Below are 72,089 nucleotides of genomic sequence, written 5' to 3'. Positions count from 1 at the left end.
CCTTAACTTAGCACTCAATTTAAAATCCTGTCCTCTTGTCACTGTCCCCTCTTTACCTCAAACTGACACTTTGGAGTTAAACGTATCTGGACATCCCTCCAAATAACCGAGATCTGTGGCCATATTTATCAGTGGTCCTAACTAGCTCAAAAATCTGTGAGGGACACATATTTAGGAGCAGAAGGGAAAGAACGTCATCAGTTTTCCTAATGTAGGAAACAATTCCTAACTTCAGTAGGATTTAGGAGAACTCCTAAGCTGTTCTGACTTGCTGAATTGTTAATAACCTGCTTTGTAAGATGAGGCCGACTACTTGTGTACTGGACCCCATCCCCACCACACTACTTCAACCCTGCCTTCATGCCATGATCCCAACTACTACTACAATAATAAACTCATCCTTTGACACTGGCTTTGTGCCACTCACTTTTAAAATCGCTTCTGTAACCCCAATGTTAAAGTCTGGTCTTGATGCTGACAATCTTAACAATTTTTGGCCTATTTCCAACTTACCTTTTCTGTCAAAAGTTCTTGAGCGTGTTGTCGCTTCCCATCTCACCAACTGCTTAAGTTCTAATAATTCGATGGAACCCTTTCAGTCTGGTTTCAGGGCGCAGCACAGCTGTGAAACTGCTCAGCTACGGGTGACCAATGATTTGCTTATGGCAGCAGACTCTGGACAAACCAGCATATTAATTCTATTAGACCACAGTGCAGAATTTGACACTGTCAGACATGACATTCTACTGTCCAGAATGGAGAACATGCTGGGTATCTCTGGCAGTGCCCTCCTGTGGTTCAAGTCCTATCTGACTGATAGACAAGAGTTTGTTAGTCTTGGCAACAGCAGATCCAGCTCGGCGCCAGTCACACAAGGAGCTCCTCAGGGCTCTGTCCTTGGCCCTCTTCTCTTCTGTATTTATATGCCTCTCCTTGGCCATATTATTCGTAGCTATGGACTGGGTTATCATTTTTTTGCAGACGATACTCAACTCTATTTCGATGTTAAAAGTGGAACTTTATCAGAGCTTTCTCAGCTCACAACTTGCCTCAGTGAAATTAAAACCTGGATGGAGCAGAATTCTTTAAATTTAAATTGCAACAAAACTGAACTCCTGCAAATTGGGACTAAAGTGCAACTTAATAAAATGAGCTCCTTCCCAGTCCATCTTGGCGGTGATCTCATCAGACCTGCCTCTACTGCAAAGAATCTTGGTGTCATTTTTGATTCCTCCCTTTCTTACTCCACCCACATAAATCACATTAAGAAATATTCTTGCTTTCACCTCTGTAACAAATCGTATGTTCGCTCCTTCCTCTCCTTTTCTAATGCTGAGAAACTTGTCCATGCTTTTATCACATCCGCATTGATTATTGTAATTCCCTACTGGCAGGTGCCCCTTCTAATCTTATATCACAGCTCCAGCTTATTCAAGAGTCCTTACTCGAACCAGCAGCAGTGAGCACATCACACCCATCCTGCTCCGTCTTCACTGGGTCCCTGTGTCTTGCAGAATCGAATATAAAATCCTACTAATAACCTACAAAGCCTTAAATAACCTTGCGCCAAACTACATCAGTGACCTTCTCCATCACTATGTGCCTGCTTGCCCACTAAGGTCCTCTGATTCTGGCAATCTTGTTGTGCCCCACACTAATCTACACTCCACGGGTGACAGCAGGGCCTTCAGCTGTATAGCGCCCAGACTCTGGAATGACCTACCGAAATTAATCAGATCAGCTGACTCCATGAATTCTTTTAATAAACAACTCCAAACTCATCAGTTCAGGAAGGCTTTCAGCTCTACCTGACTTTATTACCCTTCTTTCAGTTTACCTCTATGTCAAGATGCTCATATAACCTGTGTGTGTGTGTGTGCGAGACCATCAATTATGTTGTCTGTTAGGCGTTTCTCTGAATTTACTGTCTTAATCTTCTTTCTTTATTTATTTGGTTTGTACAATGCTATATACTGTATATATTCTTATATTCTGTAAGTGCCTTGAGCATGGGAAAGGCGCTATATAAATAAAATGCGTTATTATTATTAGGAGCTGCCAGAAGATGGCGTTCAGGCAGAACATCCACACGCACATCCCACATGTTGTGGTGTGAAATGCTGTATAAATATTTTGTATGTCTTTATTTGTAACGAAGACAAAGCAAATGTAATATTATTGTTATATCATTGATAAGAACAGCAATGGTTTGATGTTTATCTAACCACCTTCCCACCTTTAGGACTGAGTCAGGATAGATTGGGGGCATTGCCTAAAACCAGTTTGGCAAGTGATTCTCTGCAGGACTCTCTCAGTCAACCCCCACAGGAAAGCCAACTTGCCCAGCTGGCAAGCTTAACAGATGGTTTTTGGGGCAGGTATGAAAGGTATTGTGTGCCCCCATTGGTTTGAAGTATGGCTGTTTGGGATTGGTTTGAATCAGAGGCCATTCTGTAGCAGGATGTCCTATTGGTGTAAGGATTTGGACTAAGAATGTATACATTTGGTTGATTTACCCCTGTAGGAACATCTCACACACCATGGACTGAAAAGAAAACCCCACTGAGAAACACCATTTTGAGACAGGCATTGTTGAAGCAGGCTGACATAGCAGGGGCGCCCTCAGGCCCAAAGAAGGAACTTGGAGACAGCAGAATTACGCTTTATTGTTTGGCGCATACAGACTCATCTCAGATGGAACAATGAGCAAACAACTAAAAGCAACGCTTACATTTATTACAATTCTTATCACACAAGCCATTATTCATCCTCATCTGACTCCTAGCATTCCATTGCTCTCGTCCTGCCTCTAATTTTTCCACCAATAATTCTTAGTTAAGGGGGTGTCAGAGCCCACACTGTCTACCTTATCTGTTTCATAAGGACTATTCTCACTCGCTACCTTTATTTACAGCCGAAGAGTTCACATTGCCTTTCTGAGCGAGGGGCCCATCTTTCTCCAGCTCTCCTGAATGAACTGTTGGTGGTTTCTAGCTCATACAGAATAATAAAAAATATGCAGGCATATTACATCTTAATGCTTAGTAAAATATAGTGTCTATTTTTCTCATGTGCTTATAGTTTCTAATACATAGAGATTAACAATTTTAAGAATACAATTTTCTATAGTATGTGACCTTTTCATTAGAAAGCTGACTAGAAAGGAAGACTTCACTAGAGACATTTTAAGTAACTAACAAATCTGTGTGCTGCCTGAAACTACACATCACCATTTATCAGGTTGTATGTTTGTCAATATTCACTTGTACTTTGCTTATTTTATTTTATGAATATTATTAATAATACATTATTAAAAGTTGTAACTTAACTCCTGCTTGTCTTTTACTCCATGAAATTGCCTGAGATTATAGAAATAGAAGGGAAAGTGGGGAGAAGTTATATGGTACAACACCTTATAAACAGTAGTAAGTCTATGGGATCTGAGGCATTCTGACAAAGGCTGCACATTAAAGAACAGGGGAAAGCAGAGGAATAGAGAAGTCTACCAAGACAAAGCGCCGCGAAAGGCTAAAAGTTTTGTAAACGCTTGACAACAGTGAGTTCGGCTGGACAAAGATGGAATCATATTAGTAACAATTACGTGATTGCTCCATCCACACGGAGAAGCCACGCACTGTCAGTGTAACGTTACGTGCAAAATGCAGCTTTGCAAAAGCAACCAACCATTTCTAAGATTTTGCACCAAACCTTGAAAGGCCTTACAAAACACATGAGGTAATAACACAGATTTATATGTTTCTCCACCACTCTCCGTGAAGTAATGTTAAAGCGAGCTGCATTCTTGCAAATCGGCACCGAAATAAAGGACATTGCCCCATGTGCAGGGGAATGAGTGCGCCTATGTGACTCGCAAACGAAATCACAGTAACAACACAACGGTGGGCAGGGGTGCAAGTGGTACTGTAGTAGCCAGCAAGAAGACAGGTGGGCCTGGATGGGTGTTTGACAGGGAAATGTCCCACAGGCCCACTGAGCTCTGTATTTCACGAACCACTGGAACTTCCACATTACATTTCACAAGCCTGGGAAAGTTTAAGAAGGCAGGTGGAAACTCCTAGGACACTGGAAAGCCTCGCAGGAGATAACAAAGAGGGACAGAATGGCACACTGGAAGATTGAACGTGGCTTCAGAAACAGAACGAGAACAGCTGTGGAGCAGTAAAGGTTACTTTATGAGGCAGTTTCTGTGGCCATAAAAGTGCAATGGTGATTCATGGGTAATCATGGGAAAGAGGGGTCCTTTCATCGGATTGGCTGGCCGAGCAACGTTTCAGCTGTGGAATGGCCAAATATGGGAGGCAGCTTGATGGCCAGGTCTCCAGGACTCTAAAAATATCCAAATCTTATTATGTGATATCATCTACTGTTAAATTCTGCTCCATACTTCTAAAATTGTTATTTTTATGCTGTATTGAGGATTTGTTCTGTTCTGTGCACGCCCAACCTACCTAGAAAAGGGGTCTCTCTTTGAACTGCCTTTCTTAAGGTTTCTTCCATTTTTCCCTATGAGGTTTTTTTGGGAGTTTTTAGTTCTCAGAGAGTCAAGGCTGGGGGGCTGTCAAGAGGCAGGGCCTGTTAAAGCCCATTGCGGCACTTCCTGTGTGATTTTGGGCTATACAAAAATAAACTGTATTGTATTGTATTGTATTCAGTTGAAAGTATGGCTATGGATCATACATCCATCCATACGTCCATTCAATCATCCATACAGGCATACATTAATCAATTTTCTAAATTTTATCTTGAGCAGAGCAAGCACAGAGCATAAGGCAGGACCAATCCCATGGAGTATCCACTGTTAAATAAATGTACCTGTTAGTCATAGTCGGTGTGTATGCCTCGGGCTTTCCATCTCAATGCTCGTTACAAAAGTGTTCATGATGTTGTTGCAATCAAGTGGCAACAGTTTTATGAAGGTTAGTGCAATGACCCACTTTATTATGTTTTCATACTTCCTCTTCTTCTTTTACTACTGCTTTTATTATTATTATTATTATTACTATTATTATTATTATTATTGTGAAGCCTCAGTGTTAGAAAACTATATATATACAGTGGTGTGAAAAACTATTTGCCCCCTTCCTGATTTCTTATTCTTTTGCATGTTTGTCACACAAAATGTTTCTGATCATCAAACACATTTAACCATTAGTCAAATATAACACAAGCAAACACAAAAAGCAGTTTTTAAATGATGGTTTTTATTACTTAGGGAGAAAAATCCAAACCTACATGGCCCTGTGTGAAAAAGTAATTGCCCCCTGAACCTAATAACTGGTTGGGCCACCCTTAGCAGCAATAACTGCAATCAAGCGTTTGCGATAACTTGCAATGAGTCTTTTACAGCGCTCTGGAGGAATTTTGGCCCACTCATCTTTGCAGAATTGTTGTAATTCAGCTTTATTTGAGGGTTTTCTAGCATGAACCGCCCTTTTAAGGTCATGCCATAGCATCTCAATTGGATTCAGGTCAGGACTTTGACTAGGCCACTCCAAAGTCTTCATTTTGTTTTTCTTCAGCCATTCAGAGGTGGATTTGCTGGTGTGTTTTGGGTCATTGTCCTGTTGCAGCACCCAAGATCGCTTCAGCTGATAGATCTCAATTACTTCTGTTCTCATTTGTTCCTGAATTTCTTTGGATCTTGGCATGATGTCTAGCTTTTGAGGTGCTTTTGGTCTACTTCTCTGTGTCAGGCAGCTCCTATTTAAGTGATTTCTTGATTGAAACAGGTGTGGCAGTAATCAGGCCTGGGGGTGGCTACGGAAATTGAACTCAGGTGTGATACACCACAGTTAGGTTACTTTTGAACAAGGGGGCAATTACTTTTTCACACAGGGCCATGCAGATTTGGATTTTTTTCTCCCTAAATAATAAAAACCATCATTTAAAAACTGCATTTTGTGTTTACTTGTGTTATATTTGACTAATGGTTAAATGTGTTTGATGATCAGAAACATTTTGTGTGACAAACATGCAAAACAATAAGAAATCAGGAAGGGGGCACATAGTTTTTCACACCACTGTATATATGTATAGTGAACTTGAACCCGGACACAGACAGACGGACATCAGTAGTTCACCCAACACACCCTTTATTATATACAATATTTACAGTACTATTTACGTGCACCCCCAGTGCCTCTTGCACAGATCAATCGCCTTTCCAGTCCTCTCTCCAGCTCCGTCTCTCTTCCACCCGACTTCCGCTACTGAATGAAGGAAGGCGGCCCCTTATATAGGAACCCGGATGGGCTCCAGCTGCTTCCCGGCACTCCTCCGCAGACACGCCCCAGTGTGGCGGAAGTGCCGCTGCACCGGAAGCCCTCCGGGTGTCCCTGTCTTCTTCCCCCCAGCACTTCCTGGTGTGGCAGAAGTGCTGGGCTCCAGGGTTGTTCAGGCACCGGGGCGCTGCCTGGCGGTGGCCACGGGTCCCTACAGGGCTGGGCTTCCAAGCCCTCTACCCGTGGCCCCCAACATAACCAGGGCGGTCACCCCCTTGCTGTCTGGAGGAGGTACAAGCCCTCCTCCGGTCCTCCTGGGCATCCCGGCCGGATGCCACACTATATATATATATTTATATATTTACACTTTAATTAATTCAGTTATGGAGGCTTTAGGCCATGACCACAGCTTGACAGCTGTCCTTATCCACAATGGAAATCAATTCTCTTCTGAACTTATGACACATGCTACCATTATAAGAACAAGAAGTTAATTTTATTAAAGAATCATTATTAGAAATGCAAGTGGAATGTAATCCTGATAATCCCAAAAAACAATAATCTTTCTTTTATTATTGATAACTCCTTTGTTTCCCCATCATCTCAGGTCAAGAGTCAGGGTGTCATCCTCGACAGCACTCTATCTTTCCAATCTCACATTAATAACATCACCCGGTCTGCTTACTTCCACCTACGTAATATTAATCGTATCCGCCCCTCCCTCACTCCTCAAACCACTGCCATTCTTGTTCACAGTCTTGTTACTTCTCGTCTAGATTATTGCAATTCACTCCTCTTTGGTCTCCCTAATAAATCTCTCCATAAGCTTCAGCTAGTCCAGAATTCTGCAGCTCGCATCATTACTCGAGCCCCGTCTATTCACCGTATTACTCCGGTCTTACAGTAGCTTCATTGGCTCCCGATTAAATTTCAAATTGTTTTTAAAAACTCTGCTGTTAACATTTAAGGCCATTCATAACCTCGCCCCTCCATATCTGTCCGACCTTCTTCATGTTGCCATTCCCTCCCATAACCTTAGATCCTCTTCCTCCACCCATCTTAGCGTCCCTCTCGCCCGTCTAACCACCATGGGGAGCAGAGCATTCAGCTGTTGTGCTCCCAAGCTCTGGAACTCACTACCTACTGAGCTTAGAAATATCGAATCATTTTCAACCTTCAAATGTAAACTTCAAACCCATCTGTTTAAAATGGCTTTTTCTTTATGATTACAGTGGCTTTGTTTGATTTTAATTGTTATATTTTCTGTATTTTCTGATGTTTAAGTTTTGTTTTTAATATGTTTTTCATTTATTGTTTGTGGGGCGGCATGGTGGTGCAGTGGTAGCACTGCTGCCTTGCAGTTAGGAGACCCGGGTTTGCTTCCCGGGTCCTCCCTGCGTGGAGTTTGCATGTTCTCCCCGTGTCTGCCTGGGTTTCCTCCCAAAGACTTGCAGGTGAGGTGGATTGGCGATTCTAAATTGGCCCGTTTGTGTGTGTCCTGCGGTGGGTTGGTTCCTGCCTTGTTGGCTGGGATTGGCCCCTGTGTTCGGATGGATTTATTGTTTGTTCAGTGTCCTTGAGTGCTTAGAAAGGCGCCTCGTATAAATAAAATGTTTTATTATTATCAATATCTCTGGAGATCTAAATATGATTGCACTTCTATTTTATAACACCGACTCCTGTTGTGTTTTGTGTGTCTGAGTGGGACAGCAGGGACAAGAAGAACTACTTTGTTCAGTAAGAGTAGCAAAAATGTGCCTGTAGTAGTGGAGTGGGTGCGGACTGAGAAATAACTCCGGTTATGCCACCTGGATGTGCTCAGTGCCCAGCATTTAGAAGCAGTATTGGCACATCCAAGACTGGGAGTTCTGCTATTAGCACAAGCTCTAAGGAGACCATTTCTGAGGCAGATGTTGTAAGTTTGCAATGGTCAGCCACCACATGATGAAAATAATCTCAAAGAAAAACAAGTTAAATAAGTTTATAATAAATGGAAACCTAAAAATGAATATTCCTGTTTTTATCATAGGGCCATGTGTTAGTGCCATTACTGGCCTTTTGCGCTCATGCATCAGTTCAGACCTCAGCTTGGCAGACTTCTTACCTGATCTCCCTGTGCCCAGTGGTTTCTTCCCTTGGACATTGGCCCCTTGGTAACTCTTTCTTGGCCCATAGTCCAGGTGTATCTTATACTCTGTTCCACCTTTGAAATGTTGCTACTAGGACAAACTCCAGACCCTTTTTAAAAAAGAACGATTGCACAAGAACATAAGGAATTTAACAAAGAGAGGAGACCACTCAGTCCATTAAGCCCGTTTATGTCGCTAATAGCTAAGCTGCACCAATATCTCATTCACACACTTCTTAAAGGTTTTGAATGTTTCTGCTTCAACTCCATCTCTCTATAGTTTGCTCCTGATTCCCACAATTCCTAGAGTAAAGAAGTGCTGACTGGCTTGAGTCCTAAATACGCGTCCTGCCACTGTTATGGACTGGCACCCCATCCTCGGCTGGTTCCTATTTGACCCCAGTGCTGCTGGTACCTCCACAATCCTGAATTGGATTTGCTGCGCTCGACGATGTTATGTAGAATTATGGGATACAGTTATCATATCGTGTAATAGCAGTACTTGGGTTTGACCTTCACTTGTAGGACAGCATTGTGGATCCCGCAGTCCAAACACATTACAACTCCCTCTTTGAACAGGGGTGAACAGTGCAAACGTGTTTGTTTCATATCTTATCTGTCTGCCTTCCATCACACCAGACCTCCTTCTGACTTCATGACCCGCTCGTCTGACTCATGCTGCTGGTATTTTAATGGAAATACAAAAGGGCAGCCGTGAGGTCGACCGCTTGACAACAATTTTCAGACATTAGGCTGAAAACATCCCCTCTCATTAGCATCCAGCACAGATTACATTGAGACCTGAAAAGAACAAAGAAAACGAAATGAGAAAACAAGCAGCGGCCAACTGCCTTGCTGCTCCGCTCGCAGGTGGGCTTTCATTGCGGCCCGGTCTTGTGGCTGTTGCTAGGGCACAATCGTGTCTTGTTTTGTCAGAAGAATATGAAACAGAGCACAGCAGAACAAATGAAAATGAAAATGCGAGAACATTGTGATTTAAAATGTAAACAGAGAAATGGGAGTGCAGGCATGTTGATTTGGTTAGGAACTGTAATGATAGCATGAAGGTGGATGAAATAAAAAACTTGTCAGGATAAGCAGGATCAGAAAATGAAGAAATGGAAAGATGCATTTCAATTTTAGTTGTGTGTGGTTAAGAACAACACTACATTGTAACAATTTGTCACGCACACTAACACGAGCCGATTGCTACCGCTAATCTGTCCTACGGCAGTCAACGGCAGATGATAAAAGGATAGGCCAACATCACACCCCAAACAATTTCCCGTATACCCTTTATTCTACCTGGTTCAGTCCCTTAATGCCAATACTTTATAGCCCCCCCAAAAAAACAAATAGTCAAGATCTATCATCAAATAACGAGTATACAGTATTATATACAATGAACAAAAGAATACAATCCCTTACACATGTACCACCACCTCCCGCCACCATAAATAACCCTTATTCTGTAGCGCCACAAATATATACATATATTTACACAATAACAATATTAATTCCCCCAGTTCCCCTTCAAGAGATGATAAATAGACCCACCAATGTCCAATGTTCTGTCCTGCAACTGCCGGCAGGCCAAACGAGGTGTCCTGAAAATTGCGGACTACTATCACAATCACCATGCGCCATGATACAATACAAGTCCCTTTGAAATAGCTCACCCGAGTCCGTAGGAATTAGCAGAACGTTTGATTCTCCGATCAAAAGAATACCTTTCACCTTCTGCCAGGACTGTAGGAGCTCCTAGACTTCTTGTATGGCCAGTGCAGTAACTGATCCGCTTTTTTCTCTCCGATTCTCTTTTTCCTTTTCTCCTCTTCTCCCTTTTCTATTAAAAATGGCGCGCTTTATGCAAATGACTCCCGAAAGAAAACAGTAAAACCGGAAGTTCCACCTCTGGGGCACCGCTGTCAATCTCCGGATGTAAGCATATTCCCTACAGCACCCGATCGACAGCAGAAAACATATTACATTTATGTGGCAGCGCTACAACATTATATAGCACCTTACCTGGGAAAGGTGACACCAAAGAACCCTTCTCCACAACAACAAGAGGACACAGTCGTAAACCTCTTAAGGCCTGATTTCACACAAAAAATAGAAAACATTGTCTTCACAGAAAGAGCCACAGACATATGTAATAAACTTTCCAGGGAGCAGAACCCTTAAAACTGGACTTGATGTTCATTCAAGATAGAAAGTGTAAGAAGAACAACCATAAGACATTGTGAAGGTTTGGGGCAGCCACCCATATACATTTTCCCAGCTGCAAAACTGATGCCAAAGCACATACATGTTCATACAGCAGAGTCCAAAACAGAACTGATCTATTATTGACAAGATGGCGGCTTTAAAGGCCAATAAGGGAAGTGATGTCATCAGGACCGGAACCGGAAGAGCCGGGTGGGATTTCCCTAGCATGGTCTGCAAGAGATTGAGAGAAAGAATTACTGCACTTCGCCACCCCTGGTCTGGCGTGGAATCACATGTATTCAAACCCTTTAGTTGTCTCCTAAACACGCGTGTGTGACAATAGATAAATATGAAAGGCACTATATAAGATAGATAGATAGATAGATAGATAGATAGATAGAAATAAAGGTGCTATATAATAGATAGATAGATAGATAGATAGATAGATAGATAGATAGATAGATAGATAGATAGATAGATACAGTGGTGTGAAAAACTATTTGCCCCCTTCCTGATTTCTTATTCTTTTGCATGTTTGTCACACAAAATGTTTCTGATCATCAAACACATTTAACCATTAGTCAAATATAACACAAGTAAACACAAAATGCAGTTTTTAAATGATGGTTTTTATTATTTAGGAGAAAAAAAATCCAAACCTGCATGGCCCTGCGTGAAAAAGTAATTGCCCCTTGTTCAAAAATAACCTAACTGTGGTGTATCACACCTGAGTTCAATTTCCGTAGCCACCCCCAGGCCTGATTACTGCCACACCTGTTTCAATCAAGAAATCACTTAAATAGGAGCTGCCTGACACAGAGAAGTAGACCAAAAGCACCTCAAAAGCTAGACATCATGCCAAGATCCAAAGAAATTCAGGAACAAATGAGAACAGAAGTAATTGAGATCTATCAGTCTGGTAAAGGTTATAAAGCCATTTCTAAAGCTTTGGGACTCCAGCGAACCACAGTGAGAGCCATTATCAACAAATGGCAAAAACATGGAACAGTGGTGAACCTTCCCAGGAGTGGCCGGGCAACCAAAATTACCCCAAGAGCGCAGAGGCGACTCATCCGAGAGGTCACAAAGACCCCAGGACAACGTCTAAAGAACTGCAGGCCTCACTTGCCTCAATTAAGGTCAGTGTTCACGACTCCACCATAAGAAAGAGACTGGGCAAAACGGCCTGCATGGCAGATTTCAAGACGCAAACCACTGTTAAGCAAAAAGAACATTAGGGCTCGTCTCAATTTTGCTAAGAAACATCTCAATGATTGCCAAGACTTTTGGGAAAATACCTTGTGGACTGATGAGACAAAAGTTGAACTTTTTGGAAGGCAAATGTCCGTTACATCTGACGTAAAAGGAACACAGCATTTCAGAAAAAGAACATCATACCAACAGTAAAATATGGTGGTGGTAGTGTGATGGTCTGGGGTTGTTTCGCTGCTTCAGGACCTGGAAGGCTTGCTGTGATAGATGGAACCATGAATTCTACTGTCTACCAAAAAATCCTGAAGGAGAATGTCCGGCCATCTGTTCGTCAACTCAAGCTGAAGCGATCTTGGGTGCTGCAACAGGACAATGACCCAAAACACACCAGCAAATCCACCTCTGAATGGCTGAAGAAAAACAAAATGAAGACTTTGGAGTGGCCTAGTCAAAGTCCTGACCTGAATCCAATTGAGATGCTATGGCATGACCTTAAAAAGGCGGTTCATGCTAGAAAATCCTCAAATAAAGCTGAATTCCAACAATTCTGCAAAGATGAGTGGGACAAAATTCCTCCAGAGCGCTGTAAAAGACTCATTGCAAGTTATCGCATAACGCTTGATTGCAGTTATTGCTGCTAAGGGTGGCACAACCAGTTATTAGGTTAAGGGGGCAATTACTTTTTCACACAGGGCCATGTAGGTTTGGATTTTTTTTTCTCCCTAAATAATAAAAACCATCATTTAAAAACTGCATTTTGTGTTTACTTGTGTTATATTTATCTATCTATCTATCTATCTATCTATCTATCTATCTATCTATCTATCTATCTATCTTACTGTGCTGTGACTAAGGCGACTTTATTATCATCCTTCTGGACCTTGAAAGAATGGCTTCACAAGGGATGGATGTTGCTAGAAGAGTCAGATGCTTTTTTTGAAAGCAGATCCAGATGTGTTTATCCCACTGCTCTTTGTTGCCTCGGCACTTCAGTCTGTTTTCCTCCGTAAGAATCTCAGAGTTCTGTGTTCACCACAGAGATATCTACCTGTTGTTGATGTCTGTGGTGGTGTTTCTATTTGAATGATAGTTGTAATTGGTTATGCAGCATTACACTTTAAATATGTAGCAGATATCAACTACAGAGTGTAGATTGCAGAAAACTAACAGTTCTTACCTTGGAGTGTCCTCCTTATATTTCTATCAATCACTCTATCACCTAGGAATGTTCAGCCTTACAGGTTACAACCTACAATTTTGGCAACTGCTTGACTTCCCTGGGCTTTTTCTCCAGTATAAACACACACACATGCATACACACCCATATATATATATCCTTCTCATACGGAGGCCTATTATGGACAGTATATCCCAGGCCTGGCCTCAGAAGTACATAATAGCTTATGCAGAACTCTTCCTCTGCTGTACTCCACACAATGTGGATGCCATATTATCCAACATCCTTTTATCCTCCTAATCACTCCTCCAGACTCATTAAAATTTGTCTGTCACCCACCATAAAATACAATGGCTTTGTGGTATTCTCATCGTTATTTATCTGATGGTTATATATGTAGCCAGGCTTTTTTTTTTGTCCAAAGTGTACGGCTTGAAAGAGGCATGCGATCTCTGGCTCTCTTTTGCTTCAATTATGTCTCCTCTTTTCATCTTTTCCTTTAGAAATGACACAGCACCCACTCTAAGCTGCAGGACCAACAATTTCCCGTCATCATTATCTCCCCTCTCAGTTTCTGAATGCACACAGCTTGTGGCCTTCATTCTTTTGCCTTTCAAGGGTGGGTCTTTTTTAACCAAGTCTTCAGCTGCTGTTCATTTAACAACATGTTCTCTCTGGCACTTTCACTAATACACATTTCAACACGCTTTTATAACATATTACAGGATCCATTAAGATACACATATAGCGTTTTTGAACTGGCTTCATTGGGTATAAGAGTTAGAAAAATCTTTTTTTTTTAGCTAATGTACTCTCTCAGGGGATGATTCCTGAACAAAATAAAACTATTGACAACCCTTCTACAGAGTTGAAGTGCAGATTTTAAAACAATAGTGACCACTAGAGGGCAATAGATTCTTTGGCAACTACAGTAGTTTAGCTTGAAAAGAGTCCTACAGCAAATTGCTGTATGTGATGGGGAATAAAACTCATGAAAACAAGTCAGGGAGCTGTTAGTTACATTCAGCCTATCTGTCTAGCGCATTTCACATCTATCTATCTATCTATCTATCTATCTATCTATCTATCTATCTATCTATCTATCTATCTATCTATCTATCTATCTATCTATCTATCTATCTATCTATCTATCTATCTATCTATCTATCTATTGTGGCGGACGCCCCTTGATGCCCCTTGGATACTGGATCTGGGGGAGCAGCCATGGGATGCACACTACATCCCCAGGAACATTTGGTGGCAGCCCCCCTGGGTAGCATCAGGGCCAATATCTTAGAACACTGGAACTCATCCCTATTGGGCTCCGTGGCCACGGCCAGGGGGAGCTGCAAGGCTTCCTGAGCCCAAGTGGGCGGCAATGCAGCCACACCCGGAAGTGCAGCCTAATCTAGGTTAATTGCCACCTGGAACACTTCCAGGTGAACTATAAAGAGAGTCTGTGATCACTACTCAGGGCGCCAGAGTCGGGAGGAGGAGGAGGACGAAGCTGCCTGGGAATAGTGGAGGAAGAGGAGTGTGGTTTGGGGTGATTTACTTTGTGTGTTGTTTTGGGACTGTGTTGGGACAGGGGAAAGACGTGCCTCATGTATGAAGAAAAATTAAAAAACCTTTTTTATTTATTTCTACACGTGCCTCTGTTGTCAGTCTGTGTTGGGTCGATGCCTATATAGCACCTTTGCTACACTGGCGTAGTCGGCAGGATCCCTGGCTGGGACCAGTAATCTTTTTTGTGTGGCGACCAGGCACAGAAGCGCAAGGCATGCATACTACAAGGCTACGCGGAAAGTGCAACCCCGCAACATCACCAAAGCGTGCGCCTGCGGCTGGAAGGCTCCCAATTTAATACTTATCCAGTGCCATGAGTGGACAACCTCCTCAAGAGACTAGGATAAGCTCAGCATTTGCCACACTGGTGTAGTCAGCAGGATGCACCAAAGTGTGCGCCCATGGCGGGAAGGCTGCAACGCTCGAGACTCCCTCATTCACCGTGCCATTGGAAAAAAGATGACCAGGTGCAGCCTAAAGGCAGCGGGCATTCCGAAGGAGCCCATCGGTGGTGGGAGGATCGGCAGGCCTAATGAAGCAGCCAGGCCATGGAAGCTGCCTCTGGGAGACGGGATCCAGGAGGTAGGTTCCAGACTCAAGGAGGGTTTGCCCTGGGAGCGCTGATGCTTTTTTCCAGGTGCCTACCTCGTAGGGGGAGACCGTCCAGAGGCGTTTGGCTGGCCAAAGGATGCCGATTCCAGAGCCAGCATTGGGACGAGGTCTGAGGAGGACCAGGGCCCACTGTCTGAAAGGAAACCTCATCTGGCGGAGGAGTGCCTGGAGTCGCAGCCCGGTGGGAATAATCCACGGGAATGGGGGGCGGTGGAGGAGCGAAGAAACCTCCCTGTAGCAGGTAAGGGGGTGGAGGGTGTGTGTCGGGTGCCCGGTGATAAAAGTTTACAGATGGGAGCGACGAACCTCGACCCCGGCTTCGAGAATCACCTGGGGGTGCCTGCCTCGAAGGAGCAGGGCCTCAATGGCTCATGGTCAGCAGCATGAGACAAGGTAAGTCCAGATCCAAACGTAAAGGCCATACTCCCCAACATCTTATGCTCTTAACCACTTTTCTACACTGTCTGGTTATGGGCTTCCCTAAGCGATGGAGTAGTGGGGAGGTGGGATGGATTTTGGATTTGAATCCCCCGACCTTAAAACATATTTTATGACAGTCCCATCTGATTTATAGTTTACTGTATCTACCTTCTTGTCACATCTGAAATCAGTTCCTTGGGATCATGAGTCCCCTGGCTCCATCCATCCATCTTCCAAACACGCTTTATCCTGAGCAGGGTCACAGGGAAGCTGGAGCAAGCATGGAGTCCACTGGCTCGTCTTTCATGTCGTGCATGTTCTGGGTTCAAACTATCCACTGCCTATTTTACTGATTTTTTTCCCACCAAGTTACTTTCTGACTGTTTAATGATCCCAAAAGTTGAATGCATAACACTATCAAATCAGCTTAATCCATTTCAGGGTCACACATGGCCAGTGTTAAGTGAATTCACTTTTAACAGTGAGTACGATACACGAGAGGACAAGCATATACAGTAAACATGTGAGTTTAACACTGGCAGTTTTGCTGTGTGGCAGCACCGGGTGCAATGCAGGAAACACCACTGGGTGGGCGCTCTGCCCATCACAATGCCCACTCATACTCACGCCGTGTTGCCCCGAGTGCAGAATTACTGAGCAAATAATTCAAGGTAGTTTAAATGGTGAGTCAGAATTGGCCTGCTCTAGGGACTGTGCCTGGCATTAGATTGGCACAGCAAGTAAAGCTGTCCTGCTGTCAATGCTGGTGGTTGCAGAGATGGACAGGCCTGAGTGTGCTTGACAGTGACTGGATGAATTGATGTGGTGATATTTGAAGAGCACATAACACTTTGATTCGTTAAAAAGCGTCATTTATGTCAGTTAACCTTTGATTCTTCTTACATTGTATTTCCTTTTGTGCTCTGCTTCAATCAGCTTATAAGTTAAACGCTTGTTTGTTTTTGACCAAAATGTAAAACTTGCCCTCTGCTGCCACCTGCTGGTTACGAAGAAAACGAGCAATGGCAACCAGAATGAAGAAATGCCTAGCAGTGCTTACACAAGAGGTGTAAAAAGAAGATAAATTAGATATACACAGGAAAACATGCGCACTTTGGGAGAGGAGACATCCATTTATGTGAGCAATCAGAGCAAAAATGAAATGAAGGCAAACTGCCAGCTCTCGACAATGAAATCAGAGAGGCAGAGATACTACACATCACTTTAGTTTAACAATTCAAGTTTCATGCATTACCATGAAAACCCTTTTTTTAAAACCCAATCAATCAATACATTTAATAAACTTACATCATATTATCAATCAAACTTATTTAATTTAGAAGTGCCAGAGAATGTGCACACTCCATACAGAAGGTCCAGAAGTGTGATTTGAATTTGGGTCACTGGATCCACAAGACAGCAGTCCAAACTATTGGGCCACCTTATCCCTGTTTACTGAACCTGTGAGGAGCTAGAGCTTACCCTGACAGCCTTGTATGCCAGGCAGGAACCAAGTCAGGGCAGGGGCTTACTTACCCAAGACAAACACAGGGCCGCTAGTCAGTCTTTACCAGCACTGAAGTAGGATGAAAGGCAGGGAATCCAAAGAAGATGCTTGCAGGCCCAGAGAGAAGGTGCAAATTCCATAAAGGTAATGGTAAAGCTGGACTTGGAGCCACCATACGCCCGTACTCTCCAATTGGATGATGTAAAACAAGTCATTAGTGTGTTGTGTACAGAATACTGAGAAAGCCACCCTTGCAAGTGTTAATCAACACACTCTTTCCAGCCATGAACTACCTTACCTTGAAACGTCGGCACTCCTCTCTTGAAATAACTGCCTTATGTTAACATACCTAAAAGTCACAAGCCTGGTTTATGATGGATATCATCATATTCATGTAGTATATTCTTTAGCGACTTTCTTTTGTTTCTTTCTTTATCCCTGGTTATAGTTGTCTTTTCTCCTTGTTCAGTGTCCGAACAGTAAAACAGCGACGTCACTAAAGCTTGTGTTTGCATTATTGGCTGAGCCGGACTGACGTTTACAAGCTTTCCTGGTGACCTGCTGCCTGGCCTGGCATTGCATTCAGAGCAACTAGTGAAATAAACTAATGGTGAAATGATATAATGTCATCATACTGGAAAACGAGCAGGCGTTAGCGCTCTGCAGTGCGCACAAATCCTTTCGGTTTAACGTTGGATGATTTCTTGGTTTTGTTCAAGTCAAGTTTTGACTTTGTGTGCGTCTCGCGCTCTGATAGTTAAACAGGAACGCTGTGATGAGAGGTGCGAACGTCTGGGGCTTTTGGGATTAAAGTTATATATGAAGATTGGTTACACATTTATAATATACTTTGCTTTGTATTTGGATGTTGTGTGGGTATTCCAATATGACTCGGAGTCCTGCCACGTGCAAAAGTTCGCTGATGACACTGCTATTGTGGGCTGCATCAGCAGTGGGCAGGAGGAAGAGTACAGAAAGTTAATCAAAGACTTTGTTAAATGGTGCGACTCAAACCACTTACACCTTAACACCAGCAAGACCAAGGAGCTGGTGGTGGATTTTAGGAGGCCCAGGCCCCTCATGGACCCTGTGATCATCAGAGGTGACTGTGTGCAGAGGGTGCAGACCTTTAAATATCTGGGAGTGCAGCTGGATGACAAATTGGACTGGACTGCCAATACTGATGCTCTATGTAAGAAAGGTCAGAGCAGACTATACTTTCTGAGAAGGTTGGCATCCTTCAACATCTGCAGTAAGATGCTGCAGATGTTCTACCAGACGGTTGTGGCGAGTGCCCTCTTCTACGCGGTGGTGTGCTGGGGTGGCAGCGTAAAGATGAAAGACGCCTCATGCCTGGACAAACTTGTTAAGAAGGCAGGCTCCATTGTAGGATTAAAGTTGGACAGTTTAACATCTGTGGCAGAGCGACGGGCACTAAGCAAACTCCTGTCAATCATGAAGAATCCACTGCATCCACTTAACAGTGTCATCTCCAGGCAGAAGAGTAGCTTCAGTGACAGACTTTTGTCACTGTCCTGCTCCACTGACAGACTGAGGAGATCGTTCCTCCCCCACACTATGCGACTCTTCAATTCCACCCGGGGGAGTAAATGCGAACATTAATTTTATTTTAATTTTTTTCATTGGAAGCTCAGTGATGCTCCTTGGAGATCACATAACATTTAATATATGGTGCTACATAGAAGTTAAGAGTCTATCTATCTATCTATCTATCTATCTATCTATCTATCTATCTATCTATCTATCTATCTATCTATCTATCTATCTATCTATCATATAGTGCCTTACAGTTCTATCTATCTATCTATCTATCTATCTATCTATCTATCTATCTATCTATCTATCTATCTATCTATCTATCTATCTATCTATCTATCTATTGGTATTTGTTACTGTGCATTTATTTTGTTTTATTTTTTCTGATTTTAATGAAGTATAGCATATGGTCACATTTTTAACATTCTTTTTCCCCTCAGAGTGACTGAATATGCTTACGAATTGTGTTATTTTTTTATTAATGAAACACGTATGTGAGTGGAATGATTTGTGTTTTTAAATGTACCTGTCCTTTATTTCATGATAAGTTTGTTAATGAACGTGTCTTGTTTTTACTTTCTCTCTATTATAATAAAACAATCCTAGGACAAAGATGAGACTTTTTAGCCTTGGACGAGACATGACTTTTTCAGAGAGATCATTTCACGTCTCGAGACGAGACTTTGTGCCAAGAGATTTAACAATGCCCAGAGCCGGAAAGAAAAGACAAAGAGTAGATGACAAAGTAGTCCTGCGCTCTCAGCTCTTATAAACTTTTATGTGTTCTTCATTTTAATACAAGACATACAATCTATTCATTTCCTTTGATGCAGTCCTTTTCTGGACGATAGTTTTATGTATTCTAGATGAAACGTCAACGACTAAATTAAGAAGAAAGGGCAGCGGATCGAAAAGAGGCCCAAAAGCGTTGGAGAGAAAAGAAAACAAAAAAGAACAATAATAATCCAAGTGCAAATTCGGAAAATAAGGAAAATTATAATCAGTCCAGACCAAGTGGAATTGAAAATCTAACAGGTCCAAGTGGGGGCAGAAATAAAAGACAAAGAGTAGAAGACAAAGTAGAACGTTGTAAAGAATTCTAAAACGTTAGTGTGGTACACATGCAGAGCAGGTTAGAGATTATGAAAGTATGAAAGTTCAAAAGTCTCAAAAAAAGTATAGAAAAGATCGCATTAGTGCAAACAAACAGAAATTATTACTTGGTGAAATAACGGAACAGCGAAAAGAGATTGAATATATGGACATAGATGATATGACTGAAGTATGTAGGTCTTGTTCAGATTTAAACTTTAAGTCAGAGACTTGTAGATCGTCTGATTCGTGTTGCCATCAAGGAAAAGTAGTGTTTCTTCCCAATGAAAAGGCGTATCCGTGAGAATTAAAAGATTTGTTGTTTGGTGAAAGTGAAATCCACATACGCGAGCAGCAGAGACGTGAAGTGGCTGACGCGTAGCGCAGGCCAGGGGGCTGGTGAGTGAAGCGATATAAATTTATATATTTTGCTTCCGTACATACAAGCTGAATCTCAGGTTTCAGGTGCTGAAGCCTGGCCCAACAGCCTTGGCCTTTAAATAAATGCATGTTTAAATAATTGTGGTATAAAATAAGTAAATCCGGCGATGCTACTTAAAGCTTTACAGGCAGTGTGGTTAAAAAGGGACATTTTCGCTTTCCCATAAATACATTACATTGCTTGTATTTGTGGTTATTTGGTGTTAAACCCACTCATTTTCCTGTGTGTGCAGTGAGCAGGGTGCGAAGCCCCCTAGTATTTTAATATTTCGACAGTTAAACCTTAGCACCATGATGAGAGAGGGACTGAATAGGCTACACGAAATGTTTCATAGTTTTTTGTTTACCAAGTGCATTCTTCAAAAAATGCTTGAAAGAATTCTGTGGCACTGAGACATTTTTTGAGTCTTTTGTGGTCTTTCTTTCAGCAGTGCCATCCAGACACGGACAGCAGCTCGGCTGTGGAGATTCGAGACTCACAGTTGAAATTGCAAATTATAATCTACACACTTTGGATCCCACTGACAACTACTTTTTGTTGTTCAGTGCTTTTTGCACATTTGTTTGGATACATATATTATAGAACTACACGGTTTATTTATTTATGAAGTGTTGTTCCGCACTTTATCAGAGGTTATCTTGAGTCTAATATTTAACAGTGAAATGTATGTGTAAAAGCTGAATCTACTGTTTCCTCATTCATCAAAAATGCCAAGACAAAATGGTGTTTGTTGGTTTTTTGAGTCTGTGCCTGTACAAGAAAACTGATGTATATTGTGTGGCTGGGGTTAGACATGGGATTCCCGGCCTGAATAAGCTTCCCTGATTATTGGACATTCGATTTCAAACAGTACAACATTACAACGATGTAGACAAGAGCCAGCCATACAGCCCAACAAAGCTCACCAGTCCTCTCCACTTAATTCTTGTAAAAAACATCAAGTCAAGTTTTGAAAGTTCCCAAAGTCCTAATGTCTACCACACTACTTGGAAGTGTATTCTATGTGTCTGTGGTTCTCTGTGTGAAGTAAAGCTTCCTAAAGTTTGTGTGAAATTTACCCTTCACAAGTTTCCAACTGAGTCCCCGTGTTCTTCTTCTTTTGGCTGCTCTCATTAGGGGTTGCCACAGCAGATCATCTTCTTCCATATCTTTCTGTCTTCTGTATCTTGTTCTGTTACATCCATCACCTGCATGTCCTCTCTCAGCACATCCATAAACCTTCTCTTAGACCTTCCTCTTTTCCTCTTCCCTGGTAGCTCTATCCTTAGTATCCTTCTCCCAATATACCCAGCATCTCTCCTCTGCACATGTCCAAACCAACACAATTTTGCCTCTCTGACTTTGTCACCTAACCGTCCAACTTGAGCTGACCCTCTAATGTCTTCATTTCTAATCCTGTCCATCCTCATCACCCCCAATGCAAATCTTAGCATCTTTAACTCTGCCACCTCCAGCTCTGTCTCCTGCTTTCTGGTCAGTGCCACCGTCTACAGCCCATATAACATAGCTGGTCTTACTATCTTCCTGTAGACCTTCCCTTTCAGTCTTGCTGATACCCTTCTGTCACAAATCACTCCTGACATTCTTCTCCACTCATTCCACCCTGCCTGCACTCTCTTGTTCACCTCTCTTCCACAATCTCCATTACTCTGTACTGTTGATCCCAAGTATTTAAACTCATCCACCTTCACCAACTCTACTCCCTCATCCTCACCATTCCACTGACCTCCCTCTCATTTACACACATGTATTCTGTCTTGTTCCTACTGACCTTCATTCCTCTCCTCTCTAGAGCATATCTCCACCTCTCCAGGGTCTCCTCAACCTGCTCCCTACTATCACTACAGATCACAATGTCATCAGCAAACATCACAGTCCACGGAGACTCCTGTCTAATGTCGTCTGTCAACCTGTCCCATCCAGAAAGGACTCAGAGCCGATCCCTGATGTAATCCCACCTCCATGTTGAACGCATCCGTCACTCCTACAACAGACCTCAACACGGTCACACTTCCCTCGTTCTTGATGAACTCATTTTAAAATAACAATCTCGATCCACTGTACTAATTCCCTTCATAATTTTAAACACTACAATCATGTCACCTCTTAATCTTCTTTTGCTTAAACTGAAAAGGCTCAGCTCTTTTAACCCATAAACTGCTGCATACTTGGCGGTTTAATGCACCCCTGGACGCTAAATACTTTTTTGCTGCACTTTTTAAGAAAACGTCACAATTCACCAAGAAAAAGTGAAATTTTAATAAAACACCTATTTTTTTCATGCAAAGAGCATCACAATTACTGCAACACTGATCATTTTACACACTGCCAATGAACTCTAATAACTATTAAAAAGAAAAACTACTGCAACACTGTCTTACCATATGCAGAAGGTGCAACTGACCCCATTGATGAAATTCAGTAAATCACTGAGTCAACTGTGCCTGAACTGGCTGCACGCGAGCACACAGAGGTCATCGCTGATGCCTGCAGGCCAGTCTAGTGTAGCGGCTGAATCCCAGGGACAGTGAGGCTGATACACTAGGAGGTGGCAGTGGTCATGAGCTGGCTACTCACTGAATGTACGGCACGGACTGATCAGCTCCGGCGTGCTTGCAGATTGCACTGGGAACCGATTATAGCCAGTTGCAGCGTTCAACGAATGTATGTCACCAAATATACTCAGCTCTGGTGTGCTGGCAAATAGCATTGTTAAGCAAATCTAGCCGGTAACAGTGGTTTAAGGGTTAATCTTTCCTCATAATTTAACCCCTGTTGCCCTGGAATCAGCCTAGTTGCTTTTCTCTGGACCTTTTCTAGTCCTTTTTGTAGCCTGGAAACCAAAACTGCACACAGGACTCTAGATGAGGCCTCACCAGTGTGTTATAAAGCTTGAGCATAAAAATATCAGCTTCTACAAATTTCAAGAATCTCATCGAGGAGTTGTAAGGGTAGGGCCAACACCACCAAAACCAGGGCATCACCCCAAAAGAGCTCAGTGGATACTCATGAATATTGTGAATATTCCATCTTACCATGTAAAGTTCATGTTTCAAAAGTTTCGTCATGAATAGATGGAAAAACACAGAGCTGGTAGTTTTGTCCGCTTACATGCTCTATTAATGATTAAATTAGAAACAAAATGGTGTTCCAATAAGACGTTACATTTTTTAATTATTTTAATTATTGCTGTTAACACAAAATAAACTTTTAGGTTTTGTTTCTGAACTCCCCATATTCCAAAACCCTCCTTAAAACACTAAGAACCTGAAACAAATGCTGAAGAAATTCATAAAATATTAAAGGAAGCAAAATGAGCCATAACAGCCACTGCACCAGGGCGGTGGCATTAACTCCTCACTCTTTCTTTGCTGTGCTCTTTCTTTTCTGAGTTTAGCAACCTTTTCACTTTTCTGTTTTTGGCTTTCCTGGTTTTTGAATTTGGGATTTGTTATTGTAAGATTATAGTTTTTGTGGGATTACATATTTGTTATTCGTTCAGCATTTCTGAATTATTTTCTTTTCCCTTTGGTTTTTTGAATATAGCTTTTTGGATTTTCTTTCGATTGTTTCAATGTTACAGTTTTTCTCTTCCTTCCCTTTATGTTAGTATTTTGATTCATGGAAATGAGAGAATCTACATTTTCTTTACATTCTAATTTGATTAATACATTTATTTTTATAAAAAATAGTGTTGCTTGTGACCAGGGCTTTTTGACATTTTGGGGTATAAATGCAGCAGACACTCATGATTTATGATCATTTATTACTCTTTCCCTGGAGTCTTTAGAGGCATTATTTATATCCTTTGAAGAGGTTTTTTTTTATTCTGTAGAATTAATTTCATTGGTTATTTTATTTTTAGGTCTCTTCAACTAAAAGTTCTGTTCTGTATTCTTCATATCACAATGGCATGTTTGGGATGGGCGCCGTCATTTTCTGAGTTTGATATTTTCCGTTGCCATCGTGATTCTCCTGTCAGCCTCTAGTTGATTATGACCACTGATGGCATTTCACCTGCCATGTATGAACCTTCTTTATCTGAGACTGGATAAACAAACCCCTTTCTCACGCTAGGACTTCTGTTTCCCTGCTTATTGTTTTTCTCTACTTTGTGTTTTTTGGTTAGTGATTAAGATTGGTAAAAGATCAGCTTGAATTCCTGGTATTTGAACCTGGGCTGTAATTTTAACCGTGTCTTTATTTACTGGTCCTTATCTCACTTTGACAGAACACAGACCTCTGACACCAGAGATGTTACCCATAGATGTGAAAGAAACAGCATGGCAGCATCTTTATGTACGTCAAGTGGATTGGGAAGTAAGGAGGATTAACTGAAGAACAACAGCTAATGGTAACTGGAAATAAAACAACATCCTATATACAGTATAAGGCTTTAAACCCTGAGCATTAGTTGGAATTATTAAAACATAAAACCGTTTAAAGTAATACATTAAATGGATGACCAAGAGAAGATTTAACTGTCCTGTTAACTCCTTTAAACTAACACTTCACCTCCGACGCTAGTGGAGACACTTCATGCTCCTGATCATCTCCAGAACGTCACATGTATAGGAACTTCACTACCATTTACAAGAGGCTTTTAGTGACATGAAAATTACTCTCCTCAATGTTTTGATTCACACTGCATTTCTCAGGTGGCCATTGTTTTTGACTTATGAGTGGATTCTGAGAGCCTTGGATAAGCACAGAATATCCAAGATTTATCAACTGAGCTCAAGTACTGGAATGAGACGTGGAAGTAGAAAACTCTTACTAGGACGTGTCTGTCATCTATCAGAAGGTATTATGGCTCCTTTGTATTCTCATCACTCATTTATTATCCTGTCCCTACTGGTTTTGCATATAATCAGACTTTCATTGCTTTGCACCCTACATCACCATAACCTCTAGTCTATGGAGGAGGAGTGAAAGCTTTAGATTTGTTAAAAATTCTTCCAAGTTTTAGGGTCCCCGATACCAAAAACATCAATATTTCAATGATGGGTGTGTGTCTCTTTTGTTCTTTTTCCGGTTTTCTGTTGTGGTGATCTGCACCACCACCACCTAATCAAAGCACCATGATGTCCTTACATTGATGGATTAAAGGCCAGAAGTCCATGTGACCGTCATCATCAAGTCCTTCCATGAGAACCCTGAATATAAAGAGGACTGACTGAGATCATTTATGTCAGGTAGAATGACTAGAGGGGGCTGGGCGGTGTCGTGGCCTGCAACCCCTGCGGATTTTATTTTTTCTCTGGAGTTTTTTTTTAGGTTTTTTTGTCCTCCCAGGCCGTTGGACCTTACTTTTATTCTATGTTAATTAGTGTGCTCTGATTTTAATTCTTACGTGGTCTTTTTTTCTCTTTCTTTATCATGTAAATAAAAATGTGCTATAAAAATAAATGTTGTTGTTGTCTGTCCATGTGTTTGTGTGTCACAGGTTCTTGAGGATAGTGTAGAGCTAAAACAGCTAGACATAAAAAATACCAAACTTTAAACTTAAGCCTCAATCGCTATTGTAATGACATATTTTATGATCAGAAAGATCAGCATCAGAGCAATAAATAATTACTAAAATGTAGAATACTTTGAGTAACTTGGTTTCTATGGGAGCAAAGCCTACTGACGCTGACTTCCAAATTTCTTTTTGCTCAAAGCAGACACACTTCACTCTGGTTCTCTTTTGCTTCAATGATGTCTCCTCTTTTCATTTAAGAATCATTATTTATTGTGTTCTGACACCCCAAGGTAAGAGATTTAGTGAAAAGCATTTTACAGGGATGAAGTGCAAATTTAAAATCAATACTGACCACCCGGTGGTGATAGATTCAGGAGCAGGTACCCTGGCTTGACAGGAGTCTGATGACTGTGGAAGTGCTGTGGACTGTGGTGGGCAATGAAACTCATCCAAACAAGTCAGAGAGATGCAACAAGAGATCTAGTCTATCTGTTTAGGGCAATTCATATCTATCTATCTATCTATCTATCTATCTATCTATCTATCTATCATATAGTGATTTTCATCTATCTATCTATCTATCATATAGTGCCTTACAGTTCTATCTATCTATCTATCTATCTCTCTCTCTCTCTTGCTGTCTGTGTGTTGCTCGATTAGTGCTGTCTGGGGTGGGCGTGTTTGAGTCGGTGGAAGCCGACGGGCGTCGACGTCTCTGTGTAAGCCTCATTTTTTCTCTTTTCTCTTATTTGTTTTTTTCTTTCTTTGAGATTTGTTTTGGAGTTGTTATTGTTTTTTTTATAAGTTTTTTACTGTTAAGACGCGGCTTTGGCGGTTATCGCCATGGCCGTGTCCAAAGGCGGGCTCCTGGTTTGTTTCAAAGGCGTTTGAAAGTCTTTCACGCCGCCATGGCGCTAAGGTCCTGGTGGACCCTCAGGTTTCTGCTGAAGCTTGTGTGGTGGGAGTAGGGAAAATAGTTGGTTATAAAAATGTTCTATCAGCAAGCAGAATGAATAAGGCTGTAGTCGTCTTTTAAACGACGAGTCCCTCGTAAATAAACTTGTTGAAGAAGGGGTTGTTATAAATGGCGCATTAGTTCCTGTCCTGCCGTTATCGGCGCCTGCGAAGAAAGTTATTGTCTCTAATGTTCCACCCTTCTTAAAAAACGATATTTTACTAAGGGAATTGAGACGTTATGGGCAGATTATGTCTGATATAGTGCTAATCCCCCTTGGCTGCAAAATGCAGGAGTTAAAACATGTGGTCTCCTTTCGAGACAAGTTTATATGATTTTAAATAATATGAATGAAGATCTAAACGTGGCCCTCAGGTTTAAGGTGGAAGGCGATGATTATGTTGTGTTCGTAACTTCTGATTCAATGCGTTGTTTTAACTGTGGCAGAGCTGGACACAAAGCGGCACAGTGCAAACATGAGCCCGTAGTGTTGCCGGGCGGCTCCGCTCCGATTAAGGAGAACACTGACAGGGTTAACGATGAAAACAGCGAGTCTGAGTATGAAAGTGAGGTGGAGAATATGGAGAAGGATGGGTCTGAGTGTAATGAGCGGTTGGATGGAGCGGGTGTTGTGTGTGATCGGCCCGAAAATATTCTGTCTAAAGACGCTCCAGAGAAGAGCGCGCTTCTTGTTGCCGAGGATATGGCGGCTGAAACTGAAAGTGCAGCGAGTAAAGTGAGCACAGAGCCTGAGACCAGTAGCAGTGAGGGGACGACATTGAACACTCTTTCCGAGGGAGTTGCGCCAGTTGCCTCCGCTGTGAACGAGTCTCAGGCATCCGATGAAGCTGCACAAGTGCAGGCTGCTGAAGACGCGGTGCTGATAAAGCCTATCCCAGAGCAAGCCGTGGAAAGGCAGATGAATGAGAGGCCGATGGATGAGGTGTGTGAAGTGGAGAGTGGGAGTGCAAGTGTGAGCGAGAGGGATGAGATTTTCAAAGTGCCCCGTCACAAACGAAAGATTAAATCAGAGAATACTAAGTCGGCAAAGAAAAGCCTTGTGTCCAGCGAGCCATCCAGTGAACGCAGCAACTTGTTCAAGAGTTACAGTGACTGTGACGTGGGCGACAGAGAGGATGAGGGTAGTGACACTGACACCTCCGTGAGAAGCGAGTCCTCTTCAAGATATACACTGGGAGGCGGATACAGCACCGCAAGTATACGGTATTTTTTAGAATTTATTGAGGGTAAGAGAGGGGTTAAAGTGGAGGAACACTTCCCAGACGTTCAGCTCTTCCTGGTGTCAGCACAGAGGGTGATGCGCAATGCCGTGCAGCTTGGCATGGACCAGAAAGAGTCAGTGAGACTAAAGAATTTGATCAGTAGGGTTAGGAAATCACTGCTTTAATCATGATGGATTTAGTCCTACGTTTCTTTTATTTATTTGTGTTATGTATTTTATTGGTTACTCCCTTATGTCTTGAATTAATGGAATCTTTTCATATTGGGAGTCTGAATGTGAACGGGTGTAGGGGAGACGCAAAAGGGCTGCAGTTTTTGAGTATTTAGAGCAAAAGGCTTTCACATTGCACTACTTCAGGAAACACACACTGATATTAAGAATGAACAGGACTGGTTACGTGAATGGGGGGGTCAGGCTGTGCTTAGTCACGGATCTCATGTCAGTGCTGGGGTAGCTGTGATGATTTCTAAAACTGTGAATTTAAAATCACTAATATTAGTGAGGTGGTGGCTGGGCGCCTGCTGGTGGTGCAGATTAAAGATGGGGAACAAGACCTCGTGTTAATTAATTCATATGCACCAACAAATGGTCGAGAGAGGATCTGTTTCTTTGATTCTTTGAGAAGAGTGGTGGAATCTTTTATTAATGGGAAATTCTTCTACTGGGAGGGGATTTTAATTGTACTGATAACGCTCAGCTTGATCGAAATGGTACTGAGCCACATCCAGCTTCTGTCAGAGTATTAAATACTTTGTTACAGCAGTCAGATCTGGTAGATGTATGGCGGATTAAATTCCCTACAGATAGACAATACACCTGGGTCAAAGGGGGGGGTGGCCGCATTTCTATGGCACGGTTAGACCGGTTTTACTGTTCAAGGCATCTTTTAAATTCAGTCACTACTACTTATATCTGTCCTTTCGGTCTTTCTGATCACTCTCTGGTGGCTTTAAAGCTCACCTTTTCAAAAAAACCTTTCTTTAAGTCTTTCTGGCAATTCAATGTTTCCCTGTTGGATGATTCAAACTTCCTTCAGTGCTTTGAGTTTTCTGGCAGCAATGGACCCTCACTAAATCCAAATTCACTTCCCTCAGACAATGGTGGGATGTCTCAAAAGTTCAGATTAAAGCTTTCTGCCAACAATACACCCAGCAAGTGACGAAGAGGAGTGTGGATCATATGAAAAGCCTGGAGGAGGACATCACTGAACTACACGCCACTCTTCAGAACAGTTTTGATAAAGACAATTTTGAGATTTTAACAGCTAAGAAACATTCACTGTCTCAGCTTCTGGAGTTGCAGGCTAAGGGAGCTTTAGTGAGGTCTCGCTTCCAGAATCTCAATCACCTGGACGCACCCACAAGGTTTTTTTTTAGTCTAGAAAAGAAGGAAGCACAGAGTAAGACAATTCATATGCTCCGGGACACCGACGGCCAAGAACTGTGCACTACAGGGGAGATAAGGACTTTGCTGTCTCTTTTACAAAATTTGTTTAAGGATGAAAGCATTGATGAAGCTGCCATGTCCGAGTTTTTGGAAGGTTTGCCAACAATTTCAGAAAAGTTCCGATTACATCTGGATACCGAGATCAGTCTTCAAGAACTCTCTGACTCACTTTCTAATCTGAATGTTGGAAAGACTCCGGGGATTGATGGGATTCCAACAGAATTTTATAAGCAGTTCTGGCATTTGCTGGGACCGGACATGCTTTCAGTTTTTCTGGAGAGTGTAAAGGTTGGTGAACTACCACTGAGCTGCAGGAGGGCAGTCATTGTTCTGCTACCGAAAAAAGGGGACTTGTGCCAAATCAAAAACTGGCGCCCTGTGAGCCTATTGTGCACGGATTACAAAATCTTTTCAAGGGCCTTGGCCAACCGCCTGAGGAATGTGATGGACTCCATAATTCACCCGTGTCAATCGTACTGTGTGCCTGACCGCTCAATCCATGATAATATATTTGTATTGAGGGATGTTATCTCAGCCTGTAATCTGTGCGGGGTTGATTTGGGGATTCTGTCTCTAGACCAGGAAAAGGCTTTTGATCGAGTAGATCATCGATACTTGTTTTATACGCTGAAAAGCTTTGGATTTGGGGAATATTTTATAAATATGATCAGGCTCTTATATACTAATATATTTGGTGTCCTAAAAGTCAATGGTTCTTTGAGTGCCCCGTTCTCAGTAAAGAGAGGAATACGACAGGGCTGTGCCTTATCTGGAATGCTCTACGCTTTGTCAATCGAACCGTTTTTACGTCAGATAAGTCACAAACTGCAGGGCGTGAGTTTTCCTATGTGCCCAAATGTTACTTTTAAATATTTGGCTTACGCTGATGATGTCGTCATTTTTGTCACGTCAAACGATGACATTAAAATGTTAATCTCATGTCAACAGATATTTGAGAGAATATCTTCAGCAAAAATCAACTGGGCCAAAAGTACTGCTTTTTTACTTGGATCCTGGACTGCAAGTTCACCACCAGATCTGCCCTTAGAAATTAAGTGGGACAGAAAGTGTTTTAGATATCTCGGGGTGGTGATGGGTGCTGAGGGGGTGGACAAAAGTAATTGGGAAGGATTTTTAGATAAAGTAACAATGCGACTGAACAAATGGAGGTGGATTGTGACCAAGCTGTCTTACAGGGGACGAGTGATTGTTTGTAACAATTTGATAGCTTCTATGCTTTGGCACAAACTTGTGAGTGGGGACCCTCCTCCTGGACTTTTACACAGAATCCAGAAACTTCTGGTTGATTTTTTTTGGGTTGGCCTGCACTGGATAAAACAAAGTGTAATCTTTTTACCTTTGGAAGAGGGGGGTCAGGGGCTCATTGACGTTGTCTCTAAAGTTGCACAATTTAGACTTCAGGCTCTGCAGAAAGTTTTTTTTGTTTCTCACCCTCTGAGTTGGAGAGAGCTGGCATTGGGTTTCTTCAGACGAGTGGGAGGTTTACGTTTTGATAGACAACTTCTAGTGATGAACATTCACAAAATGGACCTGTCCAGCCTACCCCATTTTTACAAGGGAGTCCTATTAACATGGCACTTTGTTTTTAAAAGAAACTTTGATACATCTGGTTGGTTGGCTGATGAGCCTTAGTTTACAACTCTGTTTTCTCATGTCCTCTGTTGTTCAGCGATAGTTTTGTTAAAATACTCATCACAAATCAAATACTTACACTGTCCCAAATTTACGATGAGAGCAAGAAGTCTTTTATTGACCCAACAGAGCTATCTTCAATACTGGGGGTCAAGTCGGTCAGAATAGTTCAGAGTTTTTTATCATTCATGGCCAAAGATTATCATCGGCTGAACAACTCGATCAGAGCAACAAACACGGAGATGGAGGTCTGCCCTGCTGTTGATCTGTCCTCACTCACCGACAATACAATCGTGACATTCCATAAAGGGGAAGTCGTGAGTTTTAAGTCTTTGTCAAAGGGGGACCTTTATAAATATTGTATTAAAATTATACACTTTACAGAACTAAAAACAGTATGTGACACGCCATGGAGAGACAATCTGGGGGTGGATGGTGGGAGTGCACCTGCTTGGAGGGAGCTATATAAGCCCCAAGTAAGAAAAGAACGGCTGACCTGCAATGGAGAATTCTGCATGGGATTGTCGCTACAAATTCTTTTTTAAAAGTAATTGAGCAGAAAGGGGATGATAATTGTATATTTTGTGGACAAAAAGAAACTATATTCCATTTATTCTTGCAATGTATGAGACTCAGTTTTTTTTCAGTTTTTTTAGTGAATTATGTAAAAAGTTAATGGGGAAATTTAATAATATCATGTTCATTTATGGTACAAAATACAACAAAAAATATCGGCAAAAGCTCAGTTATTAAATTATCTATTGGGTGAAGCCAAACTAGCAATTTTAAAGAGTCGAAATAATAAACAATCTGGGACAGGGGCCACTGATGCTGTCTTGATTTTAAAGATAAATGTACGATCTAGAATAATAATGGAATATACGTATCATAGATTGATGAATACATTAGAGTTATTTAAAATGTGTGGGGAATTAAAGGGGTGCTTTGCTCAATTGAGGATGGAGAACTAAAATGAATGTATGAGACATTAGTTAAGTTTTCTGTATTTGTATTTTGTTTTCTTAGGATGATGTTAGTATCTAATCAGGTATTGTGTGCTGTGGAGGGGGGAGAACTGGTGCTCAACTGGGAATGGAAAAGTGGTGGGCATCAACAATATGCTTTTATTAGTGTGTGGAGTAGGAGGAGTGTAAAGGGGGAGTAGTGGTGGTCTTTGTGTTATAATGAAATATTAACTTTTTGATTTTCTTATTAATGTACGGAGTAGGAGGAGTGTAAAGGGGTAGTAGTGGTTGTCTGATATTTTTGGCTCTTTTTGTTATATTTCTGAAAATTGGGCTTGTTTTGTTTTTGACTGTGTATTATTATTTTCAATTTTTATGTTCACAATAAAGGTCTCTTTTAAAAATAAAAAAAAAATATCTATCTATCTATCTATCTATCATATAGTGCCTTACAGTTCTATCTATCTATCTATCTATCTATCTATCTATCTATCTATCTATCTATCTATCATATAGTGCCTTACAGTTCTATCTATCTATCTATCTATCTATCTATCATATAGTTCTATCTATCTATCTATCTATCTATCTATCTATCTATCATATAGTGCCTTACAGTTCTATCTATCTATCTATCTATCTATCTATCATATAGTGCCTTACAGTTCTATCTATCTATCTATCTATCTATCTATCTATCTATCTATCTATCTATCTATCTATCTATCTATCTATCTATCTATCATATAGTGCCTTACAGTTCTATCTATCTATCTATCTATCTCTATCTATCTCTATCTATCTATCTATCTATCTCTATCTATCTCTATCTATCTATCTATCTATCTATCTATCTATCTATCTATCTATCTATCTATCTATCTATCTATCTATCTATCTATCTATCTATCTATCTAGTGTTCTTCATGTCTATCTATCTATCTATCTATCTATCTATCTATCTATCTATCTATCATATAGTGCCTTACAGTTCTATCTATCTATCTATCTATCTATCTATCTATCTATCTATCTATATAGTGCCCTTCATATCTATCTATCTATCTATCTATCTATCTATCTATCTATCTATCTATCTATCTATCTATCTATCTATCTATCTATCTATCTATCTATCTATCTATCTATCTATCTATCTAGTCTATCTATCTATCTATCTATCTATCTATCTATCCACATGGCTAACAGTGTGTCACTGCAAAATCTCATATTTGGGTAGAATACCTCAAGCCCACCTTTTTTCATCTTTAATTAATGTACCAGCAAGTGCCATCAGACATTACGTGCTTTCACAGTTGGTTACACCTGCCTTGCAATCTGCCACTATTACCTCTTCCAGATCCTGTGGTTCTCCAAAAGCACCAATTTGTTAAACTACTTCCAGGTAACCATTTTTCTATGTAATGCCTCTTTATATCTTTATATGGCTTCTTAGCAGAATTATCTTACTTGGAGTCTGAATCCTTGTCTTAGACAGATAGATAGATAGATAGATGGATGGCCTTGCAATAAGAAGACCCGGGTTCACTTCCCAGGTTCTCCCTGTGTAGAGTTTGCATGTTCTCCCTGTGTGCGCGTGGGTTTCCCCCGGGTGCACCAGTTTCCTCCCACAGTCCAAAGACATGCAGGTTAAGTTCTAAATTGTGCCTAATGTGTGCTTAGTGTGTGTGTGTGTGTGTGCCCTGGGGTTGTTTCCTGCCTTTGCGCCCTGAATTGGCTGGGATTGGCTCCAGCAGACCCTCATGGCCCTGTGGTTAGGATATAGATAGATAGATAGATAGATAGGCTCTTAACTTCTATGTAGCACCATATATTAAATGTTATGTGATCTCCAAGGAGCATCACTGAGCTTCCAAACTCCAGACATAACCACCTCAAGACAGTTTCAGGTGCAAATAGACTTTTTTTTTTTTTAAACTAAAATACTTTTAACAGGCTTCTTCTTTTTTTACAGCACAATATAGAATAGCAAAACGGACCTTTTCTTCTTCTTTCTCTTTCTTCTCCTTGCCTCCTTACTTTTATTCTATTTTAATTTGTATTGCCTATTTTTATTTTTCTGTTTTGTCTTTTTTTTCTTCCCTCATCCTGTAAAGCACTTTGGGCTACAGTACATCATTTGCATGTAAACGTGCTATATACATAAACATTATTGTTGTTGTTGTTGCTGCCTCCTCTTAGGTGTGTGTTTTCCAGCTCCTCTCCCGACCCCGACTTGCCTGGTTGAGACTGATTGCCTCTTTTTAACTGTGACCCAGGAGTACTTCTGGTGCTGGAGCATAGCCTGCTGGCAGTATTTCCAGGGTGAAAGTAGGGATAGTGAATCCCAGCTGCTCTCCTTGGCGGGCCCCATGGAACTACAGGTCCCAGAATGCCCTGCAGTGTCCTTATGCAAGTCTTAAACCAGTGAGACTGCCATCTAGCTTATTGGAGGAGAAAATACTCATCAGTGTTCATCTCTCCCGGTTCTTCCATTACACTGGATTCCTGGCCGGGTAAGGGTCTGTGAGATGCCAGCTCATGTGTGCCATCCATTACAGCTATAAACATTTCATTGGGTGTTCTTACTTTTGCACATGACCATATATAAATAAGACTAATAACTCTTGGATATAAAATAATATAAAATTATTTTTGATACTAATAAGAAGTGACCAACTAGTTTTAGGTCTCAATATAACTTAAAAATGTAAGCTAAGCCCCTCCATTACAACTCCTTGTACACCAGTTCTGGTTGAGTCAGCAGCCTGTGGTTTGCTCCTTTAATAAGACAGAAGAGAAAATGACTGGACATCTTTAATCACAATAGGAGTGGATCGAGGTGCCCTTTCCTGCAATTCACGTACAGACTGTTCTTCACTTCATTTTCAAGGACAGACATAATAAGTCAGCAGAGACGTAATGATAGCAGTGGTCTGAGGTGGCACACTTGCTATGACTTTCAGACCTACTGGCTATACGCTTTGGATGTACCGTACGTACCCTGACCCTCCCTCACCTTCCTGCAAATGAATCACTATAAAGCTTTTGTAATAGCCACCATCATTTATAGTTCCACAACGTAAGCACATTTGCCACCCCACCTCACATCATCCGTTTTTTTTTACTTTCCTGTAGGCTGTGAAGTTCTGCAGTGTAACAGCTGACAAGTAAACAGTTAGAGGAAGACTTATCAAGAGGCAGGGGGGAGAGTTTGGAAAATTGTAATGAGATTAACAACAACACAGAACGTCCAGAGCCATGCAGAGATGATGCAGACTGCAAGCCAGTTAGCAGGTTTGTATCAAATAAACACCGTTCAGAATAAAGGGGCAGCAAGGCGGTGCAGTGTTTAGTGTTGCTGCTTCACAGTGGGGGGTCTCCAGGTTCCCCGTCCATTCTAAAGGTCACTGGTAACTTTGGCATGGAATGGCACAGGTCGGTGTGGTTGTAGTCCTATGTGTTGGGATGACTTCTCATCCAGAGGTGTTCCCAAGATACCCTCACCCTGGAAATGATAAAGATGGTTAAGGACATGGATGCGTTGATCAAAGGGTAATGATGGCTAGTTTGATTTTTGATTATTATTATTTTTTTTTTGATTTTGATATACTTTGCTGATCCCTGAGGGGAAATTGTCAATTTGCATGACCTTTGGGGGTCTCAGTGCAGGGTCAGCCATTGCACAGTACCCCAGGAGCAGGTAAAGGATGAAGATGCCTTCACAAGCCCAGACATTGAACTTATCATTTCTTGACTAACACAACTATTAACTGGCAGAGGTAACTGCATGCACTACCATGTCAGTGCCGATGATTCAGAATGCAGCAGCACATCTGATGTTCTACCAGCCAAGATGGGCACACGCCCCTCCTCTTTTCAGGTAACTACACTGGCACACATTAAGTTCACATCTGTGCTGCTTGTCTACAGAGCAGTCAATGGGTCGGCGCCCCTGTACAGGATCCTCCATGGTGTTTGGGACAATGACACATTTCTCTTTGATTTCCCCCTCTGCTCCGCAGCTTTAAAATGACAAATTAAACGATTCAGACAAGATTAAAGTGCACGTGGCAGAGTTTCATTTTAGGGTATCTGCATACATTTCTGTCACACCATGTAGAAATGACAATGCTTTTTCTAACTGTCATAATGTTTGGACACAGCAGTGGCAGGTCCATTAAAGCCATCATAGTTTAGGACTTTATTGCATATCCATTGTATGAAATGACTGCTAGAAGACTGCAATTCATCGACATCACCAAAGATCTTCACTGGTGATGCTCTGCCAAGCCTCTAATGCAGCCATCTTCATTGCATGCATATTTCGGTGGCTTGTCCCCTTACATTTTTCACTTCAGCATATGAAAGACCGGCTTCATTGGATTTAAATCAGTTGACTGGCTTGGCCCTTCAAGAATTGTTTCCATTTTTTAGCATTGAAAAACTCAGCAGTGTGTCTGGGATCATCATCTTGCTGTAGGATGAAGTGCCGTCCAATGAGTTTGGAGGCTTTAACTGGAACTTGAGCAGATCAGATGTTTCTGTGCACCTCAGAATTCATTGCAACACTGCCATCATCAGTGAAGAGAAGTGGGCCAGGACCTGTGGTAATCTTACATGCCCAAGCTATAACACCACCACCGCCATGTTTAACAGATGAGGTGGTCTGCTTTGGATCTTGGGCTGTTCCTTTTCATCTCCACACTTTGCTCCTGCCATCACTCTGATACAGCAGGTTCATCTTTCTCTTGTCTGTCCACAACACCTTTTCCCCAGAGCTCTGCAGGTTCTTTTAAGCCCTTTTTCTCAAACTGTAATCTGACCATCCAATGTGTGTGGCTAACTTGTGGTTTGCATCTTGCAGTGTGTCCTCTGTGTTTCTGTTTATGAAGTCTTCTCCAGATAGTCATCTCTGACACACACACCTCTGCCACCTGAAGACTGAATCTGATCTACCAGACAGGTGTTTGGGGCTTTTCCTTTACCACAGTGAGAATTCGTCTCTCATCAGCAGTGGAGGTCTTCCTTGCACGACTGGTTGCTTTGCTATTACTGAGCTCACCAGTGTGCTTTTTCTTCTTCATGATATTCCGGGCAGTTGATTTAGGTTTTCTTAAAGTTTTACTAATGTATGTAATGGTTTTATCCTCATTTTTCAGCCTCATAATGACTTGTTTGTCTTTCATTGGCCCAGCTCTGGTCCTAATGTCTAACAAAGGCAACTTCAAACTTCAAAGGGTAGAAGCAAGCCGAGGAATCTTATGAAGCAATAAAACCCACCGGAGAAATCACAAACACCTGTGATGCCAATTGTCCCGAATATTATGGTGCCCTGAAATGGGGAGACAGTGTGCTCAATATGTTTGAAGACTTGTGTGCTGTGAATATCTTTCTAATTGATAACACCAGAAAACATTTTCTTTTTCAAATTTTTTTTGCTTTGTATTTTTGGTGATTATGATAGAAAGCTTCAAGATAGGTCAGGTTGGGGAGCATTCACAGGTACAGCATGTAACCACACCTACCACACAATGAAACAGCTTGGGATCCTGGTTGGCAGCCCCCCAGGCACACACACAGTCCAGTCCCACTTTCCTGAAATGACCCTCTATCTTCCGCAGCCAGGTGTTACGTGGGCGTCCCCTTGGCCTAGCCCAGCCACTCGGGTCCTCAACAATGAATATCCTGCGAGCCGGATCACCTTTGGAGAATCGCACCACATGGCCGTTGTGCCGTAAGTGATGCTCCCTCACAATGCAGGTAATGTGCCTCATTCGGGACTCCATGAACAGCCGCTTGTCAAGCCAGGAATACCCAAGGATTCTACGAAGAGACACATTACCAAAGGAGTCCAGTCTTCGTCTCAGGTCAACCATGTAGCAAAACAGGAAGCACCAGGACTCTAAAGACTTGGACCTTCGTTCTTTTGCATAGATATCTTGAGCGCCACACTTCCCTTTCCAGTGACTTAATGACCCCTCATGCTCTGCCAATCCGTCTACTGACTTCATAGGGAGAGTCACCAGGGACATGAATGTCATTGCCAAGGTAAGTAAACCTCTCGACAAGGTCGACACTCTCTCTGCAAACAGACACACTGATGATGGCTGTGCCCAAGAGGTCATTAAAGGCCTGGATCTTGGTTTTTAACCAAGACACTCGCAAGCCCAGACACTCAGACTCCTTGCTCAGTCTCTCGAGGGCCCCAATCAGAGCTTCCATTGACACATCTTCAAGATAAACACAAATATAATTTCAGATTGATTGCATCACGTAGGAATTAGACATGAAATGAACTTTTATTGAATGTAGTGTGTTTAACCACTTAATGGTGCTGGCACAATGAACAGTTCAAGTGAGCTAGAAATGTTTTGCTGCTGATTTTCATTTGTACTCAGCATCTGATGCTGCAGAGGCGCCATTCCTCATGTGCCCTCTAGTAGTGGCCACAGGCCCCAGTATGGTTGAGCTTCCATGCTCCAAACTGTCCATTATAATATACAGAATAATTAATGGGCAGAATAGCACTAGAGTGATTAGGAGTTGTTATTTACTGACTTTACGACACGCTTCCAGTCCCGCTCTGGCTCCTGCCTCTGTGTGGTGTGCATGTTCTCAACGGGTCTTTGTCGATTTTCCTCCCATGTCACTCCAAAGACAGATAGACAGTCGACCCAAAATTAATCTATGGTTTACAAGGTTTGTCGTTTCCTTCATAATTTCTTGTGTGCCAGATAGATTTTCCCATCATGCAAGCTTTCGATAAGCGGATAATTTTGTAATAACGGAAACGTATGAGAACATGTAGCAGCAGTCACTGAAACACATTCGGTACCTGAGGTACAACTGGAATATATGCGCCAATCTGACGGTGGTTGCAATTTTACTCGGTCTGCAGCCCGGATACACCGAGTACTGTTGTTTTCTTTGTGAGTGGGACGGCCGAGTAAGAGATTCCCATTACAGTAAGACCCTGTTTAACGCTACCCTGATTTGATATAATGCTATTTATTTCAAACCCTAAAAAAGTGCTACATTTATGATGATTCTTTTGTAATAAACAAAGCAGACAAGCATAAAGGTGTGGGGTTTTTCAGGCCCCCCTATACTGTAAAGCAAAAAAAATAATTTGCAGAAGTGTTTTCTTTCAAGTACAACAGACAGGGAAACAAAGGCAGGTCGGACAATTTATAGTGGTGGACAGGAAGTGATGAAATGATGGGGAAAGCCGTGATGTTGGATGGGTAATTGACGTCATCATGGAGGGACCAGAGGTAAGAAAGGAACCCGGAAGTGGGTTGTATCAAGAGTCTTCTGGGAATGGCTATGGTGGCGGTGCTTCATTTTTTCTGAAGAAAGAGGAAAAGAGAGTTTAATACCCCGCCATTGTCCCCTGGCACGACTTGTTGCGGTGCCCATCGGGTCCTTAAGCCATTCCCCATGCGCTTGTGCGTGACACTTTATAACCCTACTATGCTCGAATAAAGCCCAAATGAATGAGCGAAAGGAACTGATTTTGAATGAAGCGCAACCCCCTGCGATAGACAAAGCAATCTCCACAACATTACTGGAAGAATTTCTGAAGAATTACTGAATTACTGGAGAAGTGGTAAGTGCAGATATAGAAGCTTCTACAGCATTTCCAACAACTTTAAAAGCCCTAGCTGAGCCAGGGAATGATCCTCCTGAATTGGTGTTTAATGTTGATGACACAGGTTTATTTTGGAAGAGAATGCTGCACCACACTTTTAGATCACATGAAGGAAGGCGAGCACTAGGATTCAAAGCTGCAGAAGTCCACTTAATCCTTCTTTGGGCGAAAAACGCTAAAGGAGATTTCAAATTAAAACCACTGCTCATATATCACTCCAAAAGCTCCAAGAGCAATGAAAGGAATTTTAAAATTTAGTTCACCTGTGATTGGGGAAGTTAATAGAAAATCATGGATCACTATGATCATTTGGCTTGCAACACATTTTTGTCCATCTGTAAAGTGTTGCTGTGGACTTAAAAATATAGAGCCGAAAGCATTGTTACTGATTAATAATGCACCAAGTCATCCCACACACTTATCCGACTTAAAAGCTTGAAGCAGTTTATGTACCACCCAATACTACTTTGTTAATCCAGCCCATGGATCAGGGAGTCAGATCAAATTTTAAGGCATATTGTCTTTGTCACTCATTTCAACAGCGTACTGAAAAGTCAGAAGACACAAATTAACAATCTATTAAGCAATTTTGGAGAAACTATAATACCATGAACGCTGTAGACAGCATTAAAGTCCCATATTCCTATTTACTGTGTGTTAAAACGACTCTGTTTTAACGCTGTTTCATTGAGTGCTTTGTTTTTTTAGGAATGCATCCTGAGTGGTCACCGGGGTGTTACTGTACGTGATAAAGGACTGCCCCTCCAAAGGAAATTGGTTCCAGGGCAGAAAAGTGTTGCACATGACCCAGTGGATGATCTGAAGAACGTATTTCTTTCAAACTTGGGCTAATGAAAAACTTTGTTAAGACAATGAATGAGCAATGTGAAGCCTTTGCATACTTTGCATACATATCAGTGATGCCAAGATAAAAGAAGGTGTTTTGTTGGCCCACAGATATGAGGTGATGAAGGATAGTCACTTTGATGGCCTTCTGTAGGGTGCTGAATGTCTCACATGGACCGCCTTTAAGAATCTAATTTCTAACTTTCTGGGCAACTACAAGGCACCAAACTACATCGAACAGGTAGACAAGTTCATGAACTTGAACACATCCGTGAAGATACATTTCTGTCATTCCCACTTGGACTTCTACCCAGTCAACCTTCTATGGAGAACATGGTGAAAGGTTTCACCAAGGCGTTGCTATCACGGAGGAACGCTACCAGAGAAACTGGAAGACTGTTGTTGAACACTGATACACCAGCCATCGGACAGTGACTACAAACAAAAATCTGCAGAAAAACATTTCTAGTTTTCTTTCGTGTTGCTTACATTGCAATATCGTAGCATAGGTCTATGCCGCTGGAGACGTGATAATGTTAAATGCATAATCGAAGTTTTCTTGAAACGCCTACGTGGTACCGAAATTACAAATACATATTTGTGTTTAGTGTGTAAAAATCTATTGGTTTCACTAAAATTGTAGAAGAAATAAGATTTTCCATAAAATTGGTTGTCCAGTGATCCATAATATTATAATTTGGTGGAATGGCACACTCTTCAGCACTTTTATTGCACCAAATGCTTCCAGGATTACCTGACCAACAAGTAGAAGATTGTGAGGCTCAAAGGCTGTGTGTCCAAGATGGTGGTGTGTAATACGTGGCACCCCAGGGGACCATCCTGTTTTCCTTGCTTTTTCCCCTCTACACAACAAACTTCCAGTTCAATACCAGTTTTGCTATCTACAGATGTTCTCAGAGGACTCCTCCATCACAAGATGCATTGATAACGGAAATGAGTCAGAGCACAGGAATCAGGATCTTCTTGATGTATGGAGACAATGGTCTCTGGCCAGGTGGCCCAGGACCAAGGAGGCCCACAATGTTTTTGATGCCTATGTGTGTTTCTGTTTTACTATTAAAACTTGGGGCCCCAGTGCACTACTTTCCCAGGGACCTATGATGCCGGTAAGGTGGCCCTGAGGCTGGTGGAGAACTTTGTCTCATGATGCACCTGCAACTCAACATCAGCCTGACAAAAACAGCTACTAGTGAATTTCTGGCATATCAAGGGGCTCCTGAGACCACTCATCATCCAGGGTGAGGAAGTAGAGGCGGTGCAGAACTACAAGTACCTGGGGGTCCATGTGAACATCAAACTGGACTTGTCTGACAAACACAATGGCTCTGTAAAGAAGTGCCAGGAAAAACTCTACTTGCTGAGTCTTTGGATGTGTGTAGCAAGCTGCTGAAGATGTTTAACCAATCTGTTGTATCCCGTGTATTGTTCTGTTCTGTGGTATATGGGGAATGATGCAAAACAAAGAAATGCCTGCTCCACAACAGGACTGACTGTGGAGGCTGATGCAGAAAGGAGATATGGTGGAAAAACTGGATGCCATCATGAACAATTCGGCTCATCCCCTCCAGGTGGCGCTTTCTTGATTACGTTCAGCCACAGGCTCATACCTCTGTGGTGTAATAAGAAGTGCCTCTGGGAATCTTATCGGGTTGCTCCCATCAGGCACTTCAGTACTTCCTCTTGACATCCCAAACTTTATTCCAGACAAAAGCAATTGGAATTAGTTTAAACTTCAATTTACTACTTTTGTTTATTAGGATATTTGTTGTATTATGTTTTTACTCTATTGTCTTATATTGTACTTTGTGTCGGTATCTGTGTATCATGATTTGGGAATAATAAAGTATATCTTAATTTGATTTAAGCAAACCTAAAGTCAAGAAACTGGCAATGGTAAAGTAAAATGCGTGCCAAAAGCAGTGTGGTGTTTTGGATAAGGCTTTGGACTTCACACTTGGAGGTTGTGGGTTCAAATCCTACTATTGTGTAACCAGGACTAAGTCACTTCACCTGTCTGTGCACCGGAAAAAATGTTACTAATTGTATGTCAAATGTAAGTTGATTTGGATAAAGGCATTAGCCAAATAAGTATCTGTTAATGGATGCATGTGAAAAATGATCACGTCTCTTAAACTTTCTTTGACAATCAAACTTCTGACATGTGCCCTCGATGTCCTTAAGCCATTTAGTAGTTCTTAGTCACCACCCTTCACGGCACGTCCTGGTGTCTCCCGTGGTGTAATCGTTCACCGAGAAGAAGCGCCGCCCAGAGAAGCTTAAACTACTCTCCCGGTGAACAAGCTCCTGCGGATGTTACGACCGTTTGGCAAACTATCGAATCTCAATGCTCTTTGAGTGAATTTGCAGAGATCTGCGTCACCAACTAGGGCGGAGCCCTTTGTGCTCATAACTACATTTATTTTACGACTGCGATTTCTGTCCTAGTTTTGTCATTATGCATATTTTTGTTAAGGCCGTCAGTGCAGTACCTATCGCTTAGGTTTAATTTAACGCAACAAGAACATTTCAAACAAAACGCACACGTACACACACTCCGCAAAAAAAAGGACTCGGTAATTTTCCAGATCAGGTTTCTTGACTAGACTGAGTCGGCCCCAGACTGGCTGAGTGCGAACAGTCCAGCCGAGCCAATCGAGAAGTTCCTCCGAGGAAAGGCGGTGACCGGAGCCCCGGTGACGTCATTACTGAGTCACGCTGCGTCCTGCGAGTCGGTCAGCAACAGCCGAGGCAGCGCCAGCGAACGAGCGGCACAGAGAGACAGCGCCCTAAGCAGCAGAGACGAGGCAGCGTGGTCAGCGGCGTGCGATTTCAGCACCTTGGACAGAGATCCGCGATTATGGCGCCGGCAACTGGGGACGAGGCGCAGCTCGGTGAGGAGTGTGGGGACTGCTGTGTGGGAGCGACGGCTGAACCTTTACACATCAGTTTGTGTGGGAGAGAGAGAGAGTCGTAGTGTATCAGTGGATGGAAAGGGCTAATGTGTGTGTGTGTGTGTGTGTGTGTCTGTGTGTGTGTACAATGTGTGTGCGACATATCCGATTCAGGGCTGATTTATTTAATGACAGAATGTTTCAGACGAGGTATAGCAAAACAGAAAATAGAAGTGCGTGCCTATATTTAAAGAATGGGTCTCCTTGTGTGTTACATGTGCACATGTGAGTGTGAAGAAGCAGGTGTCTTTGTCTGTGTGTACAAGATGGAGTACATCTATCTGCTTGACCGGGGGCCACCGAATGAGCACGTTCCAGTCATTGTGTGTATGTGTTTGAGAAAAAAGTTTTAAAAATACCTCTGTGTGTCAGAGTCAGAAGAAGAGAAAATGGAGTATGTGTGTGCCTGTGCCTTCCAGAAGGACTGTTATGGGCGAGGAGGGGGTGGTGGAGTGGGAGGAAATATTTTGCTGAAGTGGAAAGGTATATAACTGTTTTAGTGCGGTGTACCTTCACATGCATCGTTGAATTCCTGCGTTTATTTATTTATTTATTTATTTAGTTTTGCCTTGAGAGCGCTGTCCTCTTTCACTCCTACACTCTGGAGAGCCAGCAGCTGTCACAGTATTTCTCTGCCTGCCTCTTTTCTACATTTTAAACTCCCAGCAACCACCTTAAGCTGCTTGACTCTTTGGAGAAATTTCAACCTTGATAGAATATGCTAATACAAGTGAAATACTCTTAACATACTGTAGATATTCCCTGTGAAATGGCCGTATAAAATCATTTTTGCCATTCCATCCCTTTTTCTGGGGTGTGTGTGTTTCTTTCTCTGATGCATATGGAGGAATGTCAAAATTAGGGGCTGAGAAGGTGAGTGGCCCACTCATTGAGGGTGTTTTGGAAGGCAGGAAGGAAGCCAACCCTTGGCATAAGGCATCCAGAGGCATAAATGCATGTCCATATAGTGTTTACATGGCTTCCCGGTGGCTCTGTGTTCATTGTTTTTCTAGAAAGCAGACAATGAGACTCAAGGAGCGGCTCCTGCTTCTTTGTTATTGTTTATGACCGAAGGTGGTTGGTGCTGCCAAATACCGAGGGCTGCAGCCCAGATAGTGGGAGTTCTAAAACGGGAACGTGGACGTCATATCTGTTATCAGCTCTCCAGCGACAAATCCTGAAAGACACACCCGTTTCTAGTTAGAGATTCATGTCTTACTAAATGTCTCAAGCAGCACAGGATCTTAACACATTACGCAAACATAAAAAGGGGATGGCAACAAGGAACAGATTGATATTTAACATTCTCAGACATGATTTATTCAATTGTCTGGTACCTCTGGTACCAGCCTGTTGTAGGGGTCCACTTTTGAATGCACCCACATATGGGTCACCTATAGTTGCCATCTGATTTAAAATACTGTACATGGTTTTGTGGATGTGGGAAGAAAATCACAAAAACGCCTGCAGACATGGAGAGAAGGGTGTAACCTCCATGTAGACAATGGCTGAACTTGAGGATTCTCTAGCTAGGACATCGAGTCTGGGGAGGCAGCAGCACTCACCACTAAACCGCTAGGTCACCTTGTTTCTGCTAGTCAGTATTATTCATTTTCTTTCTCTAAGGGTGAAGCTTTTGCATTAAGGGAAACACAACTAAAATGACCCGCGTTCTGATTTCTGCCTAAAGTAATCAGTCAGATGGGCGGCACGGTGGCGCAGTGGTAGTGCTGATGCCTCGCAGTTAGGAGACCCAGGGTCCTCCCTGCGTGGAGTCTGCATGTTCTCCCCGTGTCTTTGTGGGTTTCCTCCCACAGTCCAAAGACATGCAGGTTAGGTGGATTGGTGATTCTCAGTTGTCACTGGTGTGTGTGGCCTGTGGTGGGCTGGCACCCTGTGTTGGGTGGGATTGACTCCAGCAGACCCCTGTGACCTTGTAGTTAAGATATAGCGAGTTGGATAATGGATGGATTAATCTGTTAGTTGGGCTTTAATGGTGGTTGCCTACTAAAGTGTTTTATAAGAGGACTATCATTCATCTGCTTGTAGGTAAACCGACTGACATGCACATGAAAGGTCACTTAGGGGCTGGAGCACACCCAGTGATAGAGTTTAGGACTGGTGCCAGTCCATCAGTGGGCACAGTCATATATATATACGCCAACACCGGGCCAAATGAGAGCCGCCAATCAGCCCAACACACAATTTTTGGATTTGGATCACACAGACATGGGGAGGATGTGAAAACTCATCTCATCTAGCCAGGGGCTGGTCAGGATTTAAACTCGGTGTCCCCGGAACCACAGATCAGCAGAATTAGTCACAGTGCCACCATAACATAAGTGATAAATCAGCCTTTAAGGTTCATTTACGGGGTTTGTTTGATGGCGACCGTGACCCTGTAGTTAGGATATAGCGGGCTGGATAAAGGATGGATGGATGTTTGATAGCGTTGTGTGAAGTTTTAAATACACACCCTATCCATATGGAAGTACTTTTTGCTCTTTGCATTGCTTGGCATTGAAGGACAGCAATGCAATTCCTGAATGAATGGTGACATATATAGTAGTGCTGTTAAAAGTTAAACATTTTGCAAAAGCTGTCTAATAAAGATGCTAAAGTTATTGTTTAAGCAGTCGCTTAAGTTTTAGTAAATGTAACCAAGACGTGTTGTATGTGAGCTATATTAGAAAAAACAAATCAGCTTTCGTGACAAACACGATGGGGTAGTGTTTGGTATAACACATTATAATAAAAATGCATCCATTAGTCTGCTGTTTACATTTGCCATTTATTTGAATTCATTTTTCTCATCAGAGACGAATGTGCTGTCTTATTTTTTCAGTTGTATCATTATTAATCGCATGCTCTTCTCCGAACATCTCCTTTACCATCTGCGTTTCTCTTTCTCGTTTCAGCCGAGGTGCCAGCAGCCGTGGGGCTCGTCAGCGTCTTCGGTCTGGTTTTTACAGTGTCTATCTTTGCCTGGATTTGCTGTCAGCGTAAATCTACCAAATCAAACAAAACACCGCCCTATAAGTTTGTCCACATGCTGAAGGGTGTAGACATTTACCCAGAGAGCCTGAGCAACAAGAAGAAATTCGGAGCCGAGGAGAAGCAAGAACTGAACTCCAAAAGTCCTTCTCCTGCTGGCGGCAAGCCCACCCTTCACCTAGACCTGGAGAAGCGAGACCTGAACGGCAACATCACCAAATCCCATCCCAAAGTGCGCAGCTCTCCCGACCTGGACTTCCCCCTGTCCCATAAAGGCTTTTCCGAGGTGGGGAAGGAGCTGGTTACTCCCGAGGGGCTAATGGCCAACACAGATACTTCACCCCTCGAGAAAGCAAACCAGGAAAACAAACTTGGAATGCTGGTCTTTTCCATCGAGTACAACTTTGAGAAAAAAGCGTTCATTGTGAACATCAAAGAAGCTCACGGACTGTCGGCAATGGACGAGCAGTCCATGACTTCAGACCCCTATGTGAAAATGACAATCCTGCCAGACAAGAAGCACAGGGTGAAAACACGGGTGCTGCGCAAGACTTTGGACCCTTGTTTTGACGAGACATTCAGCTTTTATGGAATCCCTTACAGCCAAGTGCAAGACCTGGGACTGCACTTCATGATCCTGAGTTTCGACAGGTTTTCGCGAGACGATGTCATCGGTGAGGTCCTCGTCCACTTAGCCGGAGTGGACCTCTCTAAAGGCGCCATTGTGATGAACAAAGAGATCATTAAGCGCAGTGCTAAGGTAAGTCTGCTGGCCGATGGCTCGTGGTATGAAAAGGAACTGAAAGGCGCAAGAGGACATCGGAGTCACAGTCAGATTTTTTATTGACGCTTTGAAAATTTCAGTCCATCGAGCATTAAATATTTTATAGCGATGTCATGGCGAAAACATTTACCGTTGAGAATAGTAGCAGTGGAAATATCATTTCATCATTTATAATCGATGGATAGGTCAATCTGTGTTTTACATCGAAACACTCGTAATGAATACTATGATAAGCAAAAGTGTTTTGCTCAAATGAGTTAAAAATAATCAATAAACCCACTAATCAATCAATCGGTCAATCATTCACCATTATATAGGCTGCATCTTTTAGATGAGATGATATCCATTATCTACTTTATGGTTGGGCTATTTTGGTTCATGATCAGTTAATCTTTATTTTATGCAGGTCTAGCAACAATGAGCACTGTGCTGATGTGACTTAGAAAAGACTTAAAGGCAGTAATTCACAATATTTACATTGCAATCATTCAATCAATCAATCAATTGCAATAAGCACCATGATAATGCATAAAGAATCAAATTGGTCTCAGATGGATACCTTAGCTACAAAACCATCAACTATAGCCAAAAAATGTACAGAACAATCAGGATTCTCAATGGCATAAATAATTTCCTTCAAAGTCACCCAATCAATCAGTGATTTGCATAGAAATAGAAAATTAGGCAATTGCAGGGCCCAGCAGGTTTCAGTCTTTATGTCTTTTACATTGCACAATACATCTTACTATTTATGTAACATTTTCAGGAGTGGACGTTGTCACAATGAGGCCTTTGTTCGAGCGCCGTTACTGTATTCTTCCAGTGGTGGCTACGGTTAGCTGTGACTAGACTAGTGGCTAAATTCCACAGCACGACAGGCTCCTCGAGGGCACATTGCTTAAATAGGTGGCAGCTGAAGAGCTACAGCAGGTGGCACATAGAAATGCACTGTAGGCGACTAAAATGGCAAACCCATTGGTGTATGCAGTAACTATGGCTTTTGCTCTTCAACCTGACTCGCGAAGATGAGTTCAGGTAGTGACAGCTAAGTGTGCCAAGCCAGGAATAGTGCGCAAGGGTCCTTATTCTTTCACACAGCAACTGAAAGTGTTCAGAAGAAATGCCATACGTGAGTGTGTCTCAGTAATTTCAGATTAGATATCTGGATCAACCATTAGAGGAGAAGGAGGAAGTTCTCAACAGTGGACATCCTGGATCTGAAACCAAAACATAGACAACAATTAAACAATACAAATATACAACAGGAAAACATAGATACAATGTACATATACATATAGTTCAACATGCTCCAGTGGTAGCACTTGATGAACTAATTGAGTTCGTTTATAGCTCTTGGAATGAAACTCTTTCTGAGCCTCGGGGTCCTTGCAGGAAAGGCTCTGAAGTATTTTCCAAACGGGAGAAGTTCAAATAGACTGTGCTGAGGTGGACTGGATCTGGGGGAGCAGCCATGGGATGCACATTACGTTCCCGAGAACACCTGGTGGCTGCCCCCCTGTGTTGCATCGGGGATACAATTATGTTACACTGGAGGTCATCCTTGTTGGGCTCCGTGGCCACCACCAGAGGGAGCTGCAAAGCTTCCTGAGCCCATGGGGATGGTAATGCAGCCACACCCAGAAGTGCAGCCTAATTAGGCCGATTACACCTGAAGCAATTCCAGGTGGGCTATAAAAGTAGCCTGCAGCCACTAATCATGGCGCCAGAGTCGGGAGGAGGAGGAGGATGAAGCTGCCTGTGAGGAGTGGAGGAAGAATTTGAGTATTTCAGTGTTTTGATTTTGGGTTTGTGTGCTTGTGTGGGACTGTGCTGTGGCTGAGGGACACGATAGATGGCAGCACATGCCCTGCATTCCAAAATGGTGGGGAGATGGTTGTCCGTCAAACAGCGGGTTCCAGGATGTTCATCTTTTCATAATTGCATAACTAGATCTGGACCACCCTGTGTATATATATATATATATATCTTACGCATGGAAGTGTGTGTGTCTCTCTGGCCCGGAAGTATGAAGCTGAAAGAAAGCAACTCGCCAAAGTGAAACCACCGAGAAAAGAGAAACTCACTTAGCCACTAATACACAAAATGAGGCGAGCACATCAGCAAAACTAAACCTTTGAGGAGAGAGAAACTCGCTTAGCCACTGATAGACAAAAGAGGTGGGCACGTCAGTAAAATTAATATATAAATATATGCATAGGTCTGATCACTATCTGATATTTGGGTGGTCGATCAGCTGGCAGACATCCACCATGTCCTCTCGGTTTGCGAGAAGCATATCATAGACATTTTAAACAGTACCTGTTGAATCCTGTTGAATAAGACAAAGAGTACACGACACATGTCTTATTCTTATTGGGACTCATCAGGTGTACACTCTTTTTCATCCTCTTAAGGGGATTGAACCTCGGATGTCAGCGCTTGATGTGAAGCCCCAGACATTGTGCCATGGCGGCTGGTTTACTTATTTGACAAGACGTATGTACATATATAGGGTGGTCCAGATCTAATTATGCAATTTTCAATACGCTATAACTTATTATTATTAATTATCATAGAAAATCACCTGAAAAATCCCAGACCATCGAGAAGTGTGCGAAGTGACGACATGAAGTATTGTCTTCGTGCCGAACTGGAATCATCCCCACATAAATCAAAGTCGTCCAGATGATCTGGATCTGCTTAATTAGATCTGGGCCACCCTATATATATATATATATATATATATATATATATATATATATATATATATATATATATATATATATTAAAAAAATCCTGGAACAAGATGAGACTCTTTAGCCTGGGACAAGACGTGACTGTTTCAGAGAGATACTTTCATGTCCCGCGAGATGAGACTTTGTGCCAAGAGACTTAAACACACCCGGAGTCAGAAATAAAAGACAAAGAGTAGATGACAAAGTAAAACGTCGTAGAGAATTCAAAAATGTTGGCGCAGTACACATGTAGAGCAGGTTAGAGATAATAAAAGTACTAAAATTCAAAAGTCTCAAAAAATGATAGTAAAGATCGCATTAGCACAAACAAATGGAAATTATTACTCTGTGAAATAACGGAACAGCGAAAACAGCTCGAATATATTGTTCGGATTTAAACTTTAAGTTGGAGACTTGTAGATCATCTAATTCATGTTGCCATCAGGGAAAAGTAGTGATTCTACACAATGAAGAGGCGTATCCATGAGAATTAAAAGATTTGTTTTTTGGTGAAAGTGAAATCCACATATGCGAGCGGCAGAGACACGAAGTGGCTGGCGCGTAGTTCAGGCGGGGAGGTTGGTGAGTGAAGTGAGCAGGAGGCGAAGCCCCAAGTATATTAATTTTGCTTCCATACATACAATCTGAATCTCAGGTTTCAGGTGCTGAAGCCTGGCCTAACAGCCTTGGTCTTTAAATAAATGCATGTTTAAATAATTGTGGTATAAAATAGGTGTAAATCCGGTGATGCTTTACAGGCAGTGTGGTTAAAATTATATATTTTCGCTTTCCCATAAATACATTACATTACTTGTATTTGTGGTTATTTGTTGTTAAACCCACTCATTTTTCTGTTCTTACTAGCATTTTTTAAATTTGGATTTTCACATTTTCATTTAATTTTATTCTTAACATTTCCACTAACCTATTACCCCAAGGACATGCAGAACAAATTAAACTCAACATTGTGACTAACTGGTGACTTCAGCATCCTCTTCATCATCCATCCATCCATCCATTATCCATCACGCTATATCCTAACTACAGGGTCACGGGGGTCTGCTGGAGCCAATCCCAGCCAACACAGGGTGCAAGGCAGGAAACAAACCCCGGGCAGGGTGCCAGCCCACCGCAGGCTCTTCATCATTGTAAGACAATATTCCAAATATGAACTGATGTAACATCTACTAATTCACTCCTCCATGGCAAACAGCATTCTGTAAACGCTTTACCGAAAATCCCGATTCAGGTTCAAGGCGTATGCAGAGATGGTAGGGTTTGATTGGCCCTGCTTTTTTGTCGAGCCATGTTTGTGTGATGGCGTAGCTATAACTAAGCATAAAGCTAAATAAAACAATGACTAAGTCTCCTTTTTCATCTAGAAAAGTTAGCCTTACAGAGTGATGTAGGGATCAGTGACAGTGGGTGACACGTCAGGGCGCATGTCAGAATGTAGAGTCATGGGTAGCCATCACAGACAACACCAGTGCCCTTCACATAAATTGACACAACGCCACTTTTCTAGTGTACATGGCGAGCTGAGAGTGACATTGAACTCAATCAAATAGAGCCAGATGAAGCGGCACATTCTGTTTTTATGTTTCATTGCACCTTTTATCGGTGAGTGCCTCCATAAAGACCTTACCAGAGTTATCAGGTGACACACTTTCACTCACAGCAGCGTCTCAGATCAATCACTCCACCTCCATTTTGTATTCAACTTTTCAAAGCAACCTAAAAGGAATGGTAACTTACTCAGTGCAAATGTTGTTAACCTTATCAACCTGTCGATGGCCACCAGAGAGTAACTTGAGAAATAAAGGAGCTGAAGACTTTGATACATTACTCAGACTCAAACGTCTTGATAATCCTGTCGCAGAAGTAAGCAGCACACTAAATCTAAGAGAGGGTGCCGGCACTGCACATTCTCTAACATGAGGCTACGGAATGAAACTACAAAGATGGCTGCTGACTTCCCATCACACCCCCCTTCTTAGCACATCAGTCAAGTATGGAAATGATTATTGTATGCTGTGCACTGGGATAGTGTTCACCATGAAAAGAGACATTATTAATTAAGGAATGGGTAGTATGTTTTTTTATAAATTGTTGTTAAACACATCATTTAATGGAGGACCACTACGAAATAGTCACATGGCGGCTTCCCATCCATAATTTTTAATGACAACGTCCATTAATTAGCCACAGCATTTCACTCATTGATCCAAACTATTCGAACCTTTCTATCGTGTTCATTAAAACTGGCAGATTTTCAATGAGCTACATTAATCAATCCAACAAAGTGCCACCCCAGAATAACCGGCTCATCATGCTTAGGTACCATAATTCACTCAGTTTATGGGCTCAACCACTTCTCGATCACCAAATCATCTGTTTAGCCCTGGGTGGGCTGCTCGTCAGCTTCTCCAATGGTGGGCACCTTATTTTCCTAATATTCACAGTTTGAGCATATGAGGTAGCAAAAGAAAACCCATTTGGATAGAAGGAGAATGTGCCAACTCTGAAACCGTGATGGTAGCTGAACTCAAGTTCTGTGCGGCAATGGTCTCCAACTAAAAAGTTAATTCGACTCCTCAGCTTCCAAAGTTTGCAACGTTGTGTTTAATTTGCAGGTACTGCCACATCTCACTTAACACAAAGTCTAATGGGTCCATCTGTTGGGTGACCTTTCAGCTAAAAGAGACATTGACAGACCCTAATCAGTGATGTATTGCATGTTGTTTAGCACTTGAGAATTCGCTGTAATCTGGACACACAACAATGTTAATCCTACAACTCTGTCATTATTGTTAGGGAGACCTTGGCTAGTAAGAGGTTGCCACCTATTGGAGGTGAGCAGCCTTATGTTCCCATTCCTAGGTAGTGGTGCCACCATATCGGTGGAGACCATCCCTAAGGTGCCCTGGTAGACCCAGAGCCACTGGCCCCACCTGGTCCTGTGCCACCAGGTGCTTCTAGAGGGGTCCTCTCTACGTCTGCACTCCTTCTTCCCACATTGAACCCCCTCACAATATACTGTATATTCCATTATGGTGCTCACTAATGAAAAGAGTTAACAGAAGAAGAATAGCATTTTGTAAAGCTTAATTAAAATGTCACTCAAATTCATTTAATCTTTTTTGTCTTCTTGTTTGGTTTATCTTCTTAGCATATTATCCTGTTGGTTCTTTATGTCTTTCTCTCGCTGTCAGTTGTCTATTAGAAAAGAAAATTAAAATTACAAGTGTTAGGCATTCACATGGCGTAGGAGATGGGAATAAAAAGCATTTATCGAGAGAGACGGGGATGTTGAGGAAAATTTAACGAGGAAATAAAAGGCACACACTGAGAGATCGTTGGAGGGATAAAAACCTCTTCATGCTTCTTGATCAATTATTTAGACGATCAAACAAAATCCTGATTGGAATAAAATCTTTTTTGTGTGTTTGCCAAAAGTGACATTTTGAAAACCGCAAGTATGTCCTTGAGAATATTCAACTGCGTAGCACTTTAGAAAAAGCCATCAGACGCCAGCTGCCCCCTTGTGAAGCCGTCCACTCAGTTCTCGTGTTGTTCTTTGCCTTTCAGAAGTCAACAGGCCGTGGAGAGCTGCTGGTGTCCCTCTGCTACCAGTCCACCACCAGTACACTGACAGTGGTCGTGCTGAAGGCTCGCCATCTGCCCAAAACGGAGTCATTGGGATTGTCAGGTAGGCCACCGGGTGGATGACATGTCTACAGATTTGCTTTAGATAGGTTATCAGCCACACTGTTAGCATTTTATTTCAACTAGGATATTTAAATACTTGCTGGGCAATAAGCACTTCCAAATTTATTCATATAAATAGTTCATCAAAACACATTCAGTTTTGTGCTTTTGTGAATTAATTTGGTCAGTTTTGCGATGCAGGGCTCACAAAAAAATGCAAGACGCAGGTCTCAAACTCAAAATCAGGCCTATAGTACAGATTGGCTTGAAAAATATGAGTAAGCCTGGCCCTGAAACTGAAGAGAAAGGCTTGTGGTCCTCAACCTCAAACAGGGCAAAACCCTCTAAAACTCAAAAAGAAAGAGGAAAAGTGTGAAAAAGCCTGGCCCAAAGGTACAGAACTGACACCTGTAACAATGGTCAGTCATTCTCCAACCCGCTATATCCTAACACAGGGGTCTGCTGGAGCCAATCCCAGCTAGCACAGGGCGCAAGGCAGGAAACAAACCCTGCACAGGGTGCCAGCTCACTGCAGGGCATACACTTGGGACAATTTAGAATCGCCAATGCACCTAACCTGCATGCCTTTGGATTGTGGGAGGAAACCCACGCAGACACGGGGAGAACATGCAAACTCCATGCAGGGAGGACCCGGGAAGCGAACCCAGGTCTCCTTACTGTGAGGCGGCAGCGCTACCACTGCGCCACCATGCCACCGTTGTAACAATGGTGACATTTAAAAAGAATAAAAACATTTAAAAAATGATGCTTTGAAATGTAAGTTCGTCCAAATAAAAATCAAAAAAGCAAAACCAATAATAAGAATGAAGAGTAACAAAAAACAGATTAATCAAAATAAGAACTTTCAAAGTTTGAAAACATAAAGGGAATCTGGAAATGAAAACCAAACCATGCAAGCAATAGCTAATGTCTCCATTGTAGGTTGCGGCTTTTAGAACCTTTATAGAGGCTCAAGGCAGTCCCTACAGCTGCTACAGCGGGGGACAGGCCCCCTTAGGCTCAGTCTATAAAGGACATGGAAAGTTTATCTAACCTAATAAAATAATACATATCTCTCTATATCTAAAATCCAATGTCTGTCTGTCTGTATGTCTGTCTGCTTTTCACGAGAAGATTACTTAATGGATTTAGATCGGGTTTTTTCTATAATTTGCTTAAACATTCCGGTTGATTTTGCGACTTCTCCCATCGCGCTAAGTAGCATTATTCGCTTCCAGTACCAATTTATTTAAGAGTTTCTCTTCATGCATGCTAAGTGTTATCACAAAACTTTCTTGTATCCAGAATCTTGGACAAGCAGAAAGTGCATAACTTTCATCCATCCATCCAGCTGAATCCAAACACAGGGGTCTGCTGGAGCCAATCCCAGCCAACACAGGAACTAATGCCAGGCAGGGTGCCAGCCCACCGCAGGACACACCAAGCACACACAAACACACCCAGCACACACTAGGGCCAATTTAGAATCGCCAATGCACCTAACCTGCATGTCTTTGGACTGTGGGAGGAAACCCACGCAGACAACATGCAAACTCCACTCAGGGAGGACCCAGTAAGCGAACCCAGGTCTCCTAACTGCGAGGCAGCAGCGCTACCACTGCACCACCATGCTGCCCTGCATAACTTTCATCTTTATATTATTGTGATAGTGATTTCATGTGTCATCAAGAAAGCGTTCACCAAAAATATCAGCAGCCATTAGAAAACAAAATGACAGAACATCAAAATGCAAAAACATTTGAAATACTTGAAATATACATCATACCAACAAACTAAAAGAATTAATACCACCTACTGCTAAACCTCCACAAGAAAGCAAGAAAATGCATTAAATTAACTTGGAGAAAAATATAATGCATTTCAATCTGTTAGTGATAAAAGGCAAATCAAGATTATTTATTGCCTGATGCTAGTAATTAAAAAGCCCCATAGTTGGCAGCTCCCAACCTGCTCACCAGGGGGAGCTCTTATGAACTCTGTTGTAGCCTCTAGTGTTGCTCTCCTATGTGCCACAAAGAAAAAACAAAAGCAGTAACAGGTCTCAAAAAGCCCCATAAAAGGCCAAGTCAGCTCTAACTTGGCGAGAGAGTCCACTTGAAAGGGCCTCACCCACAGGTTGTCTATCCCCAAACTCAAAAAAGCAGGCTTTCAGGGTGGCATAGGCCCAAAAACTAGGCCAAGGTTTTTAAAGTGCAAGAAATGTTACAATAATCTGCAATAAAAAATGAAGAGTGGGAAAAAATAATATTTATTGGTAAAAGAATTTTAAAAGTGGCACAAAAAGCAATGCAGAAGAAAAATAAGGCAAAAATAAGTTTTCCCTAAAAGGAACACCTGAAGACAGAATACAATATCTTAAGATGAAGCAGGGGCTGAAGCTAATAAATCTGAACAAGAATCACAAGTGGACCACAGAAATCACCAATAAACCATGTCAAAAGCTGAAGTGACATCTACAGGGTGGGGCCGAGGCCCAGCTGCATTATTATTAATAATAATAGTAATACATTTTATTTATATAGCGCCTTTCCCATGCTCAAGGCACTTACAGAATATAAGAAAGAACGGCAGGGTATACAGTATATAGCATAGTACAAAGCAAATAAATAAATAAAGAAGATTAAGACAGTAAATTCAGATGGCCATGCCTACATACAGGAGACGGGGCAGCTGAAAATAACAAAGAAAGCTAAGACATAAGTAGAATAATTAATAAGCAACACATTTCTAACTAAATAAAACCATACATTTATAAGATTGTGGAAATTATATTTAAATAGCAACAAAAAAAAAAATAAAAATAAACAAGAACTAAATATGAGCCAAGGCTACAACCCTTCTGTACCATAACAGATGTGTGCATGTCCCTTGGCCTTCACAATTTGATGGAAAGCAGAGACAGTGCAGAGACGTCACCAGCTAAAATCATATTCGGGTATACGTCCCCAGGTTGGACTGAACTGGGTGGTAGCGTGGAGATGTGTGCAATGTGTGCATGCCTAGCGTAGGCAAATATCTACGTCATATGTGGTTTTGATCATTATGATGCGAATGGAGATGCTTTTGTAAGTGATGTGAAAACACTAGTGTGGATTGAGATTTTAAAATAGTAGCTTTTTAAATGAAAACACAGTTGATGTAGACTTAAAGACTTGCCACTATTCAATCAGACAACTGAAACCCAGAAGATGTTACTGTACGTATATTTTTACACATCCACGAGACCCAACGTGCAAAAATACTATTGAGCGACATTGGGGAGTTCACAAGAATGCAGTGTTTTGCTGAAACAAAGTAAACCAACAGGCCTTACTTGGACCTATCTCATCATATCTCAGTTCTCATCACACAGCTCCATGAGACCTGTGATGCTCTAATCAAAGAATAATCCTCAAAAATATTAGCAGAACAGAAGGAAATTCAGTCAGTATTTCTTTTATCTATTGCAGTTCATAATAAGCACCAATCAAAACTAGTTGAATGGCCTGCTCCCGAGTGTAGCACAATGTCTTATTCTTCCTCTTCTGTTCTTTCCAGATCCCTATGTGAAAGTGAACCTCTATCAGGGGCAGAAGCGAGTGTGCAAGAAGAAGACCCACGTGAAGAAATGCTCGCCAAATCCCGTATTCAATGAGCTCTTCGTCTTTGACGTACCTGCTGAGGGTGGGCTGCAGGACACCAGTGTGGAGCTTTTGCTTCTTGATTCTGACCGGCAGTCCCGTAATGAAGTGATTGGCCGGCTGCGGTTGGGCGCAAACGCAGAGGGTACTATTGGCGAGCACTGGAGGGAGATCTGTGAGCACCCCAGGAGACAAATTGCCAAGTGGCACACCCTGAGTGATTAGTAGCCGCTTGGGTCAAGCTGCCCTGCCCACTGTCGGCTGGACAAGCATGGGCTCCTGTTACGGGAGTTACGTTCAGATCATGCAATTGAGTTCGGTGTTGTGAGGAGCCTCCTGTGCATCTGACCGACTTTGATCCAAAGACAGTCTGGACATTCTCATGTCATCACCTTCATATGTCTCTCTTTCTCTCTCTCTCTATATATATATATATATATACATGTCTGATAGTTATATCGTGAACTGTTGTTGCCACGAGCCTCCTTTATAATATAAAGCTGTAAACTCCAGCTCATCATTTTCTATCAATGCAATTGTTCAATAATTTATTCTTTTATCCCTTGGCTATTTTTACTTTTTTATTTATTTTCTTTTTGGCTGTGATTTTGGTAAGAAAAGTGTTTTTGTGATGTTGCCTGCCAGTTGGAATACAGCCTTAATGTGACGGGTTAATGCAGAGTCTTGATGTGAACTGTTCACAGTCAAAGCTCACGCAGTTTGCAGCTCACTCCTCCTCAGAATCAAGGAAGGCCAAGCTGAGAGCAGAGCCACAAGAGGCACAAATTAATTAGAATTTTAATCGAAAGGCAATGTTCCAGGTACAAATGGGCGAGCAGCTGCGTACGCGGCCACACTTTTAAATGGTTCACATCAACACTCTTAGTCAACAACAACAAAAAAAAAAGATGTGGGAATTGAGAACGATGGTGGGCCGACACATTGCTTGAATGAAAATATGTTGATAACCTTGCCACAAGAAGTGAAATAAAAAGCACACTGAGTACGAGAATGGATGAGCATGTTCTCTAAATTGTGACAGATATTATGATTCACATCAAATGAGGTTTATATCAGTAAATGAAATGGTTGGTCAACCAACCAGTTAAAAAACCCATCAAACAGACCAATCGATCTGCCAATAAATTGATCAAGCAAACTATTATTATTACTTGTCTTTTGGCTTACTCCTTCATCCAAGGCGACCTACAACATTTAGTTTGGAGCACAGGTAGGTAAAGTGACTTGCTCACGGTCTCCCAATGCTAGTAGGGGGATTTGAACCTCAGGATTTGAAGTCCAAACTCTTAAACTACTACGCCTCACTGCCTGCGTATACTGTGCTCAGGCTAACCGATTCATAAAATGATCAACTAATCAATCAGTCAGTCCGTACGCAGTGCGTTTGCACATAGATTGTGTTAAGGCACTCTTGAAGTACACCTCAATTTCATTTTTTTTTAAATCTTGCTATAAAGGATATGCTGTCATTTTTTTTTTAAGCCAATCATCTTCTTTGTTGTCCTCCCAGCAAACGAGTCTGTGCATCTCAAGCAATCTGATGTGTCGTTACCGTCTCAGAAAATGTTGCACAAGGACACCTGCTCCTCCATCATGTCAACATGACACATGACACAATGAGCCTTGAAAGGGTGACTGAGAGCCTCCTCAGCTAACTCTGTCATTGTGACACAAACCTTCTCTCGGAGCGAATCGTGAACTGAATAGGAAAAGGGGAGAAATAGCTAAGGGGGAAAGGCTCTCAAGTTCTTGGGCTTCGGAGAACACATGCGGGTAAGCAGTCAATGCTGGCATCCAATTACCAGTGTTTGGCCTGAAGAGTAAAAGGACATAAGCATAAAGGCGTAAAGTGTATTTCTTTTTTAAGAATCATCCTTTGTAGATCTTTAAATTGTCAGTGACTCTTTTGTAACATGTGTAGTCAGTTTTCACTCTCCAACTGCGTCTGAGACACGGCCACTAGTCTACATTGTGGAAAAACTGGAAGGACCACACTGACGGCACCTTTCTGTTCGGGGCTTCACTTTCACTGAGATCTGAATAAAACGGAACAAAAATACATAATTACACAACCAGCCTCCAATCATTTACCTCTGCTCTCCTCGGCCAAACTTACTACGACTAAGCAACACATTAAAATAAAAAACTATTTTACAAAAATGGGCAGCCCTGCAGTAAGGAAACCAGGGTACTCTGGGTGCTCTGGTTTCCTCCCACAGTCCAAAGACATTCATGTTAGGTAAACTGGCGATGCTAAATTGGCACTAGTGTGTGGTTGGGGTGTGTTTGCCCAGCAAAGGACTAGCATCCTGTCCAGGGTTTATCCCTGCCTTGCACCCTTTACTAGCTAAGATAGGCTCCAGCAGACCCAAAAGACCCTTTTCAGGACTAAGCGGGTTACAAAATGGTTAACTGATTGACATTTTACAAAAACAATAATTAAAAAAACACTTGTACATCAAACATTGTGTGTGTGTATATATATATACTAGCAAAATACGTGCGCTTTGCAGTGGAGAAGTAGTGTGTTAAAGAAGTTATGAAAAAGAAAAGGAAACATTTTAATAATAACGTAACATGATTGTCAGTGTAATTGTTTTGTCACTGTTATGAGTGTTTCTGTTATATATATATATATATATATATATATATATATATATATATATATATAAACATATAAACATATGTAAACATATAAACATATCTACACATACACACATATATATATATATATACATATACACATATATATATATACATACATACAGATACATATACATATATACATACATACACACATATATATATATATATATATATATATATATATATATATATATATAAACTGCTCAAAAAATTAAAGGAACACTTTGAAAACACATCAGATCTCAATGGGAAAAAGAAATCCTCCTGGATATCTATACTGATATAGACTGGGTAATGTGTTAGGAACGAAAGGATGCCACATCGTTTGATGGAAATGAAAATGATCAACCTACAGAGCCCTGAATTCAAAGACGCCCCAAAAATCAGAGTGAAAAAATGATGTGGCAGGCTAGTCCATTTTGCCAAAATTTTATTGCAACTCAAAATTGTACGCAGCACTTTGTATGGCCCCTGTGTTCTTGTATATATGCCTGACAACATCGGTGCATGCTTCTAATGAGATGACAGATGGTGTTGTGGGGGATTTCCTCCCAGATCTGGACCAGGGCATCACTGAGCTCCTGGACAGTCTGAGGTGCAACCTGGTGGCATTGGATGGACCAAAACATAATGTCCCAGAGGTGTTCTATTGGATTTAGGTCAGGAAAGTGTGGTGGCCAGTCAATGGTATCAATTCCTTCATCCTCCAGGAACTGCCTGCATACTCTCACCACATGAGGCCAGGAATTGTCATGCACCAGGAGCCACTGTACCAGCATAGGGTCTGACAATGGGTCCAAGGATTTCATCCTGATACCTAATGGCAGCCAAGGTGCCTTTGTCAAGCCTGTAGCGGTCTGTGTGACCCTCCATGGATATGCCTCCCCAGACAATCATTAACCCACCACCAAACTGCTCATGCTGAATGATGTTACAGGCAGCATAATGTTCTCCATGGCTTCTCCAGACCCTTTCACTTCTGTCACGTGCTCAGGGTGAACCTGCTCTCATCTGTAAAAAGCACAGGGCACCAGTGGTGCATCTGCCAATTCTGGTATTCTATGGCGAATGCCAATCGAGCTGCATGCTGCTGGGCAGTGAGCTCAGGGCCCATTAGAGGACATGGGGCCCTTGGGTCACCCTCATGAAGTCTTTCTGGTTGTTTGGTCAGAGACATTCACACCAGTGGCCTGCTGGAGGTCATTTTGTAGGGCTCTGGCAGTGCTCATCCTGTTCCTCCTTGCCCAAAGGAGCAGATCCTGGTCCTGCTAATGGGTTATGGACCTTCTATGGCCCTCTCCAGCTCTCCTAGAGTAACTGCTTGTCTCCTAGAATCTCCTCCATGCCCTTGAGACTGTGCAGGGAGACACAGCAAACCTTCTGGCAATGACACGTATTGATGTGCCATCCTGGAGAAGTTGGACTACCTGTGCAACCTCTGTAGGGTCCTTCTGGCAATGACACGTATTGATGTGCCATCCTGGAGAAGTTGGACTACCTGTGCAACCTCTGTAGGGTCCTTCTGGCAATGACATGTATTGATGTGCCATCCTGGAGAAGTTGGACTACCTGTGCAACCTCTGTAGGGTCCAGGTATCGCCTCATGCTACCAGTAGTGACACTGACTGTAGCCAAATGCAAAACTAGTGAAGAAACAGTCAGAAAAGATGAGGAGGGAAAAATGTCAGTGGCCTCCACCTGTTAAACCATTCCTGTTTTGGGGGTCATCTCATTGTTGCCCCTCTAGTGCATCTGTTGTTAATTTCTAATTAACAACCCCCTCTGCTACTTAACTGACCAGATTAATATCCCATAAGTTTCATTGACTTTATGCTATACTGTGATTAAAAAGTGTTCCTTTAATTTTTTTTGAGCAGTATATATATATCATAACCTTAGATCTTCAAATGAGTGTCTGCTTAGAATTCCAAAAGCTAAACTTAAAAGAAGTGGTGAGGCGGCCTTCTGCTGCTATGCACCCAAAATCTGGAATAGCCTGCCAATAGGAATTCGCCAGGCTGATACAGTGGAGCACTTTAAAACACTGCTAAAAAAACACATTACTTTAACATGGCCTTTTTATAACTTCACTTTAACTTAATACTGATACTCTGTATGTTCAATTCATCATAATAACTATTCATAGTGGCTCTAAAATCCGTACTGACCCCAACTCTCTCTTCTGTTTCTTTTTCCAGTTTCTTGGTGGTGGCTGCCTGCGCCACCACCACCTACTCAAAGCATCATGATGCACCAACATTGATGGACTGAAAGCCAGAAGTCTACGTGACCATCATCATCAGGTCCTTCCATGAAAACCCTAAATACAAAGAGGACTGTTTGACTAATGTTAGGTAGATTGCCCAGAGGGGACTGGGCGGTCTCGTGGTCTGGAATCCCTACAGATTTTATTTTTTTTCTCCAGCTCTTGGACTTTTTTTTTTGTTTTTTCTGTCCACCCTGGCCATCGGACCTTACTCTTATTCTATGTTAATTAATGTTGACTTATGTTTATTTTTTATTGTGTCTTCTATTTTTCTATTCACTTTGTAAAGCACTTTGAGCTACATTTTTTTGTATGAATATGTGCTATATAAATAAATGTTGATTGATTGATTGATTGATTGATTGAGCTGTGGTGTATGGCCGGCCGTTTATCCTGGCCAATACCCCCAAGCCGCCAGGTGCAGCCCTCTCTGCAGTATGGAAGTTCGCCAAAGACCAGCAGGGCATCATGGACATTGCAGTTTTTATACACAGCCCTGCTGGATGCCATGGGGACCACTAGGAGACGCTGCAGGGAGGAACAATGGTTATTTGCCTTACGCCAACGAAGTACGTCAGAGTCACGTGGACAAAGGGAACGATGTGCTTCCTGTGTGAAGAAAAGAAGGATTTTTATCTGACCCGGAAGTGTTCCAGGTCACATGGACAGAGAGGGTTAAACACTTCCAGGTCAAGGTCTATAAAAAGGACTGCAAAACACCAGAGCGTTGAGCTGAGCTGGGTGGAAGGGTGGCAACGCGTCTGGGAGTCGGAGGATTGGTTTATTGTATTTGTGATTATAGATTTGTATGAGTATAGTGGAGGAGAGGGTGCTTTGTGCACTGTGCGAATTAATAAAGTCATCATTTGGACTTTTATCTGGTGTCTGGAGTCGTGGACAGGGGATCAATTGAGTGATACAGCCCTAAACTGTCACACAGCAAAGACTCCAAGCAAAACGTAGAAAACTCCAGTACCTCTGAGTAGTGTTTGCTTATTACACTGGTCATTACAATATTATAGAAATTAATTAACTTTGTTAATATTATGTTTTGTTAATAAAATTTTGCTTTGTAAATAAATGCAACTATTTGCTAAAGTAAGCTACTGTAAATCATTTTTAAAGTAGCAGTGCTACTTCTGTACAAGTTATAAGGCTTAATCTATCAGACAAACATCACAGTAAAATCAGCTAAATTATTTTCCCAATGAGTTGCAGCAAGTCCGGTGGGTGAAGACAATCCCAGCTCTCTTCCCTGCAGGACTTGGGCTGCATTCACAGACAAATGGTGCTCGTGTTCGCCCAATATAGTGTCAGAATTGCTGCCGAGCAAACAAACTGACACTGGGTCACTGTAGGCCCTGCCTGGACAAACATATTGGCCCTGTATGGGCAGCCAACAATGGCCTGATTTGGGATCTGCATATCAGGGCAGCATTGGCACCAAGACACTGGCACAGATTAGACAAATAGACGGGGAGCCCAAATTTGGTCACAGACCTGTAAAATAGTCCATACCTTTCTGCTCCATTGCTGCAGTAAAGTTGTGAGGTACCTGTTACCTATCCCAGAAAGCAATGGTCAATGGCAGGAATAGCCCCTGTCTGAGTAAACAGACACTCTAGAACCCACATAGCATCACTGGCCCACCAAACCTGCATGTCTATGGGCTGTGGGAGGAAACAAGAGCACCTGGTGGACCCCACATAGCCATGGACAGAACATGCAAGGAGGGGACCAGGACATGTGCACCCGTCTCCTTGGTGCGAGGTGGCACTGCTACCACTGTGCCAACCCCCTTTCTGGTCTCATCCTTGAAAGTATTTTTTATATTTTTTTTTATCAATTAAGTTATGTGTAATTGTGAAGATTTACAATTTATGAATTAACTAACTGTGTTACCCATCTAAGACAGACGTAGACCTCATGACTTTTATTTCATCCATGGGGAGTCCATTTGGTCTGGTATAACAATACCCGCTCACTTTCCCTCTTGGCGCCCTTTTTCTCTTCAGATAGAGCCACCCGTTCTCAACGCTTCCTCTCGGCGTTGCTTGTTGAACTGACTTCTCTTATAGTTAAAGCGAAATGCAACCGTGGGCCTGGTCGCTGCCATTTTGGCCTGGTTTAACAGCTCTAGCCTAGTGGTGTCGGGGCTTTGGTTTCCCAGTGTGTGTGTTGATTTATCGTTATTTTCACTCATCCGCTACCCATATCAGTCATTAGCTTTACAGCTGTGGTATAAACCTTGATCATGTGGCCAGAGCAGGTGCGAGAAAGTTGCTACCGTGCTACTTCTGACAGCGTATAACGTTGGACAACAGCATAGGCCGATAATTTTTTGTTTTAGCCCTTTATTTGGTTTTTTATTATTTTATTGTCTTAGACACTTCTACTGTTACATTTTTCTTCCTAACACTGGCAACTGGACAGACACACAGATACACACACATTATTAGAGTGGTTTAGCTGATTTCTTTCTGTCTGGCAGTTACTTTCAGTTGGACGTATTCAGTGTTAATGTACCATCTATTGGAATGTATTTTATAACGCATGTAGTAATAAAATTTATCACATGTTTCATTCTAACAGATTCAAATATTAGAAGTGCTGTTACGAATCCCATCCCAAATGGTATATAACAGAGACATATCTACTGGAGGGACACACAGATGATCACCCTTTTATTAAAAAGGATAAGAAAAGCGCAGTACCAATGTGGCTTTAGACTATTTATTCTTGAAAAACACAAAATACATTTGCATTTATTGTTACTAGAATAGCTATTAATTATTTATTTCTTTGTTTTTGGTGTTACAACCCTTAACACAAAAAATTCGGACGTGAGGGTCAGTAGGCTTTGTGCCCAAGATACCCGAACTATTCTGCAACCTTTCAGTAATTGTTTACTGCTATGATGCTGATCTTTCTCATCTTAAAACAGGTCACTACGACAGCAATTGGCAAGAAGAATTCATAATTAATTGTAGAATTACGGTATTTGAGGGTTCCTCTAGAGTGCCCCTTTCTCTTGAACGTTTAGCTCAAAAACTAATCAGCAGATCGTCATCTCATAACAGGCTTAAGTGTCGAGTTTGGGATTTTTCTGTCCAGCCAATTTAGCTCTAGACCTTCCTCAAGAAACTACGACACACACACACACGCACACCCATCATCGAGATATTGGTGTTTTTGGTACGTCGAGATCCATCGAAAACCGGAGATTGAAATTATTGACAAATTTCAAGCTTTCACTACTCCCCCATAGATGACAGGTTATGGTAGAGGAGGGCACAAAGCAAAAATACCAATATATAAAAAATACTAAATATATTTATATATATATATATATATGTACAGTCGTATGAAAAAGTTTGGGAACCTCTCTTAATTCTTTGGATTTTTGTTTATCATTGGCTGAGCTTTCAAAGTAACAACTTCCTTTTAATATACGATATGCCTTATAGAAACAGTAGTATTTCAGCTGTGACATTAAGTTTATTGGCTTAACAGAAAATATGCAATATGCATCATAACAAAATTAGAGAGGTGCATAAATTTGGGCACCCGAACAGAGATATGACATCAATACCTAGTTGAGCCTCCTGTTGCTCCTTTGAGCCTCTAGACGCCTCCTGTAGCTGTCGATGAGTGTTTGGATTCTGGATGGAGGTATTTTTGACCATTCTTACATACAAAATCTCTCCAGTTCAGTTAAATTTGATGGCTGTCGAGCCTGGACAGCCTGCTTCAAATCATCCCATAGATTTTCGATGATATTCAAGTCAGGGGACTGTGACGGCCATTCCAGAACATTGTACTTCTCCCTCTGCATGAATGCCTTTGTAGATTTCAAACTGTGTTTTGGGTCATTGTCTTGTTGGAATATCCAACCCCTGCGTAACTTCAACTTTGTGACTGATGCTTGAACATTATCCTGAAGAAGTTGTTGATATTGGGTTGAATTCATCTGATCCTTGACTTTAACAAGGGCCCCATTCCCTGAACTTGCCACACAGCCCCACAGCATGATGGGACCTCCACCAAATTTGACAGTAGGTAGCAGGTGTTTTTCTTGGAATGAGGTGTTCTTCTTCCGCCATGCAAAACGCTTTTTGTTATGACCAAATAACTCAATTTTTTGTCTCATCAGTCCAAAGCACTTTGTTCACAAATGAATCTGGCTTGTCTAAATGAGCATTTGCATACAACAAGCAACTCTGTTTGTGGCGTGAGTGCAGAAAGGGCTTCTTTCTCATCACCCTGCCATACAGATGTCCTTTGTGCAAATTGTGCTGAATTGTAGAACGATGTACAGATACACCATCTGCAGCAAGATGTTCTTGCAGGTCTTTGGAGGTGATCTGTGGGTTGTCTGTAACCATTCTCACAATCCTGCGCATATGCCACTCCTGTATTTTTCTTGGCCTGCCAGACCTTCTGGGTTTAACAGCAACTGTGCCTGTGGCCTTCCATTTCCTGATTCCATTCCTTACAGTTGAAACTGACAGTTTAAACCTCTGAGATAGCTTTTTGTGGCCTTCCCCTAAACCAGGACACTGAACAATTTGTGTTTTCAGATCTTTTGAGAGTTGCTTTGAGGATCCCATGCTGTCTGTCACTCTTCAGAGGAGAGTCAAAGGGAAGGACAACTTGCAGTTGACCACCTTAAATACCTTTTCTCATGATTGGAGACACCTGTCTATAAAGTTCAAGGCTTAACGAGCTCATCCAACTAATTTGGTGCTGCAAGTAATCAGCATTGAGCAGCGACAGGCATTCAAATCAGCAAAATTACAAGGACCCACATTTTTGAACAGCCAGTTTTTCACATTTGATTTAATTTCATACAACTAAATACTGCTTCACTAAAAATCTTTGTTCAGAAAACACCCCAGTACTCGGATGTTCCTAGGAAATGAAAGATGTACCACTGTTATCTGTTTTGTTGAAAGTAAAGTCAATTATTATGCAGGCTGAGAGGGGTTCACAAACTTTTTCATATGACTGTATATATATATATATATATATATATATATATATATATATTATATATATATATATATATATATATATATATTACTTTTGATATTTTGTTCTTTACCAGTGGTCCTAGCCCTCTAAGTGACACGTCCCGGGAGTTAAAAAAATGACAAATTTCAAACAAAGATTGTGGGAAATCATTTTACACTATTTTGAAGACGCTGATTACGAATATGCTAATTTTTTTTGATATTTGGTTATTTACTGGTGGTCCTACTCCCAGAAGAGTAAAAATGCCAAATTTCAAACATAAGCATATGGGGTATCATTTTAGACTATTTGAAGTTCAGGGATTACAAATACTGTGGTGGGCTGGCGCCCTGCCTGGGGTGTTTCCTGCCTTGCGCCCTGTGTTGGCTGGGATTGGCTCCAGCGGACCCCCGTGACCTTGTAGTTAGGATATAGCGGGTTGGATAATGGATGGATAGATTAGAAATATGATGTCATTTTTGAGTTTTGATTCTTTACTAGGGAGCTAGCCCTCTATGGATCTCTATCAGAGGGTGAAATATGACACATTTCTATTGCAATTGAGAAATTTAGACTATAACCATTTAAACTGAAGCACACATTTTAAAACTTCAAATATCTGATGCACCTAATCTTGTTTATTATGCACTTCTATTTTATGAAACAAATCATTACATTTCTTATGAACGCCCTGACTTAAGGCTGCTTACACTAATTCAGTCAGTTTGTTCATTATGAAGGTGCTCTCAGGTTTGTCCTTCAGTTTCAATTTGATTCAATTCATATTTCTATAGTGCTCTTCAGTGAAGCTAAGAGTGCTTGCCTATGAAGCAATAACACACAATAATTAAGCCACACATCATTTACACAAATAATGAAACTAATTAGTTTGAATACACATCGTAAGTTTTAATGTGATTAATATCGATTCCTGACAATGTAAGTTTATTAATGTTATCACTGAGGTATGGCCAGCTGACAACAGAGGAGAACAAAAACTCCAATCAACACTCAAACATCAGAGTGCCAGAGCAGAATACCAAGAAGAGCACCCCGTAGACTTGAGGCCCTGTAGCTAAACGCTTCATCTTCACCCCTTTGTTATTAATCCTTGAAACTCTGGGACTACATTGTGTCTGTCATCTTTAGATAAGTAAATTGGGCCAAGGTCATTTAAAGCTTTAGCTATAAGAAGGCAGGCTGTAAATCCACGTCTAGACTTAACTTGGAGCCAACGTAAAGACTTGATAGGGTCACGCCACAGAGGCCAACTTCCTACTTCGAGGAATAATTCTGGCAGCAGCACTTTGAAGGTTAGAAACAGAAAACGCTGAACAGCCTGTGAGTAACACATTATGGTAGTCAGTTCCATCAGAAATACATGCATAAGTTAACTTCTCTGTATCCCCTCTGGCTAAAAATGTCCTCATTTTCATATATTACTACATCATAAAGGATTTTGCTTCTGAAATAATAAATTAAAGTAGAGCACATCTCTAACCATACAGACATTACAAAGAAAATGATGCTTGTTGATGAAACATATATGGAAGTTCAGCGCATTGCTAACACTGCAAATCCCTTGGTGCCTGCATTGTGAGTGTGATTAGAGTGCGCTGCATATGGCAGTTTAATAGAGATATGTTACTCAATGAACGTACTGAAGATTACTCAGCCAGCAGCAATAAAGAAGGGCTTCACTGGGGCTCAGGCTCGGGGATTTTAACGGTTGTCAGGAAACTTCAGATACCATGGATTGATGCTGCTTACACAGTCGTTCATTTTAATGGATGTGGGGGTGTGATGGACAAGGAAGAGGAGGGAGGCCTTTCTCTGCATATTTAGACATGATAAGCAGAAGGGGAAACACACTGAATACGAGCTTCTAAATGAGACATTTCATGTCAGAGGCCTTCCAAGTGGTCACTCATAGGGGAAGAATGTAGACAGAACTTTATTAACAGAGTTTGAAGGGATGTGACATTATTCACATCACCTTATTACAATATGTGAAATAAAAATAATAATTAAAAAAAAATCATCTCAGGTGCCTTGTTCAGGGCTGCTTCAAACCCCAGTGGTTAACATAAACTGGATTAAACAGGTTTGAGAATGAGATACGGAGCTCAGTCAGAAACAGGATTTAGTGGTCACGTTGTTTTAGGAGACAGATGATAGATAGATAGATAGATAGATAGATAGATAGATAGATAGATAGATAGATAGATAGATACTTTATAACAGATAGATAGATAGATAGATAGATAGATAGATAGATAGATAGATAGATAGATAGATAGATAGATAGATAGAACAGGCACTTTATAACAGATAGATAGATAGATAGATAGATAGATAGATAGATAGATAGATAGATAGATAGATAGATAGATAGATAGATAGATAGATAGATAGATAGATAGATAGATAGATAGATAGATAGAACTGTAAGACACTATATAGATAGATAGATAGAAGATAGATAGATAGATAGATAGATAGATAGATAGATAGATAGATAGATAGATAGATAGATAGATAGATAGATAGATAGATAGATAGATAGAACGAACTGTAAGGCACTATATGATAGATAGATAGAACTGTTAGGCACTATATGATAGATAGATAGATAGATAGATAGATAGATAGATAGATAGATAGATAGATACTTTATAACAGATAGATAGATAGATACTTTATAACAGATAGATAGATAGATAGAACTGTAAGGCACTATATGATAGATAGATAGATAGAACTGTAAGGCACTATATGATAGATAGATAGATAGATTTTACTGTTATGTTTGTCCGATAGATTGAGTCGTATAACTCAGGCTAAGAGAAGCTCACAATGGTGCTATGTTAAGCATATTTGCCACAGCCTACAAAAAAATAAATAAATAAAAATGAAAAAAATGGATGCCTTAGGATGTCTGTTGACACAAATACCCTGCTGTCACACAACTTCAGGCCAAGAATAATTGATAAAGGCAGTTTGAATAAATAACAGGCAGAGAGTATGTGGAAGAGGTGAAATGTGCGATATATAGATAGACAGCCAGACAGCAGGCAGAGATAGATAGATAGATAGATAGATAGATAGATAGATAGATAGATAGATAGATAGATAGATAGATAGATAGATAGATAGATAGGAAGGACACTATATAATAGATAGATAGATAAATAGATAGATAAATAGATGGCATTATGTGCTAGTCTGGATTTATGCATATTTCGTTTTGTTGTCATTTTTTAATAATTGTTCTTGATGTTTTATTGTACTTTCTATTATGTTCATAATTGTGTATTGCCTGCTCTAACTGTGCCTCCCTGTGTTTTGTTAAGATAGATATATTTATATGTGTACTTTTAAGCAGCTGGACTCACATTTGTTTAGTCTTTCATAAAAATAAAAAGTTCAACTGGAAAAGGCACAGGACTGTGGGTGTAAGAAATTGCAGCAATTCACTGTTTCACAGCCGTGTTAGTAGCTTACCTTAAAATCTCCCTCCTCACACGAGTAGCAAAGTAAGAAATGTCACTTCAGTTGGCAGATAAGACTAATCTGTACACAGAATGCTGTGGTGACAAATGCGTCACAAACCACATTAATAAAAAGAGTGTGATTCTAAAATAAAAAAGAGAACAAAGCACCTCTTGGGTGAAATCACATTTACACTTTATTTAATTACTGTTGTTTTGGTTATGACAAAATTACTCCATAATGACTAATGAAAAAAGGCAGTTAATATCCGAACAACTGATACATTACAGAGGTATACCTACTAAAAGTGCCAAGTACTATTTTTTAGACTAAACTGAATTACATTTGAATGAATACATTGTCTATAAAATCTTTCCCACTCCAATGCATTAAGGTACAGTTTGTGACATTCCAGCAGTCCCTACTCCTCAACATGTAAAAAGCAACAACAACACAGAGATAAAATCACTTGCTGAGGGTCACACCACGAGTCAGTAATGGGCACCCCTCTGCTCTACAGGCCTCAGCACTGTGACCTCCTAAAATCTGTGTGCTCTAAAATATTGATTTTATTGACATAATAACATCATTTACATGGTAAATAAAAATATACAGTGCCCTTAAAAAGTATTCACCTCCTTGGACTTTTTCACATTTAATTTTTATTCATTAAATCACAAAAGATATACTTTGGCATTTGATGCTGATCTACAGAAAAAAGCCTCTTTAATGTCAAAGTAAAGTGCAAAGTGATTTAAATCAGTTATGACACACAACATTTTTGATTGCATAAGAACTCACCCCTTGTAATGCGACACCCCTAAGTGGGGCAGCAGTTGGTTTTAGAGGTCCCATCATTAGTTCAATGGAGATCAGCCATCTGAAGTTTCACTTGATTGTCACCTAAATGTCCCTGACTATATGTGGCAGGGCCGCCTTGTAGGGGGACAGTTTGGTGGCCTTACCTACGCAATGAAGAGAAAAGAACACTCTAGGAAAAGGTGACTGAAAAGCACAAGTCAGGGGACGGAGACAAGAAAAGATCAAAGTCACTGAATATCCAATTAAATCAATCATAAAGAAGTGGAAAGAGTATGGCACAGCTGGAAATCTGCTTAGAGCAGGCAGTCCATAAAAACCAAAGAAGACAAGTAAGGGAGGACACAAGGAGACCTTTGAGAACTCTGAAGGAGTTACAAGCTACAGTCGAGGAGATCTGAGAGACTATTTCAACTACAACTACTGCCCACCAGTCACAGTTTTATGGAGGGTAGCAAAGAGGAAAAACAGGCAGAACATCTCAGCAGAAGGCAAATTGGAGACTTTGAGGTTAGCTGGAAGAAGGATCCATGGCCTGGTGACACCAAAATAGAGCTTTTAGGCCATCACGTGCTATGTTATAATACATATCATCAAAAATAAAAT

General features: G+C 41.5%; 1 protein-coding gene across 1 annotated transcript; it reads left to right on the top strand.

Annotated features, from left to right (window-relative positions):
* Positions 1-42,719: 42,719 nt before the first annotated feature.
* On the top strand, positions 42,720-58,238 carry syt4 (synaptotagmin IV). The gene is made up of 4 exons (XM_039751992.1): positions 42,720-43,304; positions 46,283-47,118; positions 53,466-53,586; positions 57,144-58,238. Exons 1-4 carry the CDS (start codon positions 43,271-43,273, stop codon positions 57,449-57,451), a joined length of 1,299 nt encoding a protein of 432 aa, XP_039607926.1. The 5' UTR covers positions 42,720-43,270; the 3' UTR covers positions 57,452-58,238.
* The last annotated feature ends 13,851 nt before the right edge of the window (positions 58,239-72,089 follow it).

The sequence above is a fragment of the Polypterus senegalus genome, chromosome 4, assembly GCF_016835505.1.
Source record: "Polypterus senegalus isolate Bchr_013 chromosome 4, ASM1683550v1, whole genome shotgun sequence".
In the NCBI taxonomy this organism is placed as follows: Eukaryota; Metazoa; Chordata; class Cladistia; order Polypteriformes; family Polypteridae; genus Polypterus; species Polypterus senegalus.
Note: the sequence above shows the minus strand (reverse complement) of the source record. Positions and strands in the feature narration are given on the sequence as shown.

Bases quoted from the DNA above. Each gene is read 5' to 3' on its own strand.
- syt4 (XM_039751992.1), top strand. From the start codon at position 43,271: ATGGCGCCGGCAACTGGGGACGAGGCGCAGCTCG. The intron at 43,305-46,282 runs GTGAGGAGTGTG...TTCTCGTTTCAG, and splicing joins TGGGGACGAGGCGCAGCTCG to CCGAGGTGCCAGCAGCCGTG. The intron at 53,587-57,143 runs GTAGGCCACCGG...TGTTCTTTCCAG, and splicing joins GGAGTCATTGGGATTGTCAG to ATCCCTATGTGAAAGTGAAC.